A 72,089-nucleotide genomic window follows, 5' to 3' on the forward strand; every position below is an offset into this window, starting at 1 on the left:
AACCAGGGTAGGAGTTATACAGTGAATGGCAGGGCACTGAAAAGTGTTGTAGAACACAGGGACCTGGGAGTACAAGTGCACAGTTCACTGAAAGTGGCCGCACAAGTAGACCAGGTAGTGAAGAAGGCGCTTAACATACTGGCTTTCATCAGTCAGGGCTTTGAACTTAAGAGTAGGAACATTATGTCACAGTTATATAAGTCAGTGGTGAGGCCGCACTTGAGTATTGTGCACAGCTTTGGTCACCCTGTTATACGAAAGACATTGTCAAGGTGGAGAGGGTGCAGAAAAGATTTACGAGGATGCTGCCTGGTCTAGAGGGCCTGGGTTATGGGGAGAGGTTGGCCACGCTGGATCTTTATTCCTTAAGAGCGTAGGAGAATGAGGGATGACCTCACAGAAGTTAATAAAATCATGAGGAGTATGGATAAGGTGGATGGTCATGGTCTTTTCCTCAAGGTTGGGGTGTCCGTAACTAGAGGGTACAGGTACAAGATAAGAGGAGAGAGATTTAAAAGAGACCTGAGAGGTAACTTTTTCACACAGAGGGTAGTGAGTACCTGGAATGGGCTGCCAGATGAAATGGTCGAGGCGGGTACAATTGCAACATTTAATAGGCATTTGGATAGGTACATGGAGCAGAGGGCTTGGAGGGTTATGGGTTGAGTGCAGGTAACTGGGACTAGCAGGGAGGATGCTGTGGTCAGCATGGACCAGTTGGGCCAAAGGGCCTGTTTCTGTGCTGTATTACTCTACGACTCTAAGGTTGCTGGTGATACGGATGCCAAGGAACTTTACATTTACATTGCACATAATAGTTTCCCATCTTTTTTACAGTGGTAACAATCCTAGTCTCTGAGTCACGCCTGGTGAATGAAGATTAGAAATATAAACTCTAAATATTGGTTTGACATCTATTGTGGTAATGTTTGCAGAAAGTGATAGTACTCCCTGCTCTGAATCAGAGTTTCAGGCCCCGCATCAGACACTCCAGGCAACCAGAGACAGGACAGTCAGCTATGAATATTGGCATGATGTTTGGTTGTGGTTCCTTGAGCTAAGAAGAAGACTCCATAATATGATTGTACTCCGACATGTTCAGCTTTACTGAGCCATTAAGGAGTTAATCTTTTGCAGGAGTTTCTAATCTTCTGCCACAACTTCAGAACTAACCCTGGAAATTACTTTTTTTTATGAAATTGAGACTAGTTTTTTTATCTCTCTAAATCTGTTTCTTTCTCCACAGGCGCAGCCTGGCTGGAAAAGTACTTCCAGCTTTTCCTCTTTTGTTATTTCAGATATCCAGCTCCTGCAATACTTTTCTTTGGTTTCTGTGGTTTCTCTGGGGCTTTTGACCAACCATCCATCAAATGATTGATCAGGAAAATGGTGGAAATTCCAGTTTAACTGTAACAAGTTCTGTAGCAAATATCAGACTGCTGGAGGAACTCAGCGGATCAGGCAACATCTGTGGAGGCAGGGAGATGGTCGCCATTTTGGGTCAAAACCCTGCTTATGGTTCAGTTGACCCCTCTCATTGCAGTGCATCTTTATAAATACAATTGACGAGGAAGCCATTGAGAGCCCACCTGAGTTCCCCTTCTGTATGATGTGGCTTGTGGCTGTTACGTGGGAGTCCTGGTTAGGATCTGCCCTGTTTCAACATAACCAACCTATGAAAACTGGCCATCAACTTAAACTGAGCAATAAATTTCCAGTTGAAACACACCACCTACTGTACTACTTGACTCATTACTTCAGAGTTGTTTTTTTGGGTCAACCCAAGATGAAAAATAAGGGGGAAGTGGAAGAATGCAAAACAATGTTGATGTTATGAGGGGCACATCATATCACATTGGAGTCCGTCTACACTTCCTGCTGCCTCAAGAAAGCAGCCAGCATAATCAAGGACCCCTCCCACCTGGGTCATTCTCTCTTCTCCCCTCTCCCATCAGGCAAAAGATATAAAAGCCTGAGGACACGAAGCTCCAGACTCAAGGAGAGCTTCTATCCCGCTGTTATCAGACTCTTGAATGGACCTCTCATACGCTAAAGGGTGAACCCTTGATCTCCCAATCCACTTCGTTGTGGCCCTTGCACTTTATTTGTCTACCAGCACTGCACTTTCACTGTAAGTGCAACACTATATTCAGTGTTCTGTTTTCTTTTCACTACCTCAGTGTAATTATGAATGGCATGATCTGTCTGGGTGCATGCAAAACATAAACTTTTCACTGTATGTCAGTACATGTGACAATAATAAACCAATCCCAATACCTTGTTGGCTGGAGTTGGTGGTTCTTATCAGAACCACAGTTTGTCAGCCATCTCTCTCTCTCTCTCTCTCTCTCTCTCTCTCTCTCTCTCTCTCTCTATACCCCCCCCCCACCACCACCACCACACCCACCACCCCCCCTAGCCATCCTGAGACATTGAGTGTGGATCTTCAGGCTCCTGTACTTCCTCCCTGATGGTAGTAACATGAAGAGGGCATGAGAGAGAGAGAGAAAAACACACAGTGAAATGCATCTTTTTGCATAGAATGTGTTGGGGGTAGCACGCAAGTGTCACCACACTTCCGGCACCAACATAGCATGCCCACAACTACCTAACCCGTACGTCTTTGGAATGTGGGAGGAAACCAGAGTACCTGGAGGAAACCCACGCAGACACGGGGAGAACGTACAACCTCCTTACAGACAGCAGCCAAATTGAACCCGGGTCACTGGTGCTGTAATAACATTACGCTAACCATTACGCTACTGTGCCTGCATTCAGAGACATTCAAAAGTTGCTAAAACTGAAGTACATCATTAAAAAAACTATAATATCATTTTCAAAAATGTTAATTAAACACATATAAACCATAGAAAATAATTAAAAACATATTAAACAAAGTAAAATAATGTTTAAAATATTTTAATAATAATCCAAAGGTTCAGAATCCTTGAGGAATAAATGAGACCTCAGACCCTACATCACATCTGAAGTGATTGGAGAGGGGAGTTATCGAGTCATACAGCAAGTTGCTGGACCTAGCTTTCCTAGCTGCACCACCGTACCACCTTCTTCTAGTTCATGGGTCACTAAACCAAATCCATAGCCTACTGTTTCATTTCAATACTTAAAGTATAGGATAGCACTGCTATCATCGCACACTGCTCTACTGCCTAGATGTTATTGCCTTGTTCCATTTAAGAAAGGTGCACAAAAGGTTAGATTATTGAAATTAATGAGACACAATGTCACTAGATTTCTGTGGAATATAACAATGCATAGAACTATTTTGAATATGTTATTTTCCCTCTTTTACAACATTCCCCTTTATCACTGGCAATGTTTGGGAAGGTTAGCGTAACACTATTACAGCGCCAGCAACCCAGGTTCAATTCCACCGCTGTCTGTAATGAGCTTGTACATTCTCCCCGTGTCTGCGTGGATTTCCTCCGGGTGCTCTGGTTTCCTCCCACATTCCAAAGACGTACTGGTTAGGAGCTGTGGGCATGCTATGTTGGCGCCAGAAGAGTGGCCACACTTGCGGGCTGCCCCCAGCACATTCTCAGTAACTCAAAAAGACGCATTTCACTGTGTGTTTCGATGTACAAGTGACTAATAAATATATATATCTTATTTATATCATGGACAACATACAGGAACATGGTGGCCTTCAGGGAATTACGAGCGTCATGGAGACCTGCTCTTTTGGAGCTCAGAGTCATGAACAGGTTGATGACAGATCAACTTCACCCATCATCTGTGTGTGGCCTCGTTTCAGAGTAGCATACACGATGTGTGACATGGGGCATCCAGTGATATCCTTTGTCTTCTCAAGATTCTTCTTGCATGTGACTTTCTGTCTCCCACTGCAGAATCCAAAGAAACTCCTGTTGAGGCGCCAATCATAGTTCAGGTATCTTTCTGCCCCTTCATCCTTTTGGAAGACTTTGATTTCTGGATCCATTCTTAAATGAAAGGATGTGCAGCCTCTTTCAGAAGATATACCTTGATTTTGGACCATCCATCAACATTATACATGAGTGCAGGAAAACCAGTGTAGAACACCAAATGAAATTATATAAGTTCTTTTCTGAGAACTCCAGAAGTGATGGAGGAATGCAGGATGTTGTAGCAAATAATCTGGCATGAATTTACTGCTGGTGAGAGTCATGCTAATGTTCTGTATTTAAAGCTGCAAATCTTTGTACAAAGCACCAAATTCCTCAAGTGCTTGAGGCAAAGAGGTGTTAATGTCACATGTTCAACATTAATTCTTTATATCAACGGTCATGTGCTATCAATTTTATTTTCTGTTGTGACATTACTGAATTTTACTTATGCTTTTTATACTGTTTGTACGCTTTTAAGAATCCAGTCCGATACTTGATAACATTTTAACCGATACCAGACTCAGCATTTGTTCATTCCCTGTGGTTTTGGAGACTGTTGTTTAAATTTGGAAGATCAGCACCGGAATTCCTACAGCAAAAATTAAACCTCCTCTAAAACAAAGGTGGCCAGGCGGTTTCGCTTTTCCAGATACTTTTTGTGAACTTACAGCAATAGAGTTATAGACCACCAGTAAGTCATGCATGAATGAGTGTCATGTTAAAACCAACAGCTAACGCTGGATGATTCAAATTAGCACATTGCAATCAAAGAAAACCAAAATGTGGAATGTAATTGGTTAGGTACAAATGTTAACATTTGAGAGTCAGGAAATAAGACCCAACCGTAAAAGAAAAGCACAATATATATTCTATTTGTTAGTAACCATTGAATGATGGTAAATTGCCTTTTGGTCAGATGTTTTAAACCAATCCATAAATCGTGCAGTATTTTTTTAACTGATCCACAACTCAGTGGACTGATGGATATGAAAATGAGCAGTGCCATATGATCATTATTCTGCACGCTGTAAAATAAACTCTCACTCTCACCTTCTGCCAGTTATTAGCACATTCTTTTAGGTGACAGTAGCACCTCCGGGGTGATTAATGGCACAAACTTTGGAACATAATTGATGCAAAGCCACTTTATTGGTTCCCTGGAGTACCCCACAGGTCGAAAAGAGTGTTAAAACAAACAGCTTGTAGAAATACAGTCAAAGCAATGGCCAATAGCTGTAACATAACACACTGCTAACTTTCCTCCACAACTCTAAAGCTCAGTGCTAATATTGTGAATTTAGATAATTCTGTCCCTTTTAGCTACTTGGCCATATTTAGTCACCCTTTCTTTGCAGATATTCATGAAAACCTTATTCCCAAATGTATTTCCATCAGTTTCATAATACTTTGGTAATTTCCCTAACATCAGCTCTGTTAGTCTCTCTGCTTCTTAAGCAGTTATCCACATCTTCATTGCCTCCAAACTCAATAGCTGCAATGTTTCTGGTTGCCTCCATTCTCCGAGCTTCCACTTACCCGGAATTCGATTTTCCATATTCCATGCTGCACTGTTTAACTTATCATTACTGCTGTCTTCTGTTACCTACAATGACTGTATCTCCCACAGATGTCAAGTTGTTCTTATTGCTGAAGATTCCCATCAGATCCTTCAGTATCTCCATATCCTTCACGAAACATCCAGCAAATCTATCCCAAATTCTCCATTTATCTCACAGAAGCTTCCATGCATCTCCCCAACTCATAGTTCATTACTAGTGGCTATGCTTTAAACACATATGATAAATCTTTCCTTTAATCGATATGATAATCCATAAACCTACCTGCCCTCATGAACTTCTACCCCATTCCTCATTCAAACCCATCTCCTTTACAAAACATGTGGTCACTCCACTCATTTTAACTTTTCCTGAAACAAAAACTGAAAATGCTAGAAACACCGAGGGTCTTTGAACTGAAACATTGATTCTATTTCTCTCTCCACAGATACTGCCTGACCTGCTGAGTATTTCCAGCATTTTCTGTTTTAGTTTCATACTTTAAGACATCTTTATTAGTCACAGGTACATTAAAACACACAGTGAAATACATCTTTTGCGTAGAGTGTTCTGGGGCAGCCCGCAGGTGTCACCATGCTTCTGGTGCCAACATAGCACGCCCACAACTTCCTAACCCGTACGTCTTTGGAATGTGGGAGGAAACCGGAGCACCCGGAGGAAACCCAGGCAGACACAGGGAGAATGTACAAACTCCTTACAGACAGCGGCCGGAATTGAACCCGTTACACTAACCTCTACACTACCATGCCTGACTTCCAGCATCTGCAGTTTTTATTTTATTTTCATTAACTTTCCTTCTCTTTGACTTTATGTACAGGTACCTTGAGCATTTTTCTCCATAAAAGGCACTATATAAATTAGAGTTTTGCTGTTTGCTAACTCTTCCAAAGATCTACAATAAGGAAAAATGTTTACAAAGGGCAAGATGGGTTAAGGTTTTTAAAAATAATTTCTCATTATAATTCAGTTTTGATGTAAGTACATCCTTGGACATTTACCCTGCCTTTCTCTGCCATTCTACCTTTCCCTCATGTATCAGTCCGAAGTGGATTTGCCTAGATGCCAGAATATCAGCCGATGAGTCAGATTCCAATCTTAGTTACGGGTTTAATGAAACAGGTTTGAGACAACATCATTTGGAGGTCTCCTCAGCTAGGCTTTGTACCTTCTGCAGTTTGACTCTAGCCCAAAATGAGACCACATTTTAAAAGTGTTCATACAATCTGCCAATTCCATCTTCTAAATCAGTCACCTTCTAGACTTGACATTGGAAGATATGTGGTCACCTTGCACCTGCTCCCTGATGCACCCTTGCTCTCGTTATCAATCTCATGAACATGTTTGCAGGTAGGCGTCTGACAGCTGAGGTTAGCTGCATTCCCAGCCAAAAGCAGGAAGCTCAGTGTTATCTTTTGCAGCCACCACCCTCAGCCTTTGGCATCGATTCCCTTCCCTAACTAACTTCCCATCCTGTTTGAGCCAAACTTCTAGCTCCACAAACTGTGTAGAAAATGAGAAGAAAGTGGATATTTCTGTCTCTCCCTGTTTCATTAAAAACTCAGCAAAGTTCTGAATGCCAACAAAATACTACAATGCAGAATTCTTTAGAAAAGATTCCTGTGCATGTTGTCTCTGGATGATCTAGTAGGTGAGTCACCAACTGACTTGATGGGACGGCTTTGAGCTTTCATTAACAGTCAGCCAGTGGGCTTCATGCCGTAAACAGAAAATGTATTCACTGCATTTTCTGTTTTAATTTTACGTTTATGGTTTAATTTCTATAGCTGCACCATAGAAAGCATCCTATCCAGATGCATCACGGCTTGGTATGGCAACTGCTCTCCCTGAGACAGCAAGAAATTGCAGAGTGATGTGGACACAGCCCAGCACAACATGAAAACCAGCCTCCTCTCTACAGAGTCTGTCTACACTTTTCACTGCCTCAGAAGAGCAGGCAACATAATCAAAGACCCCACCTACCCAGAACACTCTCTCTTCTCCTCCCTCCCACTGGGCATAAGATACAAAAGCCTGAAAGCACATACCTTTGGACTCAAGGACAACATTTATCCTGCTGTTATGAGACTATTGAATGGTCCCCTAGTACAATAAGGTGGACTCTTGACCTCACAATCTACCTTGTTATGACCTTGCACCTTATTGTCTGCCTGCACTGCGCTTTCTCTGTAGCTGTAACACGTTATTCTGCATTCTGTTATTGCTTCCCTCTTGTACTACCGTGATGTACTGATGTGATAAAATGGTCTGTATGGATGGCATGCAAAACAAAGTTTTTCACTGTACTATGTGACAATAATAAACCAATTTACCAACTTAAAATAGCCAAAAGTAATTGTTTTCACTTCTTGTTTCATTCTCTGGGTGTTGGTATTGCTGGAAAGTTTGTCCTCCATTGCCCAACTGAGCTAGCTGAATGACTTGCTCAAAGTGTGGGACTGGAGTCATGTTTTGTCTGGACTGGGTAAGTTGGGCAGGTTTTATTTACCCATTCAAGCTTTAAGATATTCCAAATGGCTCATGGCTCTTTTAGTGATGGCTGAGTCTCCTTAAATCAGACGTGAGGTTCAGACTCAGTTTTTTGGCTTATACATATCGATTGTTAACCCACTTACATAAAACACATTCTGCCATATCCCTTCTTGCAGAGATTGAGGTGATCAAAACTCCCCAAGGATCCTTATAACCATCTGAACAGCAAGAGAACATGTGAGTATTATTAATAAAAAAAAGCAATCAAGTCCTGCCCTGCACAGAAAGTTACAATTATAGTGTGTCAGATATTAATTCCATTCCACTCCTAGCTGATTGCAAAGTTGAATGAAGGAGGCAAGTGTTCAAAAAGTCATCTGCTGTAACAACAAAAACCCGCAAGTATTACCAAACAAAATAAGGGTGTATTAAATTACAGCTCCAATACCTCAAAGAGAAGAATAAAACTGGTCAAAATTATGTTGTTGCCTCTATAGCCGACATGTCTCAAGATCTGAGCCCTCGTGTTATTTGACTAAATAAATGAAGCCACTGGTGTGGCTACACCAGGGGAGGGAAGGGATTGGCCAGAGTAAGAGAAAACTTTGTGCGGACATGTGTTCTGTGTGAAAGTGCCTCAGTATTCAGCACCTGAATGTAATAGAGGAGGCAGGAAATTATCATGCCAGCCACATTATTCTAAAGGGTAAGCTATAACTTGTCAAGCTATAACTTTCACTGAGCAGACACTGACTTTTCATTGCTTTTAAATCTGGCTTAACAGTAAATCAAATCTCCCAATCCAAATGGCTATTAAAGCTAATACTTTTTTTTAGATGTATCATGCTTCATGCTCTAGTGTTGTCCACTAGAAATTGCCATGTAGAGAGAGGGGTGGCAGTTTTAGTCATTCACTGAATTCAGTGGAAAACACCTTGTAAGCTGTCATTTACAGCTCTTCACGCTTCTCTTGGAGGGTAATGGAGGAATTTAACCATCTGGGATGCCATGATGTGAATGCCCCATTCAGGGCCATAACTATCTAAGTACCTACCTATGATTATTGGGATATGGTTGTCCCTGGCCAAGCCAGTGCTTATAGTCCCTCCCCAAATTATCTCTTAGGGAGGTAAAAGGCACCCATGTTGATGGATCTAGAGTCTAGGTAGGGATAGAGTTGCTGTACAATAGAGAAACATCCATGCAGGCCTTTTTCTATTCACATTTGCTCTCATTAGGTCGGTATCCTTCTAGGCCTTGCCTATTCAGGTGCTTTGTAAACAGTGTGATTGGGTCCAAATCCCACCATCTCCTCTGGCAGGAAGTTTCAGAAAAACCTTTCTGCTCAGATCCTCTTTCAAACCCCCTCCTCTCACTTTAAACCTATGCCCTCTTGTTTTTGATTCCCCTGCTTTGGGAAAAGGATTTTGACTACCTGCCCTATCTGTGCCTCTCATAATCTTATATATTTCTATCAGGTGACCTCTTAAGCTCCTTCACTCCAGGGAAAACAAGGCCAACCTGTCCAATTTCTCCCCATAACTGAAGCCCTCTAATCCAGGCAACATACTGATGAATTTCTTCCAACATCTCTCCAGTGTAACATATCCTTCCTATAGTGCAGTGACCAGAACTGCACACAATACCCCAAGTGCGGTCTAGTCTGTGTTTTGTGAAGGTTGGATAGGTGGGAGGCTTTCTTGTAGCTGTATCTAATTTATTTGTTTTTGATTTTAAATCTCTCGGTCACCACGGAGAGAATTCAAACTCACATATCTTAATTAACAGTCTAGGTTTCTAGATACTATTCTAGTAATGTTACCACTATGGTAACATAGGCACCTTGGGATGATTAGTCCCAAGTGTGTAGTGAAACCAGTCAAATTCATCAGAAGTTAATATTTGAAGAATGAAAATGTAGATGCTGGAAAACTGAAATAAAATCAGAAATGACTAGAAATACTCAGTAGGTCAGGCAGCATCCATGCAGGGAGGAACAGAGATAATATTTCAAGTAGATCAAAGTCGAGTTTATTATCATATGCACAGGTGCATGAATGCACAGGTGCAATGAAAAACTTACTTGCAGCAGCATGGCAGGCACATAGCATCATATAAGCAGCATTCACAAGGAAAACATAAATTAAACATAAATTATACATAATTTTTACAAGAAAGAACACAATTAGAACAAAAAGAAAACAAAGTCCATTTTAATGCAAAGTGATCAAAATGGTCATAGTGTTACTAAACTTTAGTGATTAGGGTTGTGTTGGTTGGTTCAAGAACCGAATGGCTGAAGGGAAGTAGCTGTTCTTGAACCTGGTGGTGTGGGACTTCAGGCTTCTGTACCCGATGGTAGCTGTGAAAAGGTGGCGTGGCCCGGATGGTGGGGATCTTTGATGATGGACGTTGCCTACTTGAGGCAGCGCCTCCTGTAGATGGTACTGATGGTGGGGAGGGATGTGCCGGTGATATATTGGGCTGAGTCCACTACTGATCACCTATCGTCAGAACATGGAAAAGTAAGAATTCAAACTGAAGTTGCAGAGAAAGGGAGGCATGCAGCAAACGAAGCAAGTGTTTGTGACAGGGTCGAAAGGAAGGGAAGCTGAATGACAAAATTGGTGGTGGTGTGTTGACTTTTTTTTCCCATTTTCTGGGTGTCGGTGTTGCTGGATAGCCTAACTGAGCACGCTGAAGGTCTTGCTTGAAGTGTGGGACTGGAATCATGTTTTGGTTAAACTGGGTAAGAAGGTGGAGGAGATTTGAGTGATCTGTGTGGAGCAGGTGTAACCAGAAAGAGTTGAATGAAAACGAGATGGAGGGGAAAAACAACACTGGAACTGTGAGAAACATAAATCTGAAATTAAAAACAAATCTGCTGAAAATACTCAGCAGTTCAGGTCGCATCTGCAGAGAGAGACAAGGTGAGATAACTTTATAGAACTGGCCACCTCTAACCCAAGCTGGAAAAGCTGGTTATCTGAAACTGTTGAACTTAATGTTTAGTCCTGAGGGTTGTAGTGGGCTTGATTGAAGGATGAGGTGTTGTTCTTCAGGCTTTGTTCAAATTGAAAGTCATCAAAGACAGAGAGGTCAGAGTGGGAGCAAATGGGAAATTAATATACAGCTGGAAACAGTGTCACCCTTGTGGATTGAATGGGGATACTTTACAAAGTGGTCACCCATTCTGCATTTGGCTTCTCTAGCGCAGAAGAGACCATATTGTGAGTGCCAAATTCAATACATTAAATTGGAAGAAGTACAAGGAAATTGTTTCTTCACCTGGATGAAGTGTATATGTCCTTGGATGGTGGGAAGAGGCCAGGCAAAAGAGCAGGAGATGCAACTAAACTTCCATGGAAAGGTACTGTGAAAAGGGAAGTGGTTGTTGATGGAGATGGAGGAGCGAACCAGAGAGCTGCAGAGGGGGTGTCCCATTTGGAATGCTGAAAGAGGAGGGGAGGGGAAGACATGCCTTGTGTGGATCACGTTGAAGGTAGCAGAAATTATGGGGGATGACCCGTTGGATGTATTGGTATTGGTATTGGTATTGGTTTATTATCATCACTTCTACTGAGGTACAGTGAAAAACTTGTCTTACAAACTGATTTTACAGGTCAATTCATTAGACGGTGCAGTTACATCAAGTTAGTACAGAGTGCATTGATGTAGTACAGGTAAAAAAAATAACAGTACAGAGTAAAGTGTCACAGCTACAGAGAAAGTGCAGTGCAATAAGGTGCAAGGTCACAACAAGGTAGATCGTGAGGTCATGAAGTCATAGGTCATAGTCCAGCTCATTGAATAAGGGAACTGTTCAATAGTCTTATCACAGTAGGGTAGAAGGTGTCCTTAAGTCTGGTGGTACGTGCCCTCAGGCACCTATATCTTCTACCTGGTGGAAGAGGAGAGAAGAGAGAATGTCCCATGTGGGTGGGGTCTTTGATTATGCTGGCTGCTACACCAAGACAACAAAAGATAAAGACAGAGTCCAAGGAGGGGATACTGGTGTCCATGATGCGCTGGGCCGTGTCCACAACTCTCTGCAGCTTCTTGCAGTCTTGGGCAGAGCAGTTGGCGTACCAAGCCACGATACATCTTGATAGGATGCTTTCTATGGTTGGTGGGGTGGAATGTGAGGACAAAGGGAGTGCTATTCTTGCTCTGGGTGGGAGGAGAGAGTACGTTGGAGGGGCAATAGCTGCAGTTGCAAGCACTGTCGACTGTGGTGGAAGGGAAGCGATGGTTAGGGCAACCAATGGCCCTGATGTGGAGAGTTTCATCATCAGAACAGTTACAATGGAGATGGAGAAGGTGGCAGAATGGAACCGAATCCTTACAGGAAGCAGAGTGGGAGGTGGTGTGGTCAAGAAAGATGTGGAAGTTTGTTGGCTTATAATGAATTTTGGTCACAAACCTATGTCCTGGGACAGAGGTAGAAAAGTTAAGGGAAGCTTAGAGTTAGTGATGGGCCAAGTGAAAGTGACGACAGGGTGGAAACTGGCAGCAAAGGCGATGAAACTTCTGAGTTGTGTACAAGATCAAGAAGCAGCACCTAGATAGTCACTTGTGTACCGCGAAGTAGCGGAGGTGGGGGCCCGAGAAGGACTGAAACGAGGACTGTTCCACTGACCCCACAGGCATGGTTTGGATCCATGCAAGTTCTTGTCGTTATGCCTTTGACTTGGAGGAAATGAATGAGAGTTGAAGAAGGAAAAAGCTGCTGGAGGAACTCAGGGGGTCAGGCAGCATCTGTAGAGGGATATGGACGGTTGACCTTTCATCTGGACTGATGAAGAGTCTCAACCCAAAACATTGACTATTTCCCTCCGCAGATGCTGCCTGACCTGCTGAGTTCCTCCAGCATCTTGTTTTTTTTGCTCCAGGTTCCACCATCTGGCATCTCCAGAGTTAGAGAAGAAATTATTCGATGTGCTGCAACAAACAATCTGCTGGAAGAACTCAGCGCGCCATGCTGTGGGAGGAAAGGAATTGTCAATGCTTCGGGTCGAAACCCGGCATCAGGACTCAAATCATGTCTCAAAACCTGCCTCAAATCAGGACTCAAAACCTGCATCAGGTCTCCATTGTTCAATGTGATAATGAGTTCAGGCAGGTCCCTGAGGATGGTGGTGTAGGAGAACCAGTTGACCTTCATGTTCAAGGAAGAATCAAAGGGCACAGGACATCATTTGTGGGATGAAGATAAAGAGAATGTGAATTTCCATGGTGAAAATGAGCTGATTGGGACCAGAAACTGAAGCTGTCAAAGTAATAAGTGCATCAGAGCTGTGTGGGAAGAGCAGATTCAAGAGAGGAATGAGTAAGTTCTATAGGACAAGAACAGGCTGATGAACCCTGGAAAGGAGGTGGAAGTGCATGATTTGAGAACTATAAGGCTGGAGGTGTGGAGGAACAATCACCAGAGGAAATGAAGTCAGTGACTCTTTGAGAGGGAATGGCCTGATGTTCAGCGGTGGAGTCATGGTCCAGTGGGAGGTGTGAGGAGGTTCCGAGAGCTGGTGTTCAGCCTCTGTAAGGTACCCAGTCTCTCTGCCTGTACCTCACTGTACTTGTGCACATGACAATAAACTCCACTTGACTGGATGACAATATCGGTGGTGGTGGGGGGGGGGGGGGGCGGTGGGTGGTTGTGAGTGCTGAGATTAGAATGAGTAAGGGCAGTGGAAAAATTGGATGGTAAATATCACACCAGCAGTTAGTGATGAATGGATCTAGAGGAGATAAGAGGCCAGAAGCAGGAGTCCAAGTGGATTGGGAATTCTGAAGATGAAATTGGTAATCGGTTCAATATTGTCACATGTACTGAGATACAGTGAAAAGTTTTTGTTTGAATGCCATCCAGACATATCATTTCATACATAAGTACACTGAGATAGTAAAAAGGAAAACAGAATACAGAATATAATGTTACAGCTACAGAGAAAGTGCAGTGCAGGTAAACAAATAAAATGCAAGGGCCATGACTAGGTAGATGGGGAGATCAAGAGTTCATCTTGTAGAGTATGGGAGGTCCATTCAAGAGTCTGATAGAATCAGGATAGAAGCTGACCTTGACCCTAGTGCTCTCAAGCTTTTGTATCTTCTGTTCAAAGTGAAAGAGTAGAAGAGAGAAAGGGTCACACCAATTGGCCATTGGCAATTGGGTACACATGGCCAATGTTATTGGAACACGAATATATTGCGGAATCTCTGTATCACCTAATCTCCTCCCCTGGCAGGATGCCAAGTTTTATCAACACTAGGACTTCAGGTTTGAGAAGGTGAGGTCTCCTCTCCTCACAGGACTACCCGGAGTGGGGTTTACAACTCAGTGGGCCAAGACTTTCTCTGGGCATTTCAGAGTGGGATTTTCCTTGCACACTTCTAACCCCTTTCAGTAACCCAGGAGCTAAAATCACTGTCTGTCCCCAACTGTTGACCTCTTACTGACAAAGGTTAACATTTCCAAGCTGACACCTTATAGTTGTGAGTGTTGAGATCATTCGCCTTGCAACAGTTACTCCTGTTTTTGTTCTTGCAGTAAGGAATGCAATTAGCCACATCTGGACCGGCGATTTGCCACATGTGGCCCGTGTATTGGACGGGGCTGGCCGACCGTCGGATTCTCTGTTCTTGGCGCAGTCTGCCTCCCGAAACCGATTGCAAAGAGCGAGCAACAGAGAGAGAGAGAGAGATCGGTCCTTGAGGCGAACCTTTTACAGTTAATAACTGTGGAGAGCGTAACCAAACCTTTGTCCCCCAGATCTGTAACTTATCTGCAAAATACCTCTTGCACTTTAGTGTTAACCCCTCTCCCCCGTCTACATAGCGGGAAGGAAGAAGGTTCTTCTTCACGTCCGAGAATCAAACGCTTACTTCGCTGTGTCTGGGACAGAGGGGGAGGCGAGAGTGGGTCGAGGCCGCCTTGTCAATATCACTGAAACTGATCAGGCAACCAGCCCCTCTCCTCACCGGTCAAAGGCGCTCACCCCTTGGACTAGCCATTGACAAACTGGAGGCTGACAACTCGAACATCTCCGAATGTATTTGCATTTCAGGCAAAAATATCCGCGGTGCGATCTGCAAGCCATCAGAATTTCATCCCGGCGCTGGAAATAAGGCGATGGGTCATTGAGGTGGCAGAATTGGAGGGTCTGACCCACACTTGCCCGTACAACGCGGGGTCCCCCACCCCTCTCCCCCTCTACACCCCATCCCGGCTCTCCCCTTTTAGTTTATTGTCATGCCATAGGTTTGAGTCTTTTGGAGATGATCGCTTGGAGGATGGGGAGGGAGGTGGTTTTGCGGTGGCGGCGGTAGCGGGGAAGGGGAGGGAGAGCAGCCTGTATCCCACCCCCCCCCCCCACCATCCCCCCCCCCTCCCCACGCCGCCCGTCATCTGCTGCATAGAAGGGCGGAGGAGGGTCTATAAATAGAGGGGTAGAGAGCTGGAGGGGTGCAGACAGCAATCTGCGGCGTCCAACGGAGCAATTGCAAGACTTTATCATTGCAGATTATTACCGATAAATCGATTCCTTTGGGAGAACCAGACGCCGTGCGCTCGAGCCTAACCCTGCCCTGTTGAGTCAGTGCTGACAGTTGAAGTATTAACGTTGGCGCCGCTTCCACTCACATATTCTTCACCTCCCTGGCGCTCTCTGCAAGACTCGCCTCCTGCCATGTCTTCTACTGGATGGTTCCTCCTCTGGACCGCGCTCCTCATACTTGGGGTCCAAAGGATTGACAGCGGCAAGTCCAAGGTCAACTCCATCAAGTCTCCCGTCAACGGGCAGTCTCCGGAACCACTGCCGGCCAACAGATCCACCGGCATCCCGCAGGCGAAGATCAATAAGAAAGGCGCCGCCGGGAGCCAGGTGAGTGGACTCTCCTCCTGCGCTCTGGGATGTCCCATCGGCAACGAGTTGGGGGGAAAGGCAGAGGGTTGTTTTTGGAGGGGAGGGGGTGTTTCTCTGAGATTGGGTCTTGCACCCCACGGATAGTGTTTGATGATGCTGTTGCACATCTCGGCATTGGGCTGAGACCCCTCAATCCCACGCAGCCCTCTTGTTACCTCCAGCTTTTGGTCTGTGCGATGGTTCGGGGGGAAATCGGGGACGGTGGGGGTCGAAGGGAGACAGAGAGAGAATGAGAAGGTCCCATTTCCCACCGGAGTGAGTTTTCTGTTGAATCTGCGGACTGGTCCGTCTGTAATTGGTGGAGGGACGGTGGATTCTTTGGAAATATTACACTGATCTCTGTCTGAACGTTAAAAGATTTGCTCTGTTCTTGGAACGGGGACGGCTGCTCAGAGATCTGATGGATGCCAGGAATGACACAGAGATAGACATAGATTCTTCCTCTAACGGCAGGTCCGGAGAGAGAGAGATTGGGTTAAATGGGGGAAGTTTTGACAGAAAGCGGGAGAAGCTACTTTTTCTCAGGAAGGGGTCGAATGCGCCTCTGAAACAGAGAGCATCAAAGGGGAAGCTGCCGGCAGACACAAGCCGCTTTTCCGCGGTACCTTTGGCGGGTCTCCACTTCACGGGAGCCAACCACTTTCAAATTACGGAATCAAACGGTCTTTAATTTCCTTGTTGCCGCTATGGAACTACGCTAGAGCGGTAAAAACGCCGAGAAAATTCAAACGCACCGCTGTCAGCAACATAGATCGAGCTCTCTGGATCCTTAAAGGGGAAAAGAACACTGGGCTCTTTGTCACTGATATGGACCGGTTCGCTTTAATGTCCCTTCTATATGTGTAGCTATTTTGAAGCAATTCTCTTTAAAGTCACCGAGCAATTAAACTTCGGTAAACCGCAATGAAACTTCTTTAAGAAGAAGTGGAAGATTTAGTATCAGAAATATTAGTGCAGTATGAGGTTGGAAATAGAGTTTACTTTGCCATGTATTTATGACGGGGGGGGGGGGTTCAGTATCTTCAACTGGAATAATTAATAACATATTAGCAGGTTACCTGGTGAATCCATATTACTGTTAAAATTATAAAAGCCATTTTGGTGTCAGCCGTTGGCAGCACTCTCACCTCTGAGGCCAAATGTCATTTTTAATTCTTGATCCATGTGCTGAAGCTTTGGTGTGATACTGAACTTTGGTGTGAGGTGTAACATTGCTGATCTGCCGAATCTGCTCCTCTGGCGAACGGAAGCATCCCATGAGAAAATTGGAAGACCTTGCCCCAGTGTCCTGACCTATAATTATCCCTCAGCCAGCATTACTAAAGAAGATTTTCTGCCTGTGGGATCCTGCTGTGCACAATGTGCCACATTTTGCAACAGTGTCTACACTTCAGAATTTCTTCATCAGCTGTAATGTGCTCTGGGACAACTCCAGATCATGAAATGTGCTGCAGAAATTCAGCCAGTCTGTCTCACCTACCACAAATGTACCAAATAGGGTCCATTCAATAATGTGCAGACTCAGCAGATAGAGCCACCTATTCAGATTCTGCATTTTATAGCAGCCTGTGGTGGCATGCAATGAAGTTGTCGCTGAGAGGATGGTCCAGTTGCAGTTGTAATATATGCATTTATCATACAGGATTGAATGACTGGGTGAACAGGAAAGAAAGAGCTTGTGTTTATGCAGCATCTTTCATGGGTGCCCCAATGAAATACTTTTCAAAATGCAGTCATTGCAGTGAATACAATAGCCAATTTTCAGACAATAAATTAGACTGGACAAATAATGTGTTGTGGATGGTGGTTGAGGGATTTAAATTGATTAAGGCACAGGAGAACACCTTTGCTTTTCTTTGAATAATGGCAGGTGATCTTCCACTTGTATCTCCACTACAGAGAACTGTGAAGGCCTTATTTTAACATTTCATCCAAAAGGCAGCAAAGCAGAACATCTCAAGAGCACAAGAATTCAAGACAGTAATAGACCCCTCAAGCTTGCCCTACCGTTCAATATGATCAGTATTGGCTAATCAATGTTGGCCTCAGTTTCTGTGCCAGTTCACCAAACCCCTCAATCCCTTGATCTTTCTGCCTTAAGTTTATCTAACTTACTGGTGTGTTATCCTGCATTATATCCTCAAGAATCTGGAGGGGATCTTAAATGAACAGTTTTCTGACGCAGAGCAAGGCTTCAACCCTGAGCCAAGGCTGACACCTTGTGTCAAGAATTTAATCCGAACGTGGAACAATTATTTACAACAACATTTCAACTACCACCTTCAACATATGAAATCATTCCAAGATTCATCAGAGGAGTTTAAGAAACAAAAAAAAACTTGACAAGCCACATAGGGGAATATTAGGTGAAATAGTGAAGTGCTTAGTCAAACAAATGAGGTCAAAAGGAATGTTTCAATGGCAGAAAGAGAGGGGGAGAGGCAGAAAGGTATAGAAGCAACTCCGGAGACTGAAACCCTAGCAGCTCGCAATGGGCCAGTGGTGAAGTAATTACATCTGGGGCTGAGGAAGGAAGCATTGTGTGTGTGCAGGTATCTCAGAGAATTAAATAGAAATATACATACTCAGCAGGTCTTGCAGCACCTGTGAAAGGGTGACTGGAACAAGAGGTCCTCCTTTGCAACTTAAAACTTGTTGGATTTCTAATTTTCCTACTTTTGGTGAAAGACTATCAACTGAAACACAGATTCTGTTCTCTCTCCATAGACACTGCCTGACATGCTGAGTATTTCCAACATTTTTCGTTTTAGTTTTGGATTTTCAACATCTGCGGGTTTTGCTTTTCAGTTATCTTGGAATGTTGTTGGGCTAGTGAAATAGAATTAGTAAGATCGTAGAGGGATACAAAAACAAGGTGAGAATTTGAACATTGAGAGTTGCTTGAACGGGAACCAATTTAAGTCAATAAGTGAAAAGGGAAGGGTGAATGCAAATTGGTGTGAGGTAGGAAATGCGCAGCTGAATTTTGAATGACTTCAAGTTAAGGAAGGATTCACTGAGGGAGACCAGCCAAGAGTACATTGGAATAGCCAAGTCTAGAGGTGTGGATGAGGGTCAAAAACAGATAGAGTCATACAGCACAGAAATGGGCTCTTTGGTCCACCACGTCCCTATCAACTCATTTGCCCATCTATACTAAACCCATTTGCCTGCATTAGGACCACATCCTTCACTGCCTGGCCTATACAAGTGTCTGTCTAAATGCCTCTTAAACATAGTGATTGCATCTAATTCCACTGCCTCCTCTGGCAGCGCATTCCACATGTCAACCACTTACTGTGTGAAGAAATTATGCCTCAGATCCCCTTTAAAACTCCTTCCTCTCACATTAAACCTCTGCCCTCTTGTTTCTGCCCCCCATGCCACTGGATGATGTTAGGCAGGGTGGAGTTGGGCAATGTTATGGAAACAAAAACTGATGGTCTTGATGATGATGGCATGGATATGTGATCCAAAGCTCATTTCGGGATCAAGTATGATGCTGATATTACAAATAGTCTGGCTAAATTTCAGACAAATACCAATAAGAGAGATGGAGTTGGTGGCTAAAGAATGGGGCAATAAGACAAAGGCTTTGGTATAAAGTTGGAGGAGATGCCTGCTCATGGAATGACAATGCTGGACTCACAGTCTGGGTCATGAGAGGTGGAGCTGAGAGTTGGATGTCATTAGTTTAAATGTGGAATATGATGCTTTGTTTTCTGGTGATGTTACCAAGAACAGCATGTGGGTGAGTAATGGGGAGGGGGGAGGCAAATCAGGTCCTTTGAGGAGATTAGAGGTGAAGGCGTGAGAAGCAAAATTGTTGCAGGTGATTATTGCACTATAATCCTCATCAGTTAGCATTGACGTTCATCAAAAGCTTGTTTGATTACAATGAATGGAGCAAATCAAAGACAGCACCACTTATTGGTTCTTAAGAGGTATCACTGCCTTTTATAAAAGGAAGTTTACAGGGAAGAGAGCTAGGACAAGCCATGGGAAGGATCACCTCACTGTGATCAGACTGGCCTGTTTCCGTTGAAGTAACGTGGTCACAAAGTGAGCCACTTTTTTCACCAAAAGCTCAAGAAATTGGTTCAAACACAAGACTGAAAGAAACAGGCCACACAAGCCCTCAAATGAGTTCTAACATCGTCTGATCTGATCTGCAGCCTCAGCTCAGTTTTCCTGGCATAGATCTTGATTCCTCTGTGGTCCAAAAATCTGTTTATATCAGCCGTAAAACTAATCATAACCATTAACTATTCTCTGTCCCTCATCTCAATCTTCATTGGATGTCCGTGTATTCTGAAAGAATGCCCCTTTGTTCAAGGTTCCCCCAACAGAGGAAGCACCTTGTAAAACTTCCTCAAATATTGCAGAAGGATTATCTCTCAGTTTTCCAAATTCCACTCAAACTTTCTTCATCAGTCATCTCTCCATCCCAATAATCAATCCTATGAACTTGTTAGATGTTCTTTCTCTGAGGCAAGTATATCTTTCTTTAAACAACAAAACAAAAACTCTACTCAATATTCCAGGTCTGATTGCCTCAAAGATACTTTAGATATTTATTTATTGGTCACATGTACATTGAAACACACAGTGAAATCATCTTTCTGCATTACTACAAATGTGCTGGGGGCAGCCCGCAAGTGTTGCCACTCTTCCGGCACCAATACAGCATGCCCACAACTTCCTAACCTGTACGTCTTTTGGAACCTGTACAGCTGTAGGAAGACTTCCCTACCTTTGTACTCTGTGCCTCTACCTTGTTATTCCTTTTGTTTTGCACTATTTATTTATTTTTCTAACTTAGAGTAATTTTATGTATTTGTACTGTAAGCTGCCACAAAACAACAAATTTCATGTCATCTAAGTCAGTGATAATCTGATTGATTGTCTTGAAATATATATCATTTCACGGAAAGTATCTTATTTACTAATATGTACATGACACGTAATCTCATTTTAATGCATCGTTCTACAAGATGATAACATAGGAATTACAACACAGAGTCTCACCATGCAGCTGAACCGGTCCATGTTAGTATTTACCGTCCACAGTTTAGTAGTCCTAACCTTCTGTTTCTGCTCCATTCTCAATATTCTCCTTTGTCATTGCTTGAGGGCATAACATCTGTTTTAATCACTAGCCCTGAATGTGGATTCCACAGCCAAAAAAAAAATTCTTTTGCTCTCTTGGCTAAATCTCTAACATTTAATCTTATAGCTATCTCCACCCCTCAACCACTGGAAGGAATCTGCCCCAAAGCTGCCTAATATTAAACATCTCCCTCTCATCACCACTTCATTTCTCTGTACTAATGAAAAGAATCTGCTCATTTCAAGTTCTTCTTTATATATCCATTCCTAGTAATTATGTGCTGCTTAGCACTTCTATTATATGTTGCTATGATCGGTGACTGAAGGGTTAAAGTTAATTCTACTCTATCTACAAAACAATCCTGATATTTCACAGCACACACCAGCTCCAATCCTCGATTCAGATCTCACTTTGATGTGTTACTTACATTGCTCAACTCAAAATATTTGACAATTCAGATTTTCTAGCATTACACTTTGAATTATTAGAATTCCAACAGGTCAAGTTTACAGCAGACAAATGACATTTTAAAGAACAAAAGCGTTAATGTTTTTTGTATAGTTGTAGGGAATAGCATTTGCAGAAGGCTTTTTTGTCAATTACACAAGATCTTGATTTCTTTCTTCCCCTAGCTGCGTAAGGAGGAGGAAAGAGAGCGAGAGAGAATAGTAGCTCAAATGGGTCGGGCTGGGAGGGTAACAGACAAATGAAGGGAACCATCAGGGAAGGAGCTGGAGAGTAAACAGCAGTGGTGAATGATTAATGAATGTCTGGGGTATCCACAGTCAGCAAAGGTTTTTCTGGTATAATATGTCTGAGAAAATAAAATTATATTTGTTTTACTCTGTGTATAAAAATAGCAAGACAACAAAGAGACAGTTAGATAGCAAAACAAATGAGATTAAAGGCAATGCTTTCAAAAACTGTAAATGATATGAAGTTATGAGGGAGGTTTAAACATCTAAAAGTTCCAAACTTTCAAAACTGCATGGAGCAGAGTGGGTGTAAAGGTAGGGGTTGCTTAACAGCCAGGATACTGCCTGTGATCATTCATTTCACTGGAGTTGGAAAGCAGTATGCTCATGAGGGCTGGGATTCCCTGCAGCCTCACTGTTCCACCATCCTACTCCTCACTGAACCACCCCCGCATGATGCAATCTCAAAGCTGCAGATTAGAATCACTCTCATCACTTCTGACGCTTGGTGGGTTTCATCTCCTGTTCATCAGAAGTAACCTTCCTCCCCTATACCTGAACAGGAACCGACTTGTGGCGGCAGGGCTTTACCATGCTATTGTATGTAAAGGTCCTGGCACTCCTCATGGGTTCCAAATGTATTACTTTTCACTGTGTGAGGGTGGTAGTGTGTACTTCCTGATCCAAGTACTCGATTCCCTCATTGCCATCTTCTCACATTCTATGAAAGTTCTAAATTCAAGCATCCCAAGGAAACCTTTCCTTTCTCTCCTGAGGTGCAATTCTCAGGCACACCTCACCCAGCTGACCCACATTTAAATAAGATAAGATAAGATATCTTTATTAGTTACATGAACATTGAAACACACAGTGAAATGCACCTTTTGCATAGAGTGTTCTGGGGGCAGCCCGCAAGTGTCACCACGCTTCCAGCGCCAACATAGCACGCCCACAACTTCCTAACCCGTACGAATGTGGGAGGAAACTGGAGCACCCAGAGGAAACCGGAGCACCTGGAAGAAACCTATGCAGACACGGGGAGAACGTACAAACTCCTTACAGACAGTGGCCGGAATTGAACCCAGGTCGCTGGCGCCGTAATAGCGTTACGCAAACAGCTACACTACTGTGCAATCTGCTGGAGGAACATCATCTATGGGGGCAAAGAAATTGATGCAGGGTCTTGATCTGAAACATCACAGATGCTGCTCCACCTGCTGAGTTCCTCCAGTAGATTGTGTGTTGCTTCAGATACCAGCGTCTGCAGTCTCTTGTGTCTCCAACCTCTATTTATGGCTGAGACTCTGAGACTGCTCGAGAAAATCACATCAAATTCTTATTCTCATCTGGCATCCACATGCTCTCATTAGGGTTCTTTGGAATCATGTAAGAGTAGGGCAGATTTTATTCTTTTTTGTATACTGTAAGTGTCTGTCAATTGTTTAGTCTCCTCCTTCTACCTTGGTTGAGATAAGTTAACAGGGTGCAGACCTGATTGAAGATAGGATTTGCTTCTAACGTCATAGCTATTTCACACTGAAAGCCATTTTTTAGCAACAGGAGGACCCATAATGCTTAATACTCAAGTATTTGTATCAGACTGAAGCAGAATATATTGCTCAACAATTCTTGCTATACATGCAGTGTACATAGCTTTCCACTGAGAAGCAGATTTGACATTCAGGTTTGAGCTCCAGTCTCAACAGCACAAATTGAATTCAGTGAAGAAGCTGCCATCTTATAAAAAGCTGGTTCACCAATGTCCTCCAATTAAGTAAGTGTGCTTTCTCACTTTCACTCCAATCATTACCAAACCAAGTACACATTTCTTGGGATCTGGGTGTAGCTGGCAACAGCATCAATTATTGCCTTCTCTAATTGCCCTTGTGAAGCTGGTGGTAAGCCACCTTCATGAACCACTGCAGTCCTTCTGGTGAAGGTATTCCCGAAGAGCTGCTGGGTTTAGACAAAGTGAAGACCAATAATGTTTCTCCAACTCAGGATGGTGTACGACTTGAGGGGAATGTGCAGGTAGTGGTGCTCCCATGCATCTACTGCTCTTATTCTGGTGGAGATCACGCATTTGGGAGGTTTGTCGGAGTAGTCTGGGTGAATAGCTGTGTTGCATATTGTGAATGGTGCACGCTGCAGCTGCTGTGCACCTACAGTGGAGAGAATCAATGTTTAAGGTGATTGATGGGGTGCCAATTAAATGGACTGCTTTGTCCTGGATGGTGATGAGTTTCTTGAGAGTTGTTAGAGCTGTCCTCATGCAGACTAGTGTAAAGTATTCCGTCATGCTCCTAACTTGTGGCTTGTAGATGATAGAAAGGTCTCGGGATGTCACTCCCTGCAGAATACATAGCCTCTGAGCTGTCTTGTCATTAAGTGGACAGTCTAGCTGAGTTTCTGGTTAATGGTGACTGACAGGAAATTGATGGTGAAGGATTATTAAATGTCAAAGACAGGATAGACTCTCCTTTGTTGGAGATGGTCATTGCCTGGCACTTCTGTGGCATAAATGTTACTTGCCACTTGTCAGTCCTTGTCAGGGTTGTCTAGATCTTGCTACTTGGAGACATGGGCTGCATCAGTTGCTGAGGAGTTGTAAACACAGCTGAGCAATCATCAGCAAACATCCATACATCTGACATTATGGTGGGAGGAAGATAACTGATGAAGCAGACAAAGACGGATGGGTCTAGGACACCACCCTGAGGAATTCCATTAGTAATGTCCTGGGCTTGGGATGATCAACCACACCACCCTCCTGCAATGTATGACTCCAACCAATGGAGTGTTTTTGATACCTATTGACTTCAGTTTTACTGGAGTATCTAGTTGCCAAGGGTCAAATGCTGTCTTGATGGCAAAGGTAGTCACTCACTCTAGAATCCAGTCTCGCACTATGTGGTTGGCTCTTATAATCTACAAGGGAGGAGAAATAACATCTTGCAAGAAAAATGAAATAACTTGAACAGCCATTTGATTAATATCAACAAATTGCCAATATATACTGTAAATCTTGACTGCAGAAAATAATGTCCCAAAGCACTTTGCAGAGGCATAAAGGTAATGGAATGCTAAGTCAAACATAGGATGTGAGAAGTAGCTTTAATTTTAGTAAAGGGATAGTATTTATGAGGGTATTAAAGGAGGAATGGAGGATAGTGGGAAGAAGTTCTGGCTTAGCAGTTGAAAGCATGCAAGGGAAAAAGTTGAGAGAGGATGGGGCCAGGAGGAAGAGAGCGAACAAATAGAATTTAAAAATAAAACATCCTCCTCTTCTGAGCACCCCACATTTGGAAGGAGGCATTGGACTTGGAGAGATTGCAGTGTAGATAAACAAGCTAGATATCTGAACTCCCCAAGGCTGAGTCACAAGGAGAGGTTACACAAACCATAGCTTTATTCCCTGGATTAAGTGGTGATTTGATCAAAGTTTTCAAGATATTTAGCTGAACTGATAGAAGAAATGCATTATGTATTTGGCACTGGTATCTCAGAGTAGGAAGCCTGAACTAAAAAATTAGATGCATACCTTTCGTGACTGAAGTTAGGAAACATTTCTACACATAAAGAGTATTAGAAGTTTGGAACAACAGTTGCTGTTGAGAAGTTTGCCTGATTTTGATAGGTTGTTGATAGGCAATTGAGTGAATAAGAGAAGTGATGGATATAGGAAGGTGACAGACCTGCCATCATCCCATTGAAAGGCACCAGGGGCAATAAGTGGCCCCTTCTTGTTCTATTGTTTCTGTAGTTCACATCTATTGTAGCAAATGATAATTTTGCCACATTCCTTTCTTGCTCAGTAGTAGACTCGCAGAATCAAAGAATCATGAAAGCATGGGAGATTCCCTTTGACCCACTGAATCTATGTGGAGCTCTTCATTGGCAGTCTACTTTGTCACATACCCCTGCTCTTTTCCCTTAGCCCTGGAAATTAATTTCTCCCAAGTACCTATCCAATTCCTATGGAGAATCACAGAGCTGTGGAGCACGGAACAGACCCTGCATCGGCCACCAAGCTCCCATTTACACCAATCCCATGCTTCCATTTTGAAAGCCCTGAATGACTCTGTTTCTACCAGTCCCAGAGAATAACCACTTACTGGATAAAAAAAGCTTTTCTTGGGCTTTCTGCCCAACATATTGAATCTCTGCCCCAGATCTTGAACTATCCACTACCAAGAGCAATTTCCCTGATCTAGACCCATGATCTTGTACACCTCTATCGAATGTCCTATCCAGCTTTTAATCCTGACTCCTGCAGCTTTTAACATGTGGCTTGTGGCACTTATCTCCTTGCCAATTGGATGGCTACTAGGAACAATGAAAATATATGATCTTTTAGATTTATTTTGATAAACAAGCATATACATAAGTTTCATTTGCCTTTTTTTCTTCTGCATTATCTTCCCTTTACTTCTGAAGATGGAATTGGAATTGGCTTATTATTGTGACTTGTACCAAGTTACAATGAAAAACTTCTCTTGCATACCATTCGGACAGATCAATTCATTACACAGTGCATCAAGATGGTACAACGTAAAACAATAAAAGACTGCAGAATAAAGTGTAACAGCTACAGAGAAAGTGCAGTGCAGGTAGACAATAAGGTACGAGGTTAGAATGAAGTAGATTGTGAGGTCAAGAGCATCTTATCATACTAGATGCTGCTTTATGGGAAATGCCTATTGCCTGGTAACTAGTTTGATCAAACATTGTTAGTGCTTGAACTAGTTAGTAGCAGCTGAACCAAAACTTGCTTTTAGATGTTTTTTAGATATTTATTTATTCGTCACGTGTACATTGAAACACGCAGCGAAATGCATCTTTTGCATTACTGAGAATGTGCTGGGGGCAGCCCGCAAGTGTCACCAACAGAGCATGTCCACAGCTCCTAACCTGTACATCTTTGGAATGTGGGAGGAAACCAGAGCACCCGGAGGAAACCCACGCAGACACAGGGAGAACGTACAAACTCCTTACAGACAGTGGTGGAATTGAACCCAGGTCACTGGTGCTGTAATAGCGTTACACTAAACTTCCCAAACATTGCCAGTGATAAAGGGGAATGTTGTAAAAGAGAGAAAATAACATGTTCAGAGTAGTTCTATGCATGTTATATTCCACAGAAATCTAGTGACATTGTGTCTCATTAATTTCAATAATCTAACCTTTTGTGCACCTTTCTTAAATGGAACAAAGCAATGACACCTAGGCATTAGAGCAGTGTGTGATGATAGCAGTGCCATTCTGTACTGTAGGTATTGAAATAACGTACAAACTCCTTACAGACAGCGCGGGAATTGAACCCGGGTCGCTGGCGCTGTAATAGCATTACGCTAACTGCTACACCACTGTATTTGACCAATTTCTTCCATGTCTAGATTTCCCAAGTGGTCAGTGGCTAATAGCCTGGGGCAGGAAAATCAGTTTGTTCTTGCCCTTCCTACATCAGATGATGCAGCAAGTCCATAACATTCCAGTTCAGATCAGGAGGCAAATTATGGAACCATGACCCAGTTCCTTGTTAGCTATTCATCACTGGAGATGCTGGAGATTTTATGGTTTGTTATGTTGAGTACTGATGCTCAGTATTACTAAGCGATGTGGTATGTTTGAATTTCTTTTCTCCAAGTTCATATATCATTAAACTGGAGAGGGTGCAAAAAAGATATACAAAGATGTTCCCGGGACTGGAGGGCTTATGTATCAGGAGAGTCTGGATAGGCTAGAACTTTTTTTCCCAGAGTGTGGGGCAAGGTAGTGTAGCAGTTAGCGTTACACTATTACAGCGCCAGCGGCCCGGGTTAAATTCCGGCCACTGTCTGTAAGGAGTTTGTACATTCTCCCCATGTCTGCATGGGTTTCCTCTGGGTGCTCCAGTTTCCTCCCACATTCCAAAGATGTACAGCTTAGGAGCTGTGTGCATGCTATGTTGGCTCCGGAAGCATGGTGACACTTGTGGGCTGCCCCCAGAAAACTCTATGCAAAAGATGCATTTCACGGTGTATTTCGATGTACATGTGACTAATCAATAAACATCTTATCTTATCTTAGGAGGCTGGGTGGTGACCTTTTAGAGGTATATAAAATCACAAGGGACGTAGATAAGGCGAATAGCCACAGTCTTTCCCCCAGGATATGGAGTCCAAAACTAGAGGGAGTAGGTATAAAGTGAGAGGGGAAAGATTTAAAAAGGGCCTGAGGGGCAACTTTTTCATGCAGAGGGTGGTGAGTATGTGGAACAATCTGCCAGAGGAAATGTCGGAGGTGGGTAAAATTATGACATTTAAAAGGCACTTGGAGAGTCACGTGGATAGGAAAGGTTTAGAGGGATATGGGCCAAACACAAGCAAGTCGGACTAGCTCAGTTAGGCAACTTGGTCAGCATGGGTGAGTTGGGCTGAAGGGCCTGTTTCCGTGCTGCATAACTCTATGATTCTTTATGTATAGAAAGAGATTATTCAGCCCATCAAATCTATGCCAGCTCACAGAGCAATGCCATTCCCTTGCTAATTTTCACTGTAATCTATTCTCCCCACAATGTTATCCCACCTATACCAGGGCCAATTAACCTACCAGCCCACATGTCCTTGCCATGTTGGATGAAAGCAGAGAACCTGGTGGAAACCCGGGGGGGAGGGGGGGAGGGGGGAGAGAGAGAGGGGGGAGGGGGGGAGAAGGAAGGGGGAGAGAGGACCAACACCAACAACACCATATGTCAGGATTGGACCTGGGTCATTGGAGCTGGGAGGCAGAGTTTCACCAACTGCACGTGTTGGACTGAAGGATCTGTCTCCATGCTGTATAACTGGATGACTCCATGATTCTGTGTTTGATCACTTTTCCGCCCACTTTATTACTTTCTCTTTGTTTGTCTTTGTCAATATGGACCAGCCATATTGGCAAGGAGAAGTAGGAAAGTCATTCTTGAAGTGTATGAGTCCAACTCCCTGAGGTTGACACGGAGCAGCTTTGGCAGTGATGTGGAAGTAGGTCAGCCGACTGACCAGTGTCTCAGCCACACTCAGTGTGTTCCCAGTGGGATTAATGAAATAGCATGATGGATTTCATAACCTCAGGAAAGAAAGACTTACTTGTTGAACATAACATAATGCAAAAAGAAGCAAGTATTTAGAGTGTTGTGCAATATTTTTGAGCATGATAGCACTTTAGATTATTGGGAAAGAACTTAGCCAAAGAAGAGCATTATTTGCAAGTGGAACAGACTGCTCACAATAGGAACTTTATCCCATTGAAATTAGTAAGGGGGTTGTGAATAGGAAGCTCACTCTTGTGTGGATCGTGTTGTTTCTCAGCCAATTAATCAGTAAGGGAACACAAACAGAAAAAAAACCTTTGAATAATAGTCTTCAGTCACCTTTCTGCCAAAGCCTCAGTTCAGAGTCTGATATTTCTGCTGCAGTCCACTTTCAAGCTATGAATGCTTGGTGTCGAGTACAATGAAATAAATGCAAAAATTGCCAAGGGAACTCTGACATAATGGATGTTATTTAATAAGGGTGGTGAGGTGGGCAGAATGATAATCCCAATGTTACAAACTTCCAGAGTTTATGAAAATCAGAACTGATCTTAATTTTTTTTACAAATTTAATATCAGTGTACTTTATTGTATTTTAACCATTTTATTTGTAAATCATATTGTTCATTATTTTGCTTGACTTTAGAAGCTGTGAAGTCTTGTGTGTTGAACTCTTCTTCAAAAATTCAGTTCCACTGAAGAAATAATTAAATCAAACTCAAAGTTGAATCTATTGCCATATGCACAGGTACATGTCGGCACAACATTGTGGGCCGAAGAGCCTGTACTGTGCTGTAGTGTTCTATGTTCTATGTTCTATGTAAGCACAGGTGCAATGAAAAACTTACATGCAGCAGCATCGCAGGCACATAGCATTATATAAGTAGCATTCACATGAAAAACATAAAGTAAACATGAATTATGCACAATTTTTACAAGAAAAAGAATTAGAGCAAAAACAATACAAAGTCCATTTTAGTGCAAAATGATCAAAGTAGTCATAATGTTGCTAAGCTGTAGTGATTAGGATTGTGGCGGTTGATTCAGGAACCAAATGGTTGAAGGGAAGTAACTGTTCTTGAACCTGGTGGTGTGGGACTTCAGGCTTCTATACCTCCTGCCCAGTGGTAGCTGCGAGAAGATGACATGGCCCAGATGATGGGGATCTTTGATGATGGATGTTGTCTTCTTGAGGCAGCACCTCCTGTAGATACTACCGATGGTGCAGAGGGATGTGCATGTGATGTATTGGGCTAAGTCCACTACTCTCTGCAACTTCTTATGTTCTTGTGCATTTGAATTGCCATACCAGACCTATGAAGCAACCAGTCAGGATACTTTCAACAGTACATCTGTAGAAGTTTGAAGAAGAAATGAAAATGGAATTAAAATTAAACTAGTCTGAGTTACAAAGGTCTAGAAACTGCTGAATTGTTGCAAGAACTTATTCAGTTCACTAATGTCCTTCAGAGAAAGAAATCTGCTATTCTTACTTGACCTACAGTATATATGACTCCAATCCAAGAATATGGTTGACTCATAACTGCTTCCTTATTTCAGGGACAATTAGGGATAGACAATATATCCCAGTGATGTCCACTTCCCATGCATGAATAAATAGTACACCTTACTTGTGCCAGGGAAACTTATCTCCACTTGAAAAGGTAGACAGGGATCTCAGTTTAACAGCCTGATAAGAATATCGGAACTACAAGTAGAATAAACATCCCTACAAGCCTGCCCGACCATTCAGTAAGATCAAGGTCTCAATTCATTTTCAGGCTCGGTCCTCATTACACTTGGTTTCCTTGTAATCCAGAAAATACTTAATGACTCAGCCCCCATCACCTCATGAAGTACAGAAGACAAAAGATGCACAATCCTCTGACAGAAAGAATTCCTCCTCTTTAGTCTTATAAGGCCAATTTCTTGTCCCAAGGCCTTGCTTCCTAGTTCAAGGTTACCCACCAGAGGAAACATCTTCTCAGAATCTATCCTGTCAAGCTGCTTGGGATCTTATTTTTCAATAAGATTGCTTTCCATTCATCTCAACTCCTGAGTGTAATATCTCCCATCCGTTTGTTCATTCCTCATAAAATTATTTCTTCATACCTAGCATCAATCAGGTGGACTTCTCCGTACTGCCTCCAAGGCAAGTATATCCTTCCTTAAGTAAGAAGACTACAACTGTACACAATACCCCAGGTGTGATCTCACCTAATTCCTGTGCATTTGTAACAAAACTTCCCCAATTTTGTATTCCAGTCACCTTAAAGGCCAACATTCCAGTTACCTTCTCAATTACTTGCAGTACCTGCTAATTTCCAGTATGACACAAAGTTCACTCTGAACAGCAGCATTCAACAGTCTCACATCACTTAAATAATATATTTATTTACTTCTCTTCCTGCATCACATTTCTCCATATTATAATCCATGTGACTTAGTTTCGTCCACTCACTTAGCCTGTTTATATCCCCTTGCAACTCCTTTGCTAAGAATTTGGAAAAAGTGTTATGTGATCCAAATCAAGGTCACATGAAGTAGATTCTGTTAGCAGTCACTTCTGAGTAAAATTGCAGCAATTCAAAATTTGACAGGCATGTCAAGCTATGTTCCACATTATTACGTCCAATGTTTACCCGGCTACAAATCATTTAGTGATGTCGATCATTGTGCAACTCTTGTTCCCAAGGACCTGAACATGCCTGTTCATTGAACAGTTGCAAATTAACAAAGAGCATGACCTTCTGTTTTATTTAGTAATGAACCATTTCTAGGATTACTCTGTTGAACACTGGGATACCAAACAAAGCAACTCCCAAACTCACTGCAGACTAGTCATGCACGTTCTAAAGTGCTCAGTCTGCATTCAAATTAACACATTTTTTTTTAGAAAAATGTAACTAATAAAGACAAGAAGTATTCACGATCAGTCCTGGGGCTGGAAGCACAGGGATGCACAATTGTGAAGATCCTCTCCTCCTTAGCAGCCTCTGCACCCCTGGTGTCTGGCTGCCATTGTGATTGTACCTTCAAGGACTGATGATCTTCTGTGAGTACTACACAGCAAAGTGGCAGAAGCTCAGTTACAGTGATGCTGCTCCTGTTTATTTGTGACTGCTCAATCAACAGACATGTTCAGGTCCTGGGAACAGGGGGTTGAAATATGAGTTGCACAACGATTGACATCACTGAACGCACATCTATAGCTGGGTATATATTGGATGTAATATAGAAGTTTATAAAATTAAGAGAGGCATAGATAGGGTAGACAGCCAAAATCTTTCTCCCAGGGTAGAAATATCAAATACTGGAGGGCATAGCTTTAAAATGAGATGGGGAAAGTTTAAAGGGAGATGTGTGGGGCAAATCTTTTACCCACAGAGTGGCAGGTACCTGGAATGCGCTGGCAGGGATGGTGGTAGAAGCAGATATAATAGTGGCGTTCGAGAGACTTTTAGATAAGCACATGGACATGCAGAGAATGGAGGGATAGGGATCACCTGCAGGCAGAAGGGATTAGTTTAAATTGGTATCATGCTTGGCACAGATATTGTGGGCCAAAAGGCCTGTTCCTGTGCTTTACTGTTCTATGTTCTATAATAACATGGATCATAGCTTGAATTCAAATTTTGAAATATTGCAATTTCTCTCAGAAATAATTGCTGGCAGAATCTACTTCATGTAATGTTGATTTTGGATCACCTAACACTCTTTCCAAATTCATAGCAAAGAAGTTGCTAGAGGATATAAACAGATTAAGTGAATGAATAAAACTAAATGATATGGATTATAATATGGAGAAATGTGATATAGGAAGAGTGGACAATCAATGTATTGTTTAAGTGATGTGAGGCGGGAGAATGGGGTTGACAGGGAATAATAAATCAGCCATGATCGAATGGCAGAACAGACTCAATGGGCCGAATGGCCTAATTCTGCTCCTATGTCTTATGCAGGTGGAAGCTATGTTAACATCACTGTACACTTGCTTTCAGCAATTCTTGCAATCATTTTGCAGCACTTGCTGTTTTGGTGTACCAGATCTCATTTCTAGTCTCTTGTGTCCTAATCACAATTTACTTTTTCAGTTTTCTTTGCATCATCAGCAACTTTTAATAAATACACAGCTGAATAATAACAGCACCTCTCACACTGTGGTATTAGTCTGGAATATGTGCTCAAGTCTCTAGCATAGAGCATGAAGCCATAATCTTTCAACTCAGAGGCAGAGGTAGTACAACAGAGCTAAGATCCACACTACTGACTGTAAATGGATAGAATTACTCCCTACAGCATTGTAGCTATGCAGTCCCAAACTTCATGAAAAGGTATAATGGATTTTGCTGTGGATCTCCAGGGGATTTTCTGTACAGCCTCTTTAGAAAGAATCACATATACACGGCAGTGATTATAAAATGATAATCTAATCATTGCACTATGAGAAGCGAGAAAGAAATTGATTTATGATTTCTCTTTGAATCCTTCAACCAGATTGTAATATTATAGTCATTAATCATTTTTTATACCATATACTAAATGATCACTGATATCATTGCTTTGGGGCAGCCTGGGATTTGGACGTGGTAAATAAAACAGAAAAACGTTCGATCGGACATCCCTTTAAGATCGAGATGCAAGAGACTGCAGATGCTGGAATCAGGAGCAAAAGACAAACTGCTGAAGGAACTCAGCGGGTCAGTCAGCATCTGTGGAGGCAGAGGGATGCAGTCCTGATGTAGGGTCTCAACAGGAAATGTCAACCAGCCCTTTGCCTCCACAGATGCTGCTTAACCTGCTGACTTCCTTCAGCAGTTTGTTTTTTGCTCCCTTTAAGATCGTTGCCTGGTTTTTGCCCCTGAAGAAGAGATTGGCATCAGAGCAAGCTAAGGTCATCTTCAGAATCATTGGCTCCAAATCACTGTTTTCTCTCAAACCTGTTACATTTACTGGCACATCAGGGGGAAGAAATTTACTGGGGAAGAAATTTAAAACCTGCAGATGCCAGAAATCAGAAAGAAAACCAGGAAGTGCTAGAAACATCAGCGTCTGTAGAAAGAGAAGCAGAGTTTGTGTTTCAGGTCAAAGACCCTTCACTAGAACTGGGAAAGAGAGTAAAAGTTAGTTTTAAGTTACAGCAAAGGTGGCAGAGGGACGTTTAGGATAAAGAGAGCATTCTCAGTTGTACTTTGCTAAATGTGATTTATTGTGGCAACTGCATATTGTAGCCTCTTTTTGCAATGGGAGCCAAATTTCAGAACTCGAGTACATTCCCTATTGCATATTTGTCAGGTGACCAAGGAGGAATTTGTACCCACTGGGATGCATCATATCTACATGCATGGAATTAATGAATATAAAACGATGAAAACAAGTTGGTTAACAGGTGTAAAGACAATTCAGCACCATTGGTGATTGTCAAGGCAAGTGATAATTGTCTGCACAGATGAGATTTTGGGATTCACAGTGCAGAGTAACTGGTCATGATATTAGATTAGCAGATTCACAAACAAACTCTTGAATAAGAAACAATTCTTCACCCAATGCATTTAACAACATTCGTTCACATTAAAATTACTTCCAAGACCCATTTGATATCATAATTGAAAATAAAAATAATTTATTCAATTCAGCAAAAGTCATTTAATGAAGATTGGCTAAAGCCAAGATCACACCCTCAGACAAAAATTTGAGCTTTTTGATATTTATTTAGTCAGTAAGTTGAAAACGTAGGCATTACAGGTAACACTAAATTAAAAATATTTGCCAGATTTCTCAAAAGTTTAAATATATATTTTGAAAATGCAGAACAAAGAATTAATTTGTTTTAAGATGTCTAGCTTAGTGATGTGTGCAGTTCCAAGATGAATCAAAATAGTGCGTGGGCTTTAGATGTTGAATTAAATGTAAGGGAATAATTAGACTAGGAACGTGTAATAATGTCTCCATTTTGAAATTATATGTATGTTTTTATTTTATACCCATATTATAAATCTGTATTCTTGCATTTATTATGAAATTTGGCTGTACTTCTCCATATCCAAATTCATACTGACAGATGATCTGGTACCAGTTCCGTTTGAGGGACCAAGCTGTGCACAAAATAGCTGCATTCTGACAGACATGACAATTCCAAAATACTTCATTACTTCATTGATTATGAAGTGCTCTGGGATGTGATCTGAAGTCATGGAAGACCTTATCTCAATACAAATCCTTTCCTGTCTTTTATAAACCTGTAAACTGTAATTATGCCCTCCCAGCAATGATGGCGCAGCAGAGCTGTCACTGACAAGTCAGATTGTGGTTTGTTTATATAAGAAATTTTCATATTAAAGTTGACTGGGAAAACATTTAGTTTGTTACATTTTTTATGTATTATAATAGATAGGTTTATGAATGTAATTATACATTCAGTGTAAAAAGACACTTAAGTTTTTCCAACTCAGCCCGCGGAAGTGTTGTCAGTGTAGTTTGAGGAGTTACGTTGTTATCTTGGGACAGTTGTTATTCAAGTCTGCCATGACTCTTCCAGCTATGATGGTGTTGTGTTAATTATCCTCCTGTTCCCTCCACTATCTCATACCCAACAGCAAATAATAAAGCAAAGTCTGTGATGGTTGCTGTGGAGCAAGGGGACTTTGTATGAGGGGACATGACACTGTGAATGAGATAAGAAGAGGATATCTGTGTGAAAATGATTTCAGACAAAGCTATCTTTCACAGGCGCTCAATAACGTGAGGTAAATTACTGAGTGCAGCCACTCTTTACAACCAGCAGCGCATCAAAACCTGATATTCTCCCCTTCAGGGCAAAGTGCTGAGTGGATTTTGAACAATCTTCCCCCTCACCCACCATCACCCCACCATGGTCTCCCCTCTAGCCCCTCCCCAGAACTATCTGCAGCATTTGTTTCACACCTTTTGACTATTTTTTTTATCATGTATTAATGATTTACATTGTGTTTTATTTGGTATCCTTCAGAAACAAGCATGCAGCAGTGATAAGGAGTGTGCACCAAGTGGCTACTGTCACCACTCACACCACCAAGGCTACCCGACTTGCCTCTCCTGCAGACGAAGGAAGAAGCGATGCCACAGAGACTCCATGTGTTGCCCTGGGAACTACTGCAGTAATGGTGTGTGGACTTTGATTTCCCTGCTTTGTGGGTCATAGTACAGGAAGCCCCCAGGTTACGACAGGGTTCTGTTCCTGAGAACTGTTTGCAACCCGAACTATTCATAAATCGGAAACGAGCAGAAAGAACTCTGATTGGAGAATGAGCAGGCACAGGAAGAGTGGCTGCTAGCCAGCCTCATGGACTCAGTGAGTGAGCGAGTGAATCTGCTTGGCACTCCCAGCCCTGCTCGGCTCCACCCAGTCCCCAGTCGTTGCAACTCAGGGGTGGGTGGGGAGAGAAGGTACGTGGAACTGTCCCGTTCTGACCTGACAGAAGATGCCTGCAGCCCCAAAGCAGCCAGAAAATCCACCCTGCCGGTCTCCCAAATACTTGTTCTTTTGTATGGGGTGTCCATAAGTCAGGTGTTTGTAACCTGGGGAGAAATAAAGACACAGAAAGGGGCCATTAACTGGCCAAAGGTATCAGGTATGGGGGCACAGAAGTGTAAAACAGACAGTTTGTCCCCTCAGTGCTGCATTGTACTGAGGCAACACTGCACTGGTAGAGATGCTGCACTGAGAGAGTGCTGCATTGTTGCAGGTGCTGAACTGAGGCAGCATTGCGGTTTGAGGCGCTGCATTGTTGGAGCTGTTATGGATTCAGCCAGGTGAACTTGATTGTTTCCATGGAACTATTTGCCCTGGTCAACACTTATCCCTAAACCAATATCACTGAAGCAGAATATCTTACCACGCTATGAATGGGTGGGAAATACTGATGGTGGGGGCCAGACCCTTTGTGGGATCTTGCTGAGTGTTTAAAGGCTAGCTTGGATGAAAAGTCTGGGAGGAGTGTTAATGAGACAGTCTTAAGGAATTCTGCAGGTCAGGCAGCATCTCTGGAGGGAAAAAAAACAGTTGACGTTTCAGGCCGAGACCCTTCATCTGTTTAACCTCCATTTACACCTGGTAATCTGATCCCCTGCTGCATTCAAGGCAACATATTTTCGGGCGTGGGACCTGACCCACCCATCAAGCCCCATTAACTTATTCAACAAGTTTTTTTGGCTGTTTTATGCAGTCACAGAAATGTCTTTGCAGAATCTGAATGGATATGGTATCAGAAGTGTTCCCAACACTGTTCATGCATAGGTTAACCCTATAGTTTGGGCTTTATTGTGTGATTTGCCAGCTAGAATGAAATGGGCTAGAGCTTGCTGCTAGCTACCAACGTACATTCTGATTACCTTTTGTTGTCCAGAGATAGTGACCTGTCAATAAGTAAAGTTTGGGTCCAAAATAACCGGCTTTCTGTGATGTCATGCATTCAGGTGGGTGAGATGAAACAAGCTCCACCTATAAAATGTTCAGAAACATTGTCAAACAATTCAAAAGCAAGTAAACAAAAAACTTAAAAATAAATTATTAAATTATTAATAAAAATATAAATTCTTAAACCAAAAGTTATTGACAAAACAAAGCAACATTCAGAATTTTAATCATTTAGAAACACTTAAAAGGTTAAGTTATTAAGGTAAGATAAGGTACATCGAAACACAGAGTGGAATGCATCTTTTGCATAGAATGTTCTGGGGCTGGCCCACAAGTGTCGCCGTGCTTCTGGTGCCAACATAGCATGCCCATAACTTCCTAACCCACACGTCTTTGGCATGTGGGAGGAAACCGGAGCACCCGGAGGAAACCCACGCAGACACGGGGAGAACATACAAACTGCTTACAGACAATGGCCAGATTTGAACCCGTGTCACTGGCGCTGTAATAGCGTTACACTAACTGCTACACTACCGTGCCTGCAAACAATAATCCAATAAATGTAAATTACTTTATAGTTATTGTTTCCCCATGACCAATCCTCTCCATTCAATCAAGTGTGTGGCTGTTCCTTCACCAGATAGAGCCTAATCTATCTGCTGGAGAACTGCAGCAGGGTTGTGCTCTGCTATAGACCCTAATGAGGAGGGCATAGGCAGACACAGTTGTGAAATCATTCACAGAGCTTGCCCAGCGAGTTTAGGAATTTGGTTGTGAAACCCATGAAGAATGTGGTGTGATCTTAAAATATTCTGTGGCTATAGAACATGAGGGTGTGGATAATCATTGCATAAATGCAAATAAATCCGAGGTTGCGGAGTGCCTCCTGCGGCTGGGAGCAGAACATGATGAGCAGCTGCCTCCCTACTGCATGGTTAACATAAGAACCCACAGTTTCAGGATTTGTTCTGTAAACAATTGGTCATGGGGAGGAGAAATGGAAAGTCTGCCTCAGTATTACCAAGACTCATATCAGTGGAGTAGACATTTTAAGTAATTTCCACTCATTTTCATTTCCAAAATCCACACTGTGCATTTACTGAAGTTTCCTTTGCCTGAGTACGCTGGCTTATTCTGAGGAGGCTCTCAGCTGGGACACATTGACAGTGGTGTTGACCACGCACCAACATGTACTAAACTCAGTGTGCAGTTACGTTCAGTGATGTGTGTCCTTTTCACCAACATTTCAAGCATAGTGCCCAGCATTGTTCTGTCCTTGAAACATGAGGCAAAGTTGCAACGAGCAAGCAAGAATATTAAACCAATCCTAGTCTGATCTTCTGAGTCCAACTGCTGCCTTGAGGCACCTACAGTGGTGCAAGCTCCCACAACAGGACTGTACAGAGGAGATACCCTGGCTTGAGAAGTGGAGATTGACATCACCAGGCAAGGTCCTTAGCCCAACTCGTCTGGTCTTCCCATCTGGCTTCTATCTGGCAGACTGTCAGTGGGCCTTGCTGGACTGGGCTAGCCCTGTGTGTGGCTGTCCTCCAGTGCTAGGGTTTGCACTGCAATGCAGACTGTAACTGTGGCAAAACACAAGCAATCTGTTGATGAGTGCTTGCTGACTAAGTTCAGTGATGGATCACAAGGACCGCACATGACCACTGAGGATGGTTGGGCTCAGCGATCATGCACACAATGGACAGTGCATGAAGCTTTCCAGTGAAAGGAGACACCACTTTCTTCCAGTTCTCTGCTACAAATTCCAGGATGCTCAGCAGTGAGACAGTCCACTGGAGGAGGGCAAACCAGTTACCCTCACAAAGGAGCAACAGCTGGGGTTGCTACAGAAATATTACAGCAGTCACAGCAACTGAGCACATTATGGTTCAAGGAAGAAAAATGCAGAATGATCAGATCACATATGTGCATCATGTGCAGTTCTTATAGTTCCATCGGACACTGTGCATTGTAAAATAAAACAGCAAAGAATTTGATTTCTGAAGTGTTGGACATGGAAAAAAAATCACACCCTTGCACTTCCCGACTTCCTATAGTTACCACAAGCATCCATTTATAATAAGTGGATATTTAACTTGCACAGTATGTTTAAGGTGGAGATCACTTGAGGAATGTTGGTTGAGTCAATTTCCTTCCCATAATTGCTTTAAAAGTCTTCTGGATTTCATCCAGGCTGATGATGTGTTGCTGTTAAAGCCAATACCCTTCAGCAAGTGGTTACTGCTCCATCTGCAAGACTCACCATGGCCACAGCACCAGAGGCTGATGTAGAAGGATGAATCAACTGGTTCTGTAGGCCCAGCAGACACCCCTGCTCAAAGTGTTTGTTAGGCAATCCACATTGTGTTGTTGGACTCTTGCCTTCATCCCCTAGTCCTTTGAGCAATGGTGCCCATTGGGAGGAGATGATCCCATCAGGAATCACTATGCAAAGACTAATATGATGTTCACCCCAAGAGCAAACCAATATCACTGCCAAGAGAGATGTATCATGATGTTGCATGGACTCTTCCATTCCACAGTAGCAGCCTATCAATTCTTCTTTTCATCTCCTTAGCTCCTTAATCGTAACCCATCTTTGAAAACAATTGGGGAAAGCAACCAGTCAGAGGAGTGCTGATCCTATGAAGACTCAATAGTTTCTGCCATCATCTTCAATTTCAGTCTCCACACCTCAATCTTCTGTCGGAAGAGCACACACCAGTCGTCGTTGAGAGGGTCAGCAGTGGAAAGGGTGAGCAGCTTCAAGTTCCTGGGTGTCAACATCTCAGAGGATCTATCCAGGGTCCAACACACTGAAGCAATCACAAAGAAGCAGCAGTCTACTTCATTAGGAGTTTGAGGAGATTCGGGATGTCACCAAAGACTCTTGTAAATTTCTATAGATGTACGGTGGAGAGCATTCCGACTGGTTTTATCACTACCTGGTATGGAGGCTCCAATGTCCAGGATTGTAAGAGGCTGCAGAGGGTTGTAGACTCAGCCAGCTCCATCACAAGCACAACCCTCCGCGCCATCGAGAACATCTTCAAGAGGCAGTGCCTCAAGAAGGCAGCATCCATCCAGGACATGCCATCTTCGTGTTACTATCACTGGGGAGGAGGTACAGGAGCCTGAAGACACACACTCAATGTTTTCAGAACAGCTTCTTCCCCTCCACCATCAGATTTCTGAATGGTCCATGAATCATGAATACTACATTATTCCTTTTTTGTGCTATTTATTTATTTTTGTCACTTGTGGTAAGTTTTATGTCTTTGCACTGTACTGCTGCCGCAAAACAACACATTTCACCACATATGTGGGTGATAATAAACCTGATTCTGATTCAGATTCAGAATGGTGTGGTTTAATGGTCTATGATGGTCACAGAAATAAGTGATATCTGCAGTTTAAAGACCAGTTGAACTTGGGAATGGACCTCTGCTCCAGTGTAAAAGACAGTCACTCCAGTACATGGTACTAGGGAAGACAGTATGGCTAAATGGTTTTCTTCTGTGCCCTAAATTTCTATGATCTATAAAGGCCAGCATGGTTGGGCAATCTGGTAAGATGGGAAATTAGGACCAATATCCTTGAAGGAGTGTAGGGCAATCTGGAGCCATTATTCACTAGAGCAGAGGGCTGGACTGTGCCAAATCAAAACAACTGAGCAAAACATAAGGATAACAGGACAGGCCATTCAGGCCCTCGAGTCTATTCCATCACATCACAACTCACTTCTACTACAATTCAATTTACTCACGTGTTCCATAAGTCTTGATACCATTGCCTAATGAAAATCTGCCACCTTCAGTTCTAATAAGTTAATTTGCCCAGAATCCACAGCATTTGGGAAGAGAGAATTCTAGATATTTTTAAACCATTTTCCAAAGAAATTGTCTTTAGCTTTCACTCTTGGAGTGCCTGATTCTAAGTTTATCCCTGTTCTCAAGAGAGGGACTAGTTTTTCTGTGATTATCCAATCAAATACCCTAATTATTTGGTCCTATCCGACACGTCTCTCCCATACCTTTTAAACTTAAGCACATACCATTCCAAATAACATTTCTACATAATTTAACCCTTTAAAAGAGCATCATTTCCCACTCCAGTCCTCTGCTATTTTGAAGTCAGAAAGATTAATGCCAAAAGCATTGACATTGGTTTGTTTATCTTTCCAGTGGATTTATAAGGTTTTGGTATGTTTGTGGTATCTTTCTTGCTGTACCACACTCTTTGTTTCATTGAGGAAAAGAGTGCTTGAAGATCAAGACCTTGAACCTTGTACAAACTCATGGACTATCAAGCAGCAGAGGTCCCTGCCCTCCTGTATGCTTCTGATAGCTGGACTACCCACAGCAGACAACTTAAAGCACTGTAAATATAACATCAATGTGGCTGAAAGGATAACTGGATAAAAATGGATGGAGTGATTCATATGGAGCAGGAATATTTTGTGAGCCAGGAAAGAAGCCAAGGAAATTGCTAAACCCATTATAAAACTAAATCAGGCAATGGGTTACTAAATAATTGCATTCATTTGAGCAGAAAGTAATAGCCATTAGTATAACTGTAATGAAAGAAGATATGAGTGAATGTAAGAGAATTTGATAATCTCCAAAGAAATGGTAAATGAATCACCAGCTTGTTGAGAAGTAGGATTCCAGGTGCTTGAAAGTTGCCCAACAGGATTACTAATGGAATAATCTTGGAATGACTGTGGATCACAGACTGGGCACAGGCATTCAAGAAGATGGATGACTGAGCAGAGAACACTGGAACATCTTACTACAGCTGTAGCAGATTGATATTGGAATTGAACCTCGTGTATAATTTCAAAACAAAACCTGTGCAAGTGCCATTCTGTGTCGCACCTGTTGAATAGCTACATTTTAGAGAAATGACTGGTGGGGAGAACTTCACTAACTGCTCTCTTCCCAGACCACAATGGCCCCTTTGTTGTCAATGCACCTGATTCCTGAATTACGGAGCCTCAAAATTAAATGCAGTAACTCTATTCTGCACTGCAGAAATATCTTTTCTAAAATCTGGATGAAGAAGAACACCAAATATTGAAGTCAATGGGGAGAGAAAAACTATTAAAATGGCTGGCAATTTCTTGTTGAATTAGCAACCAGTTCCACCATTTACAGAACCATTTCAGAAGTTTCATCTCTGGGATTATGTACACTTATAAACAGATGTATGTGTGCACGCACACATACATGCACCTGCATACACACACAGACATACATATACACACATGCACAGGCTCAAATGTACTTATAAACTTACATGCATGAACAAATACATTTGTGTATATGACATATCTTCATCTCATGCAGTGCCTTGCCATCAAGAATGAGGTATGGTTCTTCCACTACAGCTTCATAAGTTCTGAGATGGTACTGAGTGCAATGTCTGAACTGCAGTCTCTTCCACACATGGGGCGAGAGGTGGCTGAGGGTGCAAGCTGTTGGGTAGTTTCTAAAGTGGCGAACTCCCTCTGCCACTCACGCAGAGCCCCCGTGTGCTCCCATGCATGGCCTTGAGGTTTTGCCAGCGGATTAACTGTGGTTAATTCTTGGCTGTGTGGTAATCTTGTTCCCATTGTTGTCCTTTCCCTCAGGAATTTGTGTAGCACTTCTTGAGGGCGCTCAACGCAGAACCTCCACTGGGGATATACAAGAACATTCAAAAAAGGTCGGTCACCATGGATCCAAGGGCAGATACTGGCAAATTGTGGGCAACACCCAGGCTAAACCATCACGTGAAAAAGGTCAGTGACATTGTCATTAATGGAGCAACTTTGCTAAATTCTGTCCAATGCAATCTTGAAATACCGGCTACTGGAATCAGTAAACTCAGTCTCAAATTTTTTCAGGAACATGTGGCCAAGTGTCACATCTGACCTACCTGAGGAGTGAGAATTACACTATCAGATCTGGGCACCAAGAGGAATTTCAGTATTGTGTGCATGGGGAATCAAAGCTGAAACTATATCAGTGTGGGTGATACATTGCCACAATGGGCAGTACATGGGTTGTGAGAACACCATGACGTTGCATCAAGTTACATCACAGGGACATTAACTGCTGCCCATGTGGTCTTTGTAGTTCACTACCACAACTGGCAGGAGACTGAAGAGATACTTGAAGTTGAATTAAAATAGAAGTTAATTATGGGTTTTACAATGCTTTTCAGTGAAACAGAACCCTTAATCATCAACCCCACAATCTATATTTGGCAGGCTGCTCCATATAACACTAAAATAACCGCTCATCTACTATTACTTCATAAACTGTTGCAGTCACATATAGAGCCATTCCAGGCTGTTGGGAATAACTTGGATACTTATTGACAGAAGCAAGAGTGTTTAGCTTTTTAAAGTGTTAGCTAAAACTCTAGGGAAACTACAAAATAATCCATTTGTTCTTTCTGTTCTAGCCCAGTCTATTCATACATTAGAACTCACATGGGGGAATTCCTGGTTTACAAGGAGAGGATACAAAAGAGAAATACAGTTTGGTTTCTGGTCATTTATCATATTGATTACCAATAAAATCCAGCAAATAAAGAATTTCTCAACCTATGTCTGAAGGGTTAATGATGTTTTTATCATTCAATATGTTGACAAAACAGCAGACTAGCATAATTACACCGCAACGGCAGATAACTTTTAACGTATTTCAGAAGCTGCTGTTGCAAAATGTCACTAGAGGGAGTTTAACAAGGTTTCTCCACTAAATATCCCAATCTGACATTATCCCTTTAATTATGCTGATACAGATTTCTAAATTCTTTGCTTCACCAGATGGGGTTTTTATATGCAGTGGATTATTGCTTCACATAAAGTTGTCTCTGGGACGAATTTCCTACTCCATTTGTCTGTTGTGCTATGCTTTAGGCCAAGTACTAATTCTCATACTCAAAAAGTTTACAGCTTCTTAAAAGGGAAGAGAAGCCTCTTGTTGTCTTCACTATGGTTTTTATCACCTGCCCTTGCTTCATTTTTTTCATTTCATTAAATATATTCAAGAGGGAAATGTATATATTTCTTAATGCTAAAGGGATCAGGGGATCAGGGGATCAGGGGATATGGGAGAAAGCAGGAACAGGGCACTGAAATGGATGATCGACCATGATTGTGTTAACATAGAACATAGAACATTACAGCACAGTACAGGCCCTTCGGCCCATGATGTCGTGCCGACATTTTATCCTGCTCTAAGATCTATCTAATCCTTCCCTCCCACATAGCTCTCCATTTTTCTATCATTCATGTGGCTATCTGTGAGTCTCTTAAATGTCCCTAATGTAGCTGCCCCCACCACCTCTGCTGGCAGTGCGTTCCATGCACCCACCACTCTCTCTGTAAAAAACTTACCTCTGATACCCCGCCTCTACCTTCCTTTAAACACCTTAAAATTATGCCCCCTCATGTTAGCTATTTTCGGCCTGAGAGAAAGTCTCTGACTGTCCACTCGATCTATGCCTCTTATCATCTTGTACACCTCTATCAAGTCACCTCTCATCCTCCTCCTCTCCAAAGAGAAAAGCCCCAGCTCACTCAACCTATCCTTATAAGACCTGATCTCCAATCCAGGCAGCATCCTGGTAAATCTCTTCTGCACCCTCTCTTAAGCTTCCTCATCCTTCCTATAATGAGGCAACCAGAACTGAACACCATACTCCAAGTGCGGTCTAACCAGAGTTTCATAGAGCTGCAACATCACCTCGCGGCTCTTGAACTCAATACCCCGACTAATGAAGGCCAACACACCATACGCCTTCTTAACAACCCCATCAATCTGCACAGCAACCTTGAGGGATCTATGACCATGGACCCCAAGATCCCTCTGTTCCTCCACACTGCTAAGAATCCTGCCTTGTATTCTGCCTTCAAATTCGATTTTCCAAAGTGTATCACTTCACACTTATCCGGGTTGAACTCCATCTGCCACTTCTCACTCAGCTCTGCATCCTATCAATGTCCTGCTGTAATCTACAGCAACCTTCTACTCTATCCACAACACCACCAACCTTCATGTCATCTGCAAACTTACTAACCCACCCTTCCACATCCTCAACCAAGTCATTTATAAAAATCATAAAGAGCAGGGGTCCCAGAACAGAACCCTGCAGAACACCACTGGTCACCAACCTCCAGCCGAATACGCTCCACCTACAACCACCCTCTGTCTTCTATGAGCGAGCTAATTCTGAATCCACACAGCTAAATTACCCTGGATCTCATGCCTCCTGACTTTTTGAATAAGCCTTCCATGAGGAACCTTATCAAACGCCTTACTAAAATCCATGTACACCACATCCACTGCTCTACCTTCATCAATATGCTTTGTAACATCCTCAAAGAATTCAATCAGGCTCGTGAGGCATGAACTGCCCCTCACAAAGCCATGCTGACTCTCCCTAATCAGCCTATGCTTCTCCAAATGCCCATAAATCCTATCTCTAAGAATCTTCTCCAGTAATTTGCCCATCACTGAAGTAAGGCTCACTGGCCTGTAATTCCCAGGGTTATCCCTACTCCCTTTCTTGAACAAAGGAACAACATTTGCCACCCTCCAATCATCTGGCACTACTCTTGTGGCCAGTGAGGACGCAAAGATCATCACCAAAGGCGCAGCAATCTCTTCCCTCATTTCCCATAATAACCTTGGATATATCCCATCCGGCCTCGGTGACTTGTCTATCCTAATGTTTTTCAAGAGTTCCAGCACACCCTCTTTCCTCATGTCGACATACCCGACTGTATCAGCCTGTTGTATGCAATCCTCACAAACATCAAGGTCTCTCTCACTGGTGAATACTGAAGCAAAGTATTCATTAAGGACCTCCCCTACCTCTTCCCACTCCAGGCACATGTTTCCTCTTTCATTCCTGGTCGGTCCTACCCTCATCCTGGTCATCCTCCTATTCTTCACACACGTGTAGAACTCCTTGGGGTTTTCTTTAATCCTACTCACCAAGGTCTTCTCATGCCCTTCTAACTCTCCTAAGTCCATTCTTAAGCTCCCTCCTGGCTACCTTGTAACTCTCCAGAGTCCTGTCTGATCCATGCTTTCTAAACCTTAGGTAAGCTTCTTTCTTCCTCTTGACAAGATATTCTATGTCTCTTGTCAACCACGGTTCCTTCACTCTACCATCCTTACCCTGCCTCAATGGGACAAACCTATCCAGAGCCCCATGCAAGTACTCCCTAAACAACCTCCACATTTCTGTTGTGCACTTCCCCAAGAACATCTGTTCCCAATTTACACTCCCAATTTCCTGCCTAATAGCATCATAATTCCCCCTCCCCTAGTTAAATACTTTCCCATATCGTCTGCTCCTATTCCTCTCCAAGGCTATGGTAAAGGTCAAGGAGTTACAGTCACTGTCTCCAAAATGCTCTCCCACTGAGAGATCTGAAACCTGATTAGGCTCATTGCCTCGTACCAGGTCCAGAATGGCCTCTCCTCCAGTCGGCCTGTCTACATACTGTGTCACCTAACAAACTCTGCCCCATCTATCCCCTTTACACTAAGGAGGTGCCAATCAATATTAGGAAAGTTGAAATCACCAATGACAACAACCTTGTTATTTTTGTACCTTTCCAAAATCTGCCTCCCAATCTGCTCCTCAGTGTCTCTGCTGCTACTGGGGGAGTCCGCAGAATACTCCCTTCTTGTGATCGCTCCCTTCCTGTTTCTGACTTACACCCACACTGACTTAGTGGATGATCTCTCCAGGACATCCTCCCTTTCTACATCTGTGACACTGTCCATGATCAGCAAAGCCACTCCCCCACCTCTTTTACCTCCATCCCTGTCCCTTTTGAAACATCTAAACCCCGGAACATCCAGCAGCCATTCCTGCCCTTGTGACAGCCAAGTTTCTGCAATGGCCACCATATCATAGTTCCATTTACTTACTCATGCTCTAAGTTCATCACCCTTGTTCCTGATACTTCTTGCATTAAAGTAGGCACACTTCAGCCCATCGAACTGACTGCAATTTTGCCCTTTCAACTGCCTATCCTTCATCACAGTCTTCTACATGCTGCATCTACTTGTACACTAAATGCACCAACCTCTGACCTATCGCTTGGGTTTCCATCCCCCTGCCGAACTAGTTTAAACCCTCCCCAACAGGTCTAGCAAACCTGCCCGCAAGAATATTGGTCCCCCTCCAGTTCAGCTGTAACCCGTCCCTTTTGCACAGGTTGTACCTTCCCCAGAAGAAATGGTGAAGCAGGCCTGAAGGGCTGAATGGCCTACTCCTGCTCCTACATTTCTATGTTTTCCCATCCTCATCACTAGTGTCATGTATCCTAAGCTGGATCTTGGATACCCATAGCCTTTGGATGACTTCTACTTACAATAACTGTTAAAAGATGCAAATGCTTTGAATGAGGGTGCTTATTCCAACAGTGAGGAAGTCGCTACATGTGGTAGTTACATCATTTAACCAGATTTACATAAGTATCTACAAATGAACCACACGTCCTGTGAACATGACCATATCCATTATTCCTCTTCAGCCTTTCTCCAGTCCTTGACATAATCAGTTGGACTAGGTTCATCCAAGACCTTTTTCCCATTAGTAGGTGATATCTCCAGTAATGACTGATGTAAGAGAACTCTCACCCACACAATGTTATATCTGGGGTCCTCAGGGATCCACCCTTGACCTAATAATTCTCTCCAGCTACATCCCCCATTTTGACAACAACCCAGTCACAGGGTCTGCCTCCATTTGTATGCTGGGACATCTGCTCAACAAGATTCATTACCTTTGTCTTTGGCCCAAATTCTGTATGTCCACCACTGCTCCAGGATTACTTTGGGATCTTTAGATCACAATAATCTAGTGGAAGCAACAGGGGGAAAAAAATCACACAGGGACATGGAAGGAGATTGGCATTCTTCACTGTCGTTGATGATTTCTGTGTAGTAGTTATTAGTGGAATGGATGGAGTAAATGCTTTTGGACAGGGTAAGATATCAGCTAGAGGTTATGTGATGACATTTCCAGGAATACATTGCAGCAGAGTTGCTAAATCTGCTCTTCATAAAGGATACATAACTGATATCATTTTGGATATCAATGAGAAAGGTGAACTCAATTTAGGGTAATCTGGGTTGCTTTGTCATACTTTAGTATGTGTTCAAACACTCCCTTTGCCTCACTTTAATTCGAATAAGCAATTACAAATATGAATTCAAGTTCTTTAAATCACTTCCATAGTCATAAATTTAGATTATTTCTGAAGGACCTGTTCACTTTTACAAGATTTTTTTTTGTATAAAATAGTCAACGTGTAGTTCTCAAAGCTAATTGAAGGAATTATGGTTTAAAATAGGATTATGCTTTCACCAACTGCAAATCGTCAGCTTGTGGTATTCAATGTGGATTCGTATAAAAGTAAATCATGAATTGGTGTAAATCGTTGAAGACAGGCCTGTACTTTCTTGGGAATGTTCATAAAATGATATTCTGCAGGTGTTGCTTCTTGATACTTTGAGGTAATAACTAGCAAAGAATCAGGCTTCTTAGGAAAAAGGGAGTGAATTTCAACTCTTTACAGTCAAGGGTTATTTCATTTTCTGATGCATTATAGAAAGCTTACAATTAGTTTGCCTCACCTTCCCTTGGCAATTCTAAACATCTGGTCAGGTAGACATCCTACAATCAATTCCCCAAATCTGGTCTCCAATCTCCCCAGTACCTAAACATTCTTCTCAAACTATTGCTAGCCTTCAGCCACCTAGACCCCAAGCTTTGAAATTCTCTCCCGAAAACACTCCACCTCTCTCTCTGCTCCACTAAGACTCCACCTTTCCTTAGCATCTTCATCAGCTCAGTACATATTATTGTCTGAATATGTAACCACCAAGGGCCTTAGCAGCATACTTTTCCAATGCTCAGAGAAACACATAAATACAAGTCCTTTTCATTGCGTAGGTCACGAAGGGGACTCCTGTTTACGCTCTTCTGATTGTGCGGAAGGATTCTGTTGCGCCCGTCACTTTTGGACCAAGATCTGCAAGCCCGTTCTTCGTCAAGGAGAAGTATGTACAAAGCAGAAGAGAAAAGGTTCACACGGCTTAGAGCTTTTCCAGCGCTGTGACTGTGCTAAAGGACTTGCCTGCAAAATTTGGAAAGAGGCCAAATCAAGGCTCCACATCTGCCAGAAAATCTGAGTGCGTTGGAATTCTGCTACAGCCCCGAGACTGTGTGAAACAGGGTGCTTTGTAGGACCATATCGTGTAAATAATGCAGGATTTGTTAAAGCGGCTTTTCTTTAACAAGAATCCTTTCTCGCTTAATGCAAAAGTACATGGAGGATAGGTCCAAGGATCAAGGCATTTTCACTCTGGCCAATCCATGACAGGTTACCATTTTCAAATTAATTAAAGGCATTACAGCGGGCAGCATTGAGCTGCAGTCTCTATTTTCCATTACAGTTTGTGATTCTCAGGGTGTGGGTATCGCTGACAAGTCTGGCATTTATTTCTCGTCCCAGGTCCCTCCAAGGAGTTGATGATAGGTCTTCACTTGAGCTCCTACCATTGGAAATGCGCCCACAATGATGTTGGTTGGATCTTGACCAACATTATGTGAATTATAAGTCTGCGCATAGAATCTTTCAGCACAAGTGGAAGCCATTTGGTCCATAGGGCCTGTACTGGCACTTTAAGACACATTGGTATGCATGCAAGCCTGTATTTATTGACCTGCAGTGTTGTCCCTGGGAGGGCAGGACCAGTTCAATATCGCCATCTTTCAGAATTCATTTCCCCAGCAGGCTGCAGAAGGACAGTTGTTAATCAGTTCTTTTTCACTATAAAACCTATTGGTTTCATCTTCATAGATGCCATTCATGAGAGTCGCACAATGTTACACACTTAGAACATCTCACATAATTAATGGTTGCATATCAAGAAATTTCAGTGCAGATAAACTTCATAATAGAAACATGTCCTTCAGCCCCTCAAACCCGTTCTTCCACTCAAATACACCATGGAAAATATTTCTCTCCAGTCCGTTTATCCACTATTTTCATGCAGAGGGTTGAAATCCCTTTGATACTTCATTACATTAGCAACAAAGCCAGTAATCAAATTCAATTAGATAAGATCACATCTACCATTGAGTAAACTGAGAGTAAACATTCATATCTCATGGAAAGGTGAAAAGTCAAAAGGCCATTTTCAATTAATCACTGAGTATGCTTTGGGAAACTTGTTGGATAGTTTATCTGAAACAATCTAAACTTGTGAATCAGATTTCTTTCTTCAACCTGTTATGCAGTTCGTGATATTTAAAGAATGGATGTGTTTCAAAACACAGGAAAAGTAATTGAAAGGTACAGTCTGAAGTTAAAGTGAGGGCTACTCACTAATGGTCCAGTCAAGCTGTTGTTAATTTGTGTATTTAGCTGAGAAAAAGGAACAACAGAAGAAGGTTACATAGTAGACTCTGGAAGAAGACAGAACAACTGGAGAGATGGCTCAACGGGAGGGGAAATTATACTTGATGCCTGAAGTTATGAAGTGATGAATTTTGTAAAGAAAATAAGAAAATGAGTAAAATAAACTCTGGCCTTCTTGTACTAGGCCTTTTACACTGTTCCAGTGCAGCTCAACATAAGCTTGAGGAGCAATATCTCATCTTTGGGACTCATGTTGAATGTTCAATTATTTCAGATAATTATCTTTTGGCACTTCACTTCCAGAGTTAGATGATTTTTGTTCTGCCAATTTCTCCCATTCATGCCCCCCAGGCCAACTTTTAGTTATATTACTAATCCCTTTAGCACTCTCTTTCATCTTCCACAATCACCCCATTTGTCACTTATCTTCCACTCTTTCCCTCACCTTCTCTTGTGTTCACATCAAAACCTTTCCCAGTTCTGTTGAGAGGTCATCAAGTGAAATGTTAAATCTGCCTGATACTGCCTGAACAACTGAATATTTTAGGACTTTATTTCAGATTTCCAGAATTTGTAGTATTTTACTTTTGTACAACGGTGTAGTACTATTTTGAAGGAGATGCAGAAACACAAAGTGTTGGGTGCTTTTTGGTGCCATTTTGAGAAGACATAGAAAATATATAGGATATAATATTACAAAGCAAGAAACATTTGCTAAATCTTTACTAATCTCTGGTTGGGTGTCAACCATATCAAAATCTGAGCATCAGTAAGATGCCAAAGCCTCAGATTGGGAGCAGAAGTGACTTAATAAAGATTTAATAAGGTTATGTGAAGAGATCGGAGAACATGAGATTGCTCTCCTTGGAGAAGAGGCAGTAACAACGAGATTTAATAGAAGTGTTCAAGATCATAAAAAGATTTTGATAGAGGAAATGGAGAAATTCTTTCAACTGACAGGAGGATCCATAACCACAGATTTAAGGTTATTGATAAAAGAACCAAACTGATGCAGAAATGTTGGTTTACATCAAGTTGTGATCTGGAATGCACTGACTGATGGGGCAGTGAAGAAGACTAAAGAGTAACTTAATCGCGAATTAATGGGGAAAAAGCCACTGGGAGATGTAGGGTAGTAACACTCATTTTTGCTGGTTCTTCAAAACTCCAGCATTGAAGGCATAACTGTGTTGATCAAGTCTTTGATTCTGTGAAGGCATCACAACTGGTGGCACCAATCGATCATGCAATTCACTGTTGTGATGAGTCCAACTAGCACTAGGGCTGGTTAAACATCTGAAAATTTGATACTGGAGTAATGTAAGTTCAGGTTTTGTTCATGTGTTGGCTGTTGACTTTAAAAAAAGTTATCAGCAAAAGTCCTTTGAAACATACACTGGAGAGAGAAAGGGTGCAGGGAGCTGTGACAAGGGGAGTAAATAAAGTTGATCTATCATGAGCAATGAACTTGGCTTTCATCACTATCAGCTCTTAGTTTATCAATGAAACTGAACTGTAATATTAAGATTTTGCTGATCTCAATACAGTCCAATAGATCTAAACTCACAAGTTGGATCAGGCCAATTTTAAGCATAACCAATAACAAAAGGACAAGGTTGTTTTTTTGTTTCTAATTGCATGAAGCAGGATCCTAGTGAATTAGAAGTCTGCTATGCAGCAAGATCATAATACATCAAATTTTCTTCTCTATTACTGGGTGGCAATGTGAAAATAGGCTACCAATTCACTGGAAACCCGTACTGGCAAAGGCCTAGTTCTCTCCCTAGTCAACCTCAAATGAAACCTTCCATTTAAGCACTCCCTGGACTTTGAAAGTACATTTCAGAAATGTGTGCATCTTTGATTTTTGCCCAATGAACAGAAAACCATGGGACCAAAGTACAGACTGTCAAACGTGTGCTGGGAACACGACATTTACCCAACTGGCATTAAAGTGCAATCAAATAATTGAATCAGATTTCACCGGCAGCACACATTTGTACATGTTAACACTTAACTCAGCTTCACCCCTGCTGACCAAAGGCTGAAGGGTGGAAAACTTGCTCACAATGGTGAGAGACTGGTCACAATTCTTGCAAATTTTGGGTGAAAACTTAGGAATCAGGTTTAGAAAAGAGAGATTATGACATAGACCATGACATGCCATTATCAGAATCTTTATCAGTATCATTACCAAAGGAGAGAAGCATCTAATAATGCCACAAAACATGTTAGTGATGGCTATATCTTTTAAGTGTACATTTGTAAAGGATTTTATGTACAGTTCTGTAATCCAAAACCTGAAATTTCTTTGAAGAGAAAATTCAAGCCAGTTCTTGTCTCTGCTTTGGGTGCTGAGTCCAGTTTTCTGGTTGTGCTAATGCATGTAACATGATTTTTTTTTCTTTTACGAGCTCTCTACAAATATCAAGATATATTTTTAATATACAGGCACCTCGAGGGTTTAAAGCCCATATGAAGCACAATGAAGTATGTACTATTGGTGAATAATGTTTAGAGCAACAGATGTAACATAGATAAAGTTATGTTAATCCCCCCTTCTTAACCTACACATTATAGTTAGCATAGAAAGAGTAAATGGTGAGGTAATTTTGGAGAGAATTATATCGGGAACCATGGATAGCAGTGAGTGTTTGCCAGAAAATTATCTTTTAAAGGAGTCCAGATGATGAATTGCTTGAAATTTGCTGTTTAAGTTTATCTTGATCTGTATCCAGTGAATGGGATTATTTTTATCCCAGTCACTCTGTGAGCTATTTCCTGTACTTCAACAGTGCTATTGACAATGCAATGTGTAAACTTGCAATGCTAAGATGCAAGACTGCAAGATGTCAGTCTATATAAAGGTTAATGGGAGACCATACTCAGTAGATGCATTAAAAGATGCATTATGTTGTGCTGGAATCTGTGCATGGTTCCAAGCTGGTTTGGGGTATCTATGCTTCCAGGAGGCACAACCAAGATCCATGCACATAAGGGAGCTTTGAATCATCTGTGCATCAATCCCTGACCACTCAGTATTTTAAGTAATTAAACAACCCCTCCTGCCACTTCCGTGTTAAAAAAAATGACCATTAGCAGAGATGAACAGTTGTTTGAGATCACTGATGCCACAAAAGCCAGGCATAAAAGTTATGTATTAAATGAATTATCATACTCTACTTATTGTTTGCAAGGGAATTTCTCAGAAAGCAGGAGCTGGGGAATGAGGCACAGAGATATACTATACACTTTATTCAATTTGCTTTGTGGACACAATTACCGTCAGTTTGTTAAGTAAATCAAATGGAAGCTATCGTCTCTTGGCTTCCCCGTCTCCTCCATTGTCTCTACACCTCCTCATCCCATCACACACCATAAATATTAAAGAAGCCATTGTAATTATTGAAAGAATATATGTATTGAATCTCAGACTTATTTTTAAAGCAAGCATCACAGGTCTTAGAGAACTGGGAGAAATTCCAATAATTTTGCAGTTACCAATATTCTGTCTTCACATCAACGTTATTAAAGTAGCGAGATTATTTAATCTAAGATTTAATCTAATCATTTTGCTGTGGAATTCTTACAAGTGTCTCAGTGTTGCTTTTCAGAGCTGTTAATATCATTCAACTAGAACCAATTATATTTAGTTTTATTTCCCAAGATGCTAGGGGAAATAAAGTTTTCTTTTGTATAGTATTTTACATGTATTCAAAAGGATTTATTTTACATATGACTATTCATAATTTTTTTAAATAAAGCAGATCGTGATTATTCATTAATTACACTACTGGATTGTAGCTTTTTTATTGTATGCTTCTTCAACTTCCATATTGCTGAAGTGCTGGACTTTAATTCACAGGGTAGAAATTGAAAACACATTCTAAAATGCATTGCAAATGAGGACCTGCAGCAAGTTCTTTTGGGGCTGCAGTTTGTGTTTAAGCATTGCAAATCGCAGATGTGAGAAAATGTGAGTACGTGAAATTAGAATATGTGAGAAATGTGAATTTAGCTGCAGGATCCCATCTTGACATGGAGCCTTTGAACTGATGGTTCTCATTAATGGTACCTTCAAGTGGTGGATTACCCAACCCTGGTGTTAGAGCAGACATTGGAATGAGCACCTTTTTGGCTGTATGACAGTAGAGTTTGGAATAGGAGGACATGATTGTCTCTGGAACCCCCATCAAATATAAAGCCTTAGCAACAAGCAAGATGCTGGAAGAACTCAGTGGGTCAGGCAGCATCTGTGGAAGGAAATAGACAGTTGATGTTTCGGGTTGAGACCCTTCATCTGGACTGGAATCCAGATTCCAGCATCTGCAATCTCCAAATATAAAGCCTTATCTTGGAGCCATCTGGCCTTTAGGCGAGGATTGCAGGATTGCTTCCATGGTGGATACCACAGTAGAAACACAGGAATGAGTTAGGATGACCCCTTTAAATGATGGACTGATCTTGCCTCAGAGCTGACCCAACCTTGAAAAGGCAAAGCTACCCTACCATTGGAGCACCAGGTCCCATTATAACGGATGGAGAGGATGTAGCCAAACAGGCAAAAGGAGCTCTCATTTAAAATTATTCTTCATGCACAAGGGTCAGTCTCCCCTATGTCCCCACAAGAAATTAACAGTGAGGGGATACCTTCTTGATTAGCTGCAGCCGATGTGGGGTGATGTTTCTCTCACAGATTCAGAAAACATTGGGATACCTGCTGATAGTATTCCCTCACTCATGAAGCTAAGGAAATGGTTCTCCATTGTCATGAAGGATTCCTTTATGGGCTGTGGAAAGTTTAAGGATGGGGATGGAGAGGTTGCTCTCTAAGGACCGGGCCTGTGATCTATAGAGTTTAGAAGAATGGATGCTGATATCATTGAAGCAGACAAAATTTTCGACAGGGTAGAAGCAGGAATGATGTTTTCCCTGAACAATGTGATTAGAACCAAGGGTCAAAGTCTCCAAATAAGGGTTTCGTCAGTCAGGACTGAAATGAGAAGAAGTTCCTTCACTGAGAAAGTAGTGAACCTTTGGAAAGCTGTGATGCTTCAGTCACTGAGTTTATTCCAGAAAGAAATTAATAGATTTTAGGATGTAGAGGGAGTCAAGGGATCTAGGTTAGTGTAGGAAAGTGACACCGGAGATGTGTACTCAGGCACAATCAGAAAGTATGAAGTATCTCTCAGGCAACCAAACTGCAATCCAACCTTAGACCATCCACTGCCTCTGAATAGAGGGTTCAAATAACTTAAGAGCATAAGGAGCATGAGAAGTACAACATTACAGCAGAAGGCCAGGACTAAACCAATCTGGCCCTCAAGCCATTCACTAGATCAGTGCTGATCCATTCTTGGCCTTGATACCTCTTTCCTGCTTTCTTCATACCTCTTGACTTCCTTGCATGGTAAATGTCCATCAGTCTTTGCCTTGAGTATATTCAATGACTCAGCCTGCACATATGTCTGAGGTACAGAATTCCAAAGGACATAAGAACTCAAGAAACAGGAGGATAAGAATCACAACAATTTGGCTGAAAAATTTCCTCCTCAACTCCATCTGAAATGGGAAACCCTTTATTCCTGAACTATACCCCGCATTGTAGATGGCCCCAATAAGGGAAACAGCATCCACCTCGTCGAACCCACTCAGAACCTTATCTTTACAAGATTTCCTCTTATTCTTCTATACTCCAATGATTATAAACTCAACCTGCTCAACTCTACTTCGGACATCAGGAACCAACCAAGTGAGCTGTTTCCAATGCAAGCACATGCCTACTGAAAACCCATCAGTGCCATTGGTGGAAATATTGGTATTGGTATTGGTTTACTATTGTCACTTGTACCAAGGTACAGTGAAAAACTTGACTTGCATTCCGATTGTACAGGTCAATTCATTACACAGTGCAGTGACATTGGGTTATAATGGGTAAAAATAAATAATTTATGCTTAAAGGTTAAAGAGATTGTATATGCTAGCAGCAAAACATAAACAAAATTCCAGAGCATTTCAGTAAAGGCTCAAGCATTTACTTTAAAAAATACGATTTTTAAAGGTACTGCCACCAAAAATTCCTTTCACTTGCAAATCTTGGGAACCTTGTGTCCTGTTGACCATTGAGTGGAGCCCTCAGTCAATCTTCTTAAAGCTTAATAAAAGTCTCAGGTGCTTTGTGAGGGAGTTCAAACAACGTCTGCCTACATTCAATTAGGCAACTTAACAGGATTTGGTGGTCTATTACATTCCATCTACACCCCAAAGCCGAACAAAACAAATATGAAACTGACCCTCTATAAACTGAAAACTGCATTCTTGTGTGCTACCTTGTATAGATTAATTTAGGCTAGGAAAGGAAACTTGACATCCTTAACCAGTCTGGCCTACATGTGACCCCAAGCAAGCTGATGTTGTTAATTCTAAACCTTCATTTCAGGGGGTAGCTAGCGATGAACAATAAACATCAACATTTCCAACAATGTCCGCGTGTAGACTAAACTCCTTTGAAGATTTATTTAGGGATAAACAACATACTGAAGAACAAGACATTGGAAAATAGTATAAGTGGGATTAGTCCACAAGAGGTTTTGATTTGCTTTTGAAATTATCAACAATAAGACAATAAATACTTAAGGGCCATGAGATTCCTGTGTTATAGGAAACTTTTCCTTTGATGTACAGATGAACAGTCAGGGATTATCAATTTGATTGAATTAGCCAACAAAGCAAGAACAGTGACAATGACACCAATGCTAAATCACATGAAAGGTTTTCCTAAAAGCATAGCGATCATGGATCACAAGGCCATCTGTGTCCCGTGGATACTTCCAAATCATTGCCATCTGCCAAGCTGCACATAGATGTCTTAAACTGGTTCTTTATTCTATTAAGGGAGTCCTTTTATCAGATATCTGTTTACCTGCAGAGTAATTGTTGTCTTCTACTTTGTAATAGTTTTGAATCATATGAAATAAAGAATGAACTTCTCTTTCCATTACAGGTTGCTTACAGGTCAACTGTTCAAACATGAGACTAAAGTCAGAAATTGGAACATAAAATTCTCCCTTTCTTCCCCTTAGATTTTCCCTGTAGCAATGGGAAATCTTAATTTCTTACTCTCTTGCGATCTGAACTCATCAGCGAGTGTTCATTTGTCATCAGTGACATCCTCCGCAATGATGTACGAAGAAGGGTACTTGCCAAAAAGGAAAGGGAAAGAGGCCAAAATTCCTTCTAATATTTGGGACAGGCCAGGACAGATGTTGGAATGGAACCTAAGTACAGTTGTTCCCTGTGGATTTAATACCATTGAAGTTGGTAACTCTGTAGGAGACCACTTGTTTTGGATCTGTGGCAGAGTGATCCAAAACTGATCCTCTTGTCCCAGCACCTCCAATGGAAAGTTATTTGATTTATCCAACCATTCCCTGTCCAACAATCGTTGACAAAAACATAAATAAAAGCCAAAAAATAAAGCTGGAAAAACTCAGCAGTTGGGCAGCATCTGTGGAGACAGAAGCAGAACATTTCAGGTCATCAACCTTTCATCAGGAAGGTCGACTTAAACTGCCTATAAACTTTCTAATTTACTCACTGGTCATTTAGGGGCAGATATGTGTGTATCATTCTTATGTTTATGAATGGAAGATAAATAGAAAGGAAGATAAAGGAATGTAATATAGCTTATATAGAAATTTCCACTTCAGGAGATCAGTTTTAAGATATTTTGGAACCTAGCCTTTGGTGCTATGGGAAATATGGCAGCCAATTTGGGCACAGAAAGCTCCCACAAACAGCACTGAGATAATATTGTCATTAAATATTATCTCATATTTCAATGCCCACTGAATGGCCCTAAACATGTCATAAAGTACTGGCTGTACATTTGCCTCTTCTTCCAGAGTTCAGTTCCATCAACTGAAGCAAATTTCAGAACTGTCTAATACTTGATGTTTAACACTGGCAAATAGGAATGAATTTCTAAGCATTTTTATCTGAAAGAACAGATTTGTTCAATGTCTTGTCCAAAAGACAGACAAGCTGAAGAGTCAACCTGATTCCATGTCCAATTTTCTAGAATTATCTTCTAAGACAGGAAGGAGCACTAGAAAATGAATGACATTTAAAACAACAGATGCTTATGCTGAGGCAGTAGAGATACTTAAATTTAAAAAGGTTGATATTTCTCAGCTAATTATGTCGCAAAGTTGGGAAATTGCTGGCATCGCTAGAATTAGCTAACCCTGTCCTGAGGCAAGAACCCTAAAGGGACATGGATCTCACCCATTTGGTAAGGCATTTGACAAGGTCCTGCATGGTAGGGTGGCCCAGAAAGCAGATGGTATCCAAGGCGAATTGGCTACTTGGATCCAAAATTGGCTTGGCGACAGGAGGCCAAGGGTAGCGGTGGGAGGATGCTCTTCTGATTGGAAGTCTCTGACTAGTGATGTTCCACAGGGATCAGCTCTGGACCCTTGTTGTTTATGATCTATATTAACAACTTGGATGTGAATGTAGGAGGTATGATTAGTAAGGCTGCAGATGCAACAAAAGTTAGTGGTGTTGTGGGTAGCTAGGAAAGTTGTCCAAGGCTACAGCAGGATATAGATCAGATGGAAATTTGGGCGGAACATTGGCATGTGGAACTTAATCCTGAAAAGTGCAAGATGGTGCATTTTGGGAAGTCAAATAGGGGTAGGGCATATACTGTAAATGGGAGGGCACTGAGCTGATGAACAGAGGGACTTTGGAGTTCAAGTATATAGTTTCCTGAAGGTGGCAAAACAGGTGGATAAGATGGTAAAGCAGGCACTCGACATGCTTTCCTTCATAGGTCAGGACAAAGAATATAAAAGTTGGGATGTTATGTTGCAATTTTGAAAAAAGTGTTGTGTGCAATTCTGGTCACCACACTGTAGGAAGGATCTGGTTGTACTGGAGAGAGTGCAGAGGAGATTCACCAGGATGTTCACTGGATTGGAGGAGTTTAGTTAAGGAGAGAGATTGGATAGGTTGGATTTGTTTTTCCTTAAGTGAAGGAGGGGTGTCCTGATAAAAGTATATAAAAATATAAGAGGCATGGATAGAGCATAGAACAGTACAGCATGGAACAGGCCTTTTGGCCCACAATGTTGTGCCAACATAGCTAATCCCTCCTACCTACAGCATGCTCATATCCCTCTGTTTTCCTCTCATTCATGTGCCTATCCAAGCCCCTCTTAAAAGCCCCCAATGAATTTGCCTCCACCACCCTATTAGGCAATGCATTCCAGGCATCCACCTCTCTCTCAGTAAAAAACTTACCCCTCACGTCTGTTCTAAGCCTACCCCCTCTCACCTTAAATATATGCCCTCTGGTATTGGATTACTCAATAATGGGAAAGGGTAGATCGAATCTTGTTTCCCATAGTGGGCATACCAAAAACAATAGGGCATAGGTGTAAGGTGAGAGGAAGGAGTTTTAAAGATCTGAGGGGAAGGTTTTTTACACAGAAAGTGGTTTTACCTGGAACTCACTGCCAGAGGAGGTGATGGAATCAGATACAATCACTGTGTTTAAGAGACATTTAGACAGGCACTTGAACAGGCAGGGCAGAGATCTAATGCAGGCAACTAGGATTAGTATAGATCAGCTAAAAGGTCAGTATGGGCATGTGGGTCGATGGGCCCATTCCTATGCTGTACAACTTTATGACTTTATAACTCTATGACACCCAATAACACCTGACCTGAAGTATTCTGCAGCACCTTCTGAGAAAAGTTTTCAGTGAGGATCAGCTGGAGGAACAACCCTACCTCCCTTCCCTCCCACACCAACTCCTCACTTCCCCAAGGACCCAGTTTGGTTTTACTAGTCCTATGCAGCAATTAGTAAAAATAATGAACCTTCTTTACACAAGTTTCAAACGAACTCATCAAAACTTGTATTCATCTGTTCAATATACTTGACAAATGTTACAATTTAAAAAGTTGGAAAATACCCTTGGTGTCTGGAAGGGCTAGGTGGATGGGGTGATGCTGGGGCTCAGAGTGAGTGGATACAAGTGTTGCCTTGGGGAAGCCATGAGATGTCAGCTTTGTCACGGTTGCCAAATTGTGTGTAGATGAAATGGAGGCCACCATGGTCTCTCAGAACATCTCTAGGACTGGAAGGTGGCAAAAAATGGCAGCTGGAAGGTGGCTCAGTTGAATTTTTCAACATGATAATGAAGCCAACACGGGTTGTGTTCTCCACAGATGGGCAAGTTCAGGTCAGGAGTGAGTGGGAGCATCTCTGAGATTAACCTTTCTCTGACGGAGATTGTTAATTCACTAACCAATGCTGACCCATCAATTAACTGACAGTAACTTTAGTTCCATCAGAGCCCTCTGTTTCTCATTAAATCAAGTAGGAAGTGGAATTATACATAAATTGCAATCTGGTGATTAAGATAGCAGAAACTGAAGTACCCTTTTGGTTTCCAAGTCTTGTAATGTGGACTGGACACATTGCAATGATTACTGAGTCTGCGACATTACTGGATTGAAGCCTGATAAATTTAATGTCTTGGAACAGACAGTACTTTGTCCCCAGGTAGTTTTAAAATTTTATACTGTATGTTTTAATATTTTTCTTGTTTACATCTAAAGAAACTCATATAACATCTTCCACAACTTCAGAAGATACAGGAGAACTGTTTGGTTAGAAAATGTTTTTGATGTGTGATACAGTCTGCACCATTTCCAGTGTTGAACTAGTTGTTAACCCAATTCTCCTGCTATTATTGTTGAACAGTAAAGGCATCAGAGCCCCAGACATTCACAACATGACACAAGCAACAAGCAACTGGCCTCAATTTCTAATTTTCTGGCTAGTAAGTCAGATTGCCTTTTACCTATAATGCTGATGTTGAGGCAGCAACAGTATTTCAGGGATTTGCCCAGCTCACAACTTGGTAGTTCTGGCAGGCAACACAGACAGCCTCAACCTATTTCTTGACAATACTTTGATGGTTCTCTTGGTAGTATTAATGGCTTTGACCAATTGACTGGGCGAGACTGGAGACTTTGAACAATGTTCCTGCTCCAGCAACTATTCACACTGTTTTGCCTGTAGTTTTGACTGTTCCTAATGACACTAGCACTTCAGGTGGTCTCCTGGTGACATTAGTGGTTCCATCTGTTTCCCGGCATGTCAACAACAAGCAGCTGATTCTCCACCTTTGAGAAACAATCTATGGCTCTATTTCCCTTGACTGTGCACCAATCTTACTAATCACAACAGATGTAGTTTGATATATTTAAGCATATAACAAAATAAGAAATAAACCCTGCATTTGGCAGCCAAAGTAGCCAAAATGGAACAATTATGGTGGTTTTGTGCTCTATTAATAATTTAATTGAAATACACCAATCAAGTGTTATCAAAACTTCATGAAGTTGCAAATTTGAGAAATACGGTAAAAATAAGTGGGAAACAGCCGAATAGCTTTTCAGCATGGTATTAACTGACTCTTAACTCCACATCAGACACATTATCCTTGTACTTAAGTACGTATGATTTAAATCACAGCCTTAATAATTTCACAGTTTTATTAGTGAAAAACATGGTGCCCTGATTAATTACTGTTTGACTGCCCTGGATTAGATAAAATTAGATTATATTAGATTAGATTAGATCAGATTAGATCAGATTAGATTAGATTAGATTAGATTAGATTAGATTAGATTAGATTAGATTAGATTAGATTAGATTAGATTAGATATCTTTATTAGTCACATGTACATTGAAACACAGAGTGAAATGCATTTTTTGCATGGAGTGTTCTGGGGGCAGCCTGCAAATGTCGCCCTGCTTCCGGCGCCAACATAGAATGCCCACAACTTCTCAACCTGTACGTCTTCAGAATGTGGGAGGAAACCCATGCAGACACGGGGAGAACGCACAAACTCCTTACAGACAGCGACGGGAATTGAACCCAGGTCGCTGGCACAGTAAAGCGTTACGCTAACCAGTACTCCAGTCACATTGTTAGTTTAGGAACTTTTGCCTGGATTTGCCTGCTTTGCAGATTGCCTTTTACCTATAATGCTGAGGTTGAGGCAGCAACAGTATTTCAGGGACTTGACCAGCTCACAACTTGGTAGTTCTGGCAGATTCGACTGCTCTCTTGGCAAGACTGTTGACAACAATTGTTACCCAGGAAACACAGACAGCCTCAACCTATTTCTTGACAATACTTTGATCATATCTAGTTGCTCATAAAGTGGTTGGCTCCAATAATCATCGCTGTTTTCAGTCGCTTCCTCACTGAAGTTATGCATTCTGTGTCAAGAATGAAGTACTTGGGTAAATAAACTGGCTTGCATATGAATATAAGAATTAAAATGATTTGCATAACTAAACCACTTGGTCCCAGATTAGAGAGCTACTACTCATCTCACCAAATTACTGAATCGCCAAACCACCATTCTTAATTTGGTTTCAGAGGTACTGACAAAAATGCACGAGGTGTCATGGTGATGCAGCCATTGTAGCTTCTGCCTCACAGCTCGAGGGACCTGGGTTCAATCCCTGTGTGCTACCTATGTGGAGTTTGTAGGTTTTCCCCATAACAGTGTGTGTTCTCCCATTGGTGCTCCAGTTTCCTCCCACATCCCAAAGACATTGGCTACTATAAATTTCCTATAGTGTAGGGAAGCTGCAAAATAATCAAAGGGGGAATGGATGGACATGTGAGAGAGAGAATCAGATGCAGGGGTACAGGGAAATGAAGAGAGGTAAGAGGTAAGGTCAGGCAGAAGATACAGGAGCCTGAGGGCACGTACCACCAGGCTCAAAGTCAGCTTCTATCTCACTGTGATAAGACTATTGAACAGTTCCGTTATACGATGAGACGGACTCTTGACCACACAATCTACCTTGTTTGACCTTGCATCTTATTGTCTACCTGCAATGTACTTCCCTGTAGCTGTGACACTTTACTCTGTATTCTGTTATTGTTTTTACCCTGTACTACCTCAATGCACTGTGTAATGAATTGATCTGTACGGACGGTATGCAAGACAAGTTTTACACTGTACCTTGGTACAAATGACAATAATAAACCAATACCAATATCAATACCAATACCAAGAGGTGCAATAGGATTGATAGGAATTCTCTGCTGCAAGCCAGCAAGCACAGACCTGATGATCTCCTTCTGCGTTCGAGTCCCAGATTCATAGGGTCATACAGCACAGAAACAGGCCCTTCAGCCCAACTTGTCCATGCTGACCAAGGTCCCTTCCTGAGCTGGTCCCATTTGCCTGCATTTGGCCCATATCCCCCTGAACCTTCCCTCTCCATGTACCTGTCCAAATGTCTTTTAAATGTTGTTTAATGTACCCACCTCGACCACTTCCTCTGGCAGCTCGTTTCATGTACCCACCACCTCCTGTGTGAAAAACTTGCCCCTCAGGTCCCCTTTAAATCTTTCTCCTCTCACTTAAACCTATGCTCTCTAGTTTTAGTCATATGCCCTTCAACTCCCTCTCAGTTCTCCTACCAGCCACCTATACTAGGGGCAATTTACAGTAGCCAACTAACTTACAGGCACATTTTTGGGAAGTGGGAGGAAACTGGAACACCTGGAGGAAACCCATGTCAGGATCGAACCCGGGTCGCGAGAGCTGTGAGATAACAGCACTAACTGTTGCATCACTTTACCGCATTTCACTCCACACCATATTCTCAACAAGCCTTTTATATTCTTTCAATAACGTGTCAACAAAATTCCAAGCAAATTGCCAAATGAATGGTGTTGCATGATGTAGTTTTGCTGCCTTTCCCTGCTGATTTATCACATTCCTTTTTTGTGGGAGCTTGCTGGGTGTGAATTACTTGCATTACAGCAGCAACTGTAAGATGTTTTGTTACGTGTAAGGTACATTGGAATGTGAAAATCAATATAAACTGGAAGTTCTGTCTGGGTATTTCAACATACCAAGTGCAGGAATAAGGAATCCTGCTCCAAACAGTTTCTCCCAACATTTCAGAATGAAAACCCTACTTGATCACACTTGACAAAATGAGAATCCTGCCTTACCCCTCTCACAAAACACCCAATGATGTCACACACTACTCTCTGTAAGGAGTTGGGATGTCTTAGGGGTTCTTGGGAATTGCCAGCAACCTTATAGCCAGGGCAGCCAATGTGCAGCATATGTTAAGTTTTACTTTTATCACAAGCTTTCTAAATTACTTCAATATTATTAAAACCTCACGGATCCCCTGTAATCTTTGATGTCCATCCCTAAACCTCGCCTTAGCCTGAGGGGATCCCTCACCCTAGGTTGGGAACCACCGCTCTGAAGCAAAACTTCTGTATTTATCAGCTTTTTTACTGGAAACTATTTGCTTTATACCATACAAAACAAAGGCACAAAATACACCTTCTATAAGCAAAAGGCCAGGTTATTAGGTAGGGAAGGGTAAGCTCCTTGGAGACAGAAAAGTGGTGGTTAAGTTACTGGCTGTCCCTTGTGTAGGCTGAAGTTGTTACAGTCTGCCTCGTGAGGTCCCGTTCAAAACAAGAGTTTCATCTTTGTAAATAATTGGTTTCTGGAGTCACTTGCATCCTAAGGACAACCTGGAGGGCAACTGGGGTCAGGAGGACACTGCCTGTCACTGATTGTGTACCCTCTCTAGTCAGAAAATGCCAGAGGGTTGTTAAGGAACCCCTACAAAAAAAAGATATACAGTTTCTGTTGGTCGGCAGTGTAATGTGAGAAGTCTGCAGGGAACTTTGCCTGGCTTTAAAATTTGGTCATTACATAACCTTAACTGTCTGCACCATGGCATAATGCCTTTGAAAGGTATCTGTTGTATATGAACACATTATGTCTTCAAAGGCACACAGTGTAGTTTCCTTAATTCCCAACATCCTTAGATTGTCGCTACACCAAAGATCGAGGGGCTATCTCTTTCCAACAGTCTTCCGAGAATGTAATTTAAAACTCTGGAAAAAGAAAACCCAATCAATGGTACTGTACCTTTTCAAAGTAGGACCATTTAGCTATTCAATTTTGAGTTCCTCAATTTGTCATTGTAGCCATGGAGGAGGGAAATGAGTGCTGTAAATACTTTGTACCCTAACCCTTTCAGCACCATGTGGGAACTTTTCACTTAAAAGAGAATTGTTAGCATTAAGCAGAAGGGAAGCTGTTGCAATCTGAGAAAGGACGAGCCACTTCACTTTGAAAATTGCTCAAAGTGAACTATCGTTATCCAACAGATGTGGAAGGTAGGCAGCAAGGGAAAATACAGCTCGGCTCCCCTAAACTTTGACCCAAACAGGATGAGAAAAAAGTCAAACACATCTGTGCCACACTTTGATGTTGGAGATCATTTGCAGTGATTGCCAGGATAACTGGAATAATAACAAGCACTTGTAACAATCATTCCCAATAACATTACCAAAAGTTAAGTACAACAACTTTGGTCATTTTTTAAAAAAAATTAAGTTCTGAACTACTTTGTGAAGTCAAGCAGAGCTACAAACCATGGAGCTTTGTACAGGAGTGAGCTGGCAATGATTCACTTTGGCGACGGACGCAGCTCATTTGTGGACCCACTGTTGGGAGCAGATTCAGCTCTGTACACTTGCATAGATTGCATAGATTGCATATCCTTCGACTTTCTCTCTGCCTGCACCAGTGATTCTCATTATTTTTCGAGTCGGGGCTGCTTTGGCCAAAGGCTTTCAGTGTGAGAAGCACACTAAGTTATAACATTGCTACCAACTCTTCATTTTGCTTATTGTGCCACCCACATATACAGACTAGTTTTCTCTCTCTCTCTCTCTCTCTCACCACCACCTCCCCCCCACGCGCACACACACTCACACACACACACACACACGCACACATGTGTACACACACACACACACACACACACACACACACACACACACACACACACACACACACACACACACACACACATATATATATATATATATATATATATATATATATATAGATAGATAGATAGATAGATATATAGAGTGCTTTGCCCACTGTCTCCTTCCACACTTTCCTCCTCTTCCCTTCTCCCACTTACCTCTCACATCACAGTGTTCACTATCCTTGAATCCCTTCACAGAGTTTCCTCATCCACTCCACCCCTGATTTCTGATCTCCCCCTGCGTCCCACTGAGATATCTTGTCATTTCTTGCACATGGCCCCATTCTCCACAGGAGATCAGCCACACGTCTGGCCTTGTTCCAGGCCATGCCCTGGTCCCTGACTTCTAGGTGCCACACCTAGAGTTGCTGAGATCTGCCACAGACTCAGGGTGTTTGCAGTGAAAGTCCAATGTAAAACCGCAAACACAACGAATTTTGTTTCTTGTAGAAGAATTAGCAAACAAATCCTGATATCAAATTTTACTTGCAAATTCATCTGCAAGAAACATATTAATTTTTCTTGAAACAGTCTATGACAGATTTAATTGAGCTCATAATTAAAACTGAAAATGCTGGAAACACTCAGCAGATCAGGCAGCACCTGTGGAGAAAGAACCAGAGTTAATGTTTCTCTCCGATGATCTTTCATTAAAACTGAGAATAGTTATAAAACAAACATTTTAAGTTGCATGGGAGTTGGAGGATGGAGAGAATACGGAGAACATCTGTGATTGGTGGAGACCAGGAGATACTGAATGACACAAGTGGTGGTGATGCTGACTGAGAGAGGGTGCTGAAGGCTTGTTAATTCCAAATGATCTCTCTGGAGAAGATGTCGGTCAGAGATAAAGAAAAAAACAGAAGCTCGTGGAAAATGAAAAAGAAGGAAAAAAGCAACACTGGAACTGTAAGTGCTAAACACTGAGAAGGAAAGCACTGTAGATGCTGAACTCTCAACAGAAATGGATGGAGGCAACAGGGTGGGTTGATCCCTTTTTGTGAGAACTGGCCAGTTCTAATACAAATGCTGGTCATCTAAAATTGTTGAATTGATCAGTGAGTCTTGAGGGCTGTAATGTTCCCTTTTTGAAGATGAAATGCTATCCCTTGAGCTTATGTTGGGATTTGTCAGACAGAGAGCTCAGAATAGGATCCAGAGGGAAAACTGAAGGGGCCACAACAACTGAAATCTCAGGGTCATCTTTGTGAATTGTTCCACAAAGTGGTCAATGAATCTGATCTTGGTTTCTTCATTATAGAGGAAGGCACTTAATGCAGTTTCTGCAATGTCACAATTTAGGCACAGCCTCGCAGGTGCTTTTCCTTAACCATGAAAATAAGCTTCTTTTATATCAACCCATTAGAATCAGAATCAGATTTATTATCACTCATTTATATGACATGAAATTTGTTGTTTTGCAGAAGCAGTACAGTGCAAAGACATAAAAATTACCACAAATTACAAAAATAAATAAATACTGCAAAATAAAGAAATAAAGTGTTCATGGGTTCATGGATCATTCAGAAATCTGATGGCGGAAGGGAAGAAGCTGTTTCTGCATCGTTGAGAGTGAGTCTTCAGGCTCCTGTACCTCCTCCGCGATGATAGTAATAAGAAGAGGGCATGTCTCAGATAGTGAGGATCCTTAGTGATGGATGCCACCTTCTTGAGGGACCGCCTCTTGAAGATGTCCTCGGTGGTGAGCAGCTTCAGGTTCCTGGGCGTCAGCATCTCGGAGGATCTACCTTGGGCCAACACAATGATGCAATTACGAAGAAGGCATGCCAGCAGCTCTACTTTGTCAGGAGTTTGAGAAGATTTGGTATGTTACCAAAGACTCTTACAAATTTCTATAGATGTATGGTGACTGGCTGCATCACATCCTAGTATGAGGCTCCAATGCACAGGATTGCAAAAGGCTGCAGAGGGTTATAGACTCAGCCAGCTCCATCACGGGCACAGCCCACCCATTGGGAGCACATTATCAGGAAGCGGGCATGTATGGTTTTTCTGAGTGAGCTGAGTTGCAACTGGGGCAAGTTGTAACCTATGGCATCTATTATCACTGTCTTCTGGAACTTGCCTTTTCACCTTTGGAAACTGGAGCAAAATTTCTGAATGTTTTCTTTCTTTAAGTGTTCCTTAAAGTCTTTGCCTCTCCCAGCGCAGTGCAGATGGGTGTGTGTAGCTGGCATGCAAAAATTGATTGTTATGTGCCCTTTCTCTAGATGTCTGTGTAGGGCATGATTCCAAATTGTGAACTTCTGGATCTTTACTGCTGTATGTGAAAAGGACCAAGGCATCTTACTAAATATAGAAAGAATGAGGAGTGGTATTTCTCTCAGTCCAATCCCGTCTGGCATCCTAGAGCCAACCTAGCGTGGTATTAACAGTAAGATGAGTTCAGAGGGGGAGTAGCTGAAGACCCCTACTGGAATGAAAGTAAAGAGAGATAGAACTGGTATTTGCTGTAATGTAATATATCTCAGGCTTAAACTCTAACTGGTGTGATGACTATTTGTGTTATTTTATAAAGTGATATTTCTGTGACAAGCTGCTCCCAGAAATTTATCAGCTGTCTGGGATGTGGACTAGGTCCAATAGTTGGCATTGAGAAAGTGACCAATGTTTCTCACATATCCTTTCAATGTGAGACAATGGGACTGATTAGCACATGCCAGATAGTTATTGGATATGATGTTGGAATTATTTCATTCATCAAGCACAGCTGAACAGGAATGTAATGGGAAAATTCTTAGCAGAACTCTGACGGAAGAATAGAAGTTAAGAGTTCACTGCTTTTATTTGTAGGTGTGAGGATATAAAGCAGTCAGACCATTTGGTTTTAAGCAGAAAGGTGGACAATACTCCCCTTATAAAGTTATTGACAGCTGAATTGTGATTATTGACACTGAGTCTACATTGACTGTGTAATTCCATTGAGTCATTTATTTCATTTAAAACAAAGCAATCTAGCCTTGTCTCAACTGAGTACTTGCCTTCCAAAAAATGGGAGGAATGCACTTAAATTACATATAAGATCAGTGCACCTGATACATATGTTGAGAAGCCTCCCCATTGCTAACTGCTCCATAATTAGATATTGGGCAGTTAGATTATCAATATTAAAAGACACTTACTTATCATGATCTGTTCATTACACCAGCAACTTGTTAAATTAGCCATGCCAAACACCATAGTCCTTACAGGTACTTTTCTAGCATGACCTATTATAGCTGTGGATAGCTGTGGATAGAGGCTGGACAATCATTTTCCACAAGCATGAGGTGCAAACCCTCAGAACTTGCACTCATATAATGAATATGCCAAAATCTTCTCCAGATTGTAGGCAATGCAGAACCTGACATCCCTCTCACTTTGTCATCACTTCCCTTGGAGTGACAGAGTCCAAGAGAGTTCCGTTCAGTTGTAGACATATTTCCTGCAGGCGCCCCTTGATAGAAATCAGGAACAAGCATGGTAAAATATTCACCTTAAAAAGTACAAAAGTAAAGTTAAGCTAAATCTGGGCAGGTAATTTTATAGGAGAGCATTATTTTAGACAAATCAAGTATTTGAATTAATTGACAAAAGAACAAAAAAGAAAATGAGGAGGATTTTCTTCATGTAATGACTTGGAACGCAGAGCCTGGAAGGAACATGGAAGCAGATTCAATAGTAACTTGAGAGTAAATTCAGATATGTAAAGGAAAGGTTTGTAGACCTTCAGGGAAAGAGCAGGAATGGGTCAATTTGAACAGTTCTTTTAAATAGTGTGGTTCGATGGTTAGAACAATTTCTCATACACAGTAAGATATGATGCCAGAGGAAAGTGTAGATGGTATGATAATATCAACGTAATAGGATTTGCTACCCAATATCTGTCCCTTCCAATTTACATTTCTTTTGAAATTAGTGAAGACTGAGAAAAGTTACCAGTTCTTGATCCAATAGTTCTTGTTTTGCCACTGTCCAAAGTCAAAAGCATACCCTTTGATGAGTACAGTGGATCCACTCAGTCTAGCCAACTCATAAGGACACTTTATTATAGAATGCCAAGTTTATGATGTATTCCACCATTTGAGCTGCAAGGGTCATGCTTTTGGGTTTCCTCTCACACCTTTTATCTAACTAACCTTACTGATATATGTAAATAGAAAGAACTGAAGATGTTGGAAATCTGAAATAAAAACAGAAAACACCTAGCAGGTCCGGCAGCATCTGTGGAGAGAAAAACATACGTTATGTTTCAGGTTGAATACCCTTGAAGAATCTTCAACCTGAAGCACTAACTATGTTTACCTTTTCACAGATGCTGCCTGACCTAATGACACACCCTTCTATTCCTTTCTCTGTCAAGCATTATTTTATCATTATTATTATATTAATAATAATTATACTATTATCATATTTGTTTATCAAGTATTCCTTGAATTAATTGATGTTTTTATGCCACAGGTACTTCCTGTGATAGTAGTTCCACATCCTAACCATTCTCCCTGAATCCCCTGTTAGATATATTAGTGACAATCTTTACTGGTTTGAGGTCAGGAGTCACCAGCATATGGAAATTTAGAAAATCCTTTCCAAATATTGAAAATCTCTTTCAGGTCACCCTCTCAGTTCACATTCCTGGCTGTGCGCTGCTGTGGCTCAGTAAGTTGCACTCTGAGTAGAACGATGTGTGCTTGGTTACCACCCCCAAGTGTTGAACACAGAGGTCTAGCTTGACTCTGTAGAGCAGTGCTGATAGGGTGTTGCATTGCTGGAGGAGTAGCTCAAAACTCATGGTCTACTAGTGATCCCTGCCTTCCTATATGTATCTGAGAACTGGGCTACCTGCAGCAGGCATCTTAGAGCACTAGAAAAACATCACCAAAGCCATCTCTGCAAAATCCTCCAAATTCACTGGAAGGACAAGCAGATAGTCAGTGTCCTCCCACAGAGTAACATTCACAGCACTGAGACCCTGATTACACTTGGTCAGCTATGCTGGGCAGACTACATCGTTCACGTCTGAGATTAGACTCCTGAAACAGACACTCTATTCTGAGCTCTCTCATGGGAAGGTGGATAGAGGAAAAGATCCAAGATTGAGCTCAAAACCTCCTTGAAGAAGAGCAGCATCCTCGCTGACTCCCGGGAATTTCTGGCCCATGTTCACAAAATGGAGAAGAAACATTCAGGATGGTATTGACAGTCTCATGTCCATGTATCCAGTGTACACAGAAAATTTGTGTGAGCAAAGCAAGGAGCCCACCATCTCACAAAAATATAACCACCCAACTCACCCTGCTCCTCCTGCCACATCTGTGGAAGAACCTATAGTTTCCACATTGGCCTCATTACCCACCTCAGAACCCACAAAACCAAAGAGGAAGCAAGTTATCCTTGTTCACAAGGGACTGCCCAAGAAGAAGACTGTCCAAGGTTTATCCCTCAATCAACATTAGTTGAAACAAATTGTTTAAAAACCTTTTCTGGAACTTGCTTAGTCAAGGTTAACTGCCATATTTCCTAAATAATAACCCTACAAAGAAAAAGCATTTATTGGATGTAATGTGCTTTGGAACATCTT

General features: G+C 41.9%; 1 protein-coding gene across 1 annotated transcript; it reads left to right on the top strand.

The window, feature by feature from the left end:
* The first annotated feature begins 15,441 nt into the window (after positions 1–15,441).
* dkk2 (dickkopf WNT signaling pathway inhibitor 2) lies at positions 15,442–50,363 on the top strand. Its single transcript, XM_052009159.1, has 4 exons — positions 15,442–15,837; positions 35,727–35,880; positions 42,769–42,918; positions 49,110–50,363. Exons 1-4 carry the CDS (start codon positions 15,643–15,645, stop codon positions 49,346–49,348), a joined length of 738 nt encoding a protein of 245 aa, XP_051865119.1. The 5' UTR covers positions 15,442–15,642; the 3' UTR covers positions 49,349–50,363.
* Positions 50,364–72,089: the final 21,726 nt, after the last annotated feature.

The sequence above is a fragment of the Pristis pectinata genome, chromosome 2, assembly GCF_009764475.1.
Source record: "Pristis pectinata isolate sPriPec2 chromosome 2, sPriPec2.1.pri, whole genome shotgun sequence".
In the NCBI taxonomy this organism is placed as follows: domain Eukaryota; kingdom Metazoa; phylum Chordata; class Chondrichthyes; order Rhinopristiformes; family Pristidae; genus Pristis; species Pristis pectinata.

Bases quoted from the DNA above. Each gene is read 5' to 3' on its own strand.
- dkk2 (XM_052009159.1), top strand. From the start codon at position 15,643: ATGTCTTCTACTGGATGGTTCCTCCTCTGGACCGCGCTCCTCATACTT. The intron at 35,881-42,768 runs GTGTGTGGACTT...CCTTTCCCTCAG, and splicing joins TGGGAACTACTGCAGTAATG to GAATTTGTGTAGCACTTCTT. The intron at 42,919-49,109 runs GTCAGTGACATT...TTCATTGCGTAG, and splicing joins TAAACCATCACGTGAAAAAG to GTCACGAAGGGGACTCCTGT.